We start from the raw sequence: 60948 nt of genomic DNA, 5'->3' as shown, positions 1-60948 counted from the left end.
GCTCAACACCTCGCTGTTCTAGCTCAGGGCCTAAGGACGGCCATGTTTTACGCGTTTAAAGCAGCTTTGATACATGGTTGGTCACAGATAACCTCGCTGTCGAGTGCTCAAAGCTGAAACTACGTCTGTAGTCGTATTGCTTACCATCCAGGCGCGTACGTATCAAAAATTAGTGTGTGCTATATTGTAACTGCGTTTTAGGGACTGCTGAGGAACTGTGAGTATGCTGACGCCACAATAAAATTTCTTCACCTCGTGTATTTCATTTACTTTTTACAACATTACAATTTGTTACAGGTGACTGCAATGATGATAATAAAAAGCAGCATGAGCATATTAGTTACTCTGCCAAGCAATTTACTTGTAAAAAATGACTGGTGGCGCGTCTTTGTACAAATGTACTTGTGGAATGTGCTTTGTACGAATAACGGTCGAGTACAGCAAATGTTGATAATTATTCATTCTGAAAATCAGAATTAAATATTTTTTTTTACAAATTAAATATTCAGTCAGTTGAAAAAAAGGTAGTATATAAATAACGTGTGGACACAGTCAGCACTGGAGGCACAACACGACACTCGTTCGGTCACACACACACACACAGTCTCGAGACAAGGAGCGCCGCACAGCGGCGTGGTGGCGGCTCACCGCCTGACGAGCCGCTCTTGCGGCTCCGCCGTCCTCGTCTTGATGCACCTCCCCCGGTAGCAGATCTCGGTCTCGTGCGAGACCTTGGTGGAGGTCCGGAGGACCTTTGCGGGCTGCGGCGCGGCCGCCTCCTGCACTTCGTTCTCCCGATCCCCCTCCTCCGCCGGGAAGTCCTCCAGAGAGACTCCGCGCAGGTTGTGGTCGGTGAGCGCCAGGCTGGACAGCGGCACGCCGCGGTTCCAGACGCCCTCCGTGGTGTTCGCGCCCTTCGCCTCCGACTCTATTGTCGTGTACTGCTCGGTCGTTGCACCCTCGGACGGCAGAGTTTCTCTGGTCCAGTCGCTCGCGTCAGTCGACTCACTCGGTACTCGTGTCTCCGCAACAGCTCTGTCGTCTGCCTTGTGACTCTCCTCGCCTGAGGCTCCGCCTATCGAAACTGTCGGTACCGGCGTGTCTGTGCTGACAGCCTCTTCTGTGGCGTCCGTCGGCGATGGTTGCGTCGAAGACTGCGGCGGCAGTACGGAAGCGGGCCTCTCTGTCACCTCTTCGCCGCTCGCGACCTCCGCTCCCGATGTCTCTGCACTGTCGTCCAAACGCTCCGACGAAGACGCACCTTCTCCTGTTGAAGTACGGCCGTCAGGTTGCGACGTGTCGGCGACATCCCACAGGTAGACGGGTGCCAGAGTCTCACCGCCAGCTGGAACTTCTGCCGGCTCTTCTGCGAGCGGCCTTTCTTCGTCGTACCACGACGGTTCGGTCACAATAACCGCAGGACTGTGTCTCGTGTTCGCATCTGGAGCGTCCGCGATGGTCACGATCTCGCCAGAGCTCAGAATTACGTTAAGACTCGGCGACTTCTCGTTGACTGTCGCAATCATATTGGCAACTGTAGCCACATTCTGCGACTCGGCTGTCTCGAAAATGTCTTGAGGTCGTTTCTTCGCTCGCACTCGCACCCAAGCTCCTCGCCGGTTGCCCTGTGAAAAGAAACATTCCTCTTAGATAGTGCAGTGGCATAATGTAGAGTAGTGCGTGAAAAATAAATTGTCACGCATCTGCCCAGACGGAGCAGCAGTGGAAGGCACACCGGTATCGGCGGGGGCTCCGGCCTCAGCCACCACTGTGCAGCAGAGGATACCTGCTGTTCAACAACTGACGCCTAGCACAAACACACATCTCGTGTCACTTCGAAACTACAGCTAGCGACTCTGCAAATGGTTGTATTAAGGGGACCACACCGTGGTTCAGGTCGAATAAAAAAATCGATTTTTGGTTTTCATCGTATTTAGATAGATTAAGGTTTTATTTAAGCACTCTGAAAAGGATTTTGCTGATAAATTTTTTTTCGAGCATTTAAAAAGCACTTTCCTTCCACGTGTGTTTATATGCTACGCCCACTTTTCTGTCACCCACTTTTCTGCATATATTTTAGATCTTTATATCCTTTACATTGCACGTTAGGGATTTTTTTTTTTTTTTACTCCAGAGTGTGTTGGCTATCCTTGGAATGCAACGGTCGGTATTCTTTTCTTTCTGCTGTTTGTAAGCAACACGCTTTCAGACAGGCGGTTAGTTTTGTACAAGTGTGATTGCGAGTAGTTGTTATAGAAAACTTGCAGGTATACTATGGGCAGACAATTAGGAGAAATAAAGAAAATCTGGAGGCAATGGAGAGAGATGCTCGGGCCATATTCTTCCATAGGTCCTCTACTGATGATAAGCCGTGTCATGGATTGTGTACATCAGGAGAAAATTCGTGGTGCAAATAGAATAGGGCTCAGGCAACTGGAGAATCTTATTCTCACCAGCATTCTCTTCCTGCTGCTGTTATAAACCTATTTTCAGAGACTTGGCTCGTCCTGACCTCCTAAGGAAATGTCTACATGGGCAGACACAAAACTCAAATGAATGTTTCAACAGCATAATATGGAACCGCCTTCCTAAAACTGTATTTGCAGGCATGCATACAATGAAACTAGGAGTTCATCATGCTGTTATTACATTCAATTGTGGTAATAATGGAAAGTGATGGATACTGAAAAAGCTGGGAATTAATCCTGGTGAAAATATGATCACTGGGCTGCAACATTACGACAAAATGAGGATAGCCGATGCAGACAGGTCTGCATCTAATATGGCCAAGAAAGCAAGACAAACATCCAGGAATGTGAAAAAGAAGCTGGAAGACCTGCTAGAGGCCAAAGAAGGGCCATCATATGCAGCAGGACAGTTTCAATTAACTGTAAGTAACAAAATTCAAAAGTTTCTTCTTTAAAGTCAATTTCCCGCAAACTAAAATTTTCAGTACATATGCCCCATTATATCGGAGACTATCATAGATAAATTAATGAAATTTTCAGAGTGTCTGCAGAACATAAAAAGCCACCTCTGGTACTACATTCATTAATATTCCCCCATTAGGAAATTCACAAAAAAACATATTCTGCAGAAAAAACTTAATATGTTTTGTTAATAAATTTAAAAAAGTATTTCTTAAAAACTATAAAATGGATAAAGTAGATTTTAGTACAGTTGACTATTAGCATCATGTAACACACAGTAAAAATATTAAGGTCCTGCATCAAACAGTTGTTTTCATAAATGGGTCAAACACTTGCATAATTAACATGGGTTAGATAGGCAGGGTGTGGTCCCCTTAACAGGTTATGTCAGTATGACAAATAATTGGTTAAATACAGATGTGTAAAGTCTATAGTTTTTCACTAGGGTACCGAAAAAGAAATAGTCGCATAAACAAAGGATTAACTAGAGGTAAACAAGGTCAACCCTAGGCTGCCAGGAGGAAACCTCATGTCAGAAAAATGTAGAAAAAATTTAGCATAGGAGACAATGTCACTTACAACAACAGTGAAAATGTAAAATTAAATACAGTGATCACATGGAAATTATGTGTCAGTCTCCTGACAACTTGTTAGGCAATACCCTGTAAGGTTGCATGTATTTAGGCGAGCTAGTCGGCCACGCATTACTGTTACGAGATAAGACGAACTTCTTGTTCGGCTGAACCTAGCGGGACCAGGTCTCAGGTCATGCCGCAGCAGTTCCGGCTTCCACATTGGTGATGGTACGACCGGCCCCAGGTACAAAGACTAGCAGCAAAGCAACAGATGTCGGTAAGTCACACTACAGGGAATTTCGGCGATGGACAGTCGCTTAAGAGGACAGACAATGCTCCAAGAAACGGTGCAGTGTGAGACAGTCTTAAATTTGGCCAAATTACCACTTTCTGAACTTCGACAATAAGTCACAGTTACATATTAAAGCGAATCTGAATGCATATGCAATCTCACAAAAATTAAGCATATCCAATGACACAACATTTCAGTAGCTTTAAAACAACAGAAGTTAACATTTCACAGTAAGTAAACATTTAAGCAATGAATTCTGAATCAACAACTTTTAACTGCTTCATGCGATTTCAACAAACGATATATCGGATGATAGGATTGCACTATAGCTATCATCCCCGAAAGCTATGTATCTGTCTCTATTTCATTTATTGATTTACACCGTCCGTTATCTCTCTTTCATTATGCAGATGTTTGTCAGAACATTGAAACAGGGGACATGTCTATACCAGGGCATTAAGTCTATGCGAATTTCATTCCGTTTACTCAGTTGGTGACTACGTCTCACAAAGGGCGTATGAACAACATACACAGATGTCAGAATTTAGGAGAGGACATGTAGTTGGACTCATAGAAGCCATTTGGGGTAATGAACGAATCTGTCGACATTTGAATAGGGGCGATGCTACTATTCGACGAACACGGCGTCAAGAACCGAAATGGTCGACCTAGAAGGACGACATACGCGAGGATCGGACAATAGTCAGAGAGGCATTTCGAAATCCTCATTATATCGATCTGACGTCCAACTGGTGCTTCGGTGACCGAAAGGACCATTAATAGGCGGCTCACAGAAAGGGGGCAGAGCTTACGGCGCCCCTTGCACCAGCTACTATTGACCTCTGCATGCCAACAAACAACGTTTTCAGTGGTGTTGGCCGCATTCGACCTGGAATCTGACTGAAGTAGAATTGTCGTCAGTGGTGAGTATCGCTTTGGACTGAATCCGATGATCAGTGAAGACGTGTCTGGAGACGCCTCGAACAGCGATGGAGTACAAACCTGACTGTCGCCTGCCATACCGCCAGCCAACCAGTAATTGTCTGGCGCGCCATTTATTTTCATAGCAGGACCCCTTTGGTTATTATCCGCAGCACACTCATAGCACAGCGGTACGTCGATGATATTCTACGTCCCATTTTGTTGCCCTTCGTGGCAAACCGTCTTGGTCTTACATTTCAACAAAATGATGCCTGCCGGCACACGGTGAGAGTTTCTACTGCTTATCTTCGTGCTTGGCAAACCATATCTTGGCCCGCAAAGTCGCCGGATTTCTCCACAATTGAGAAGATTTGGAACATTATGGGTAGGGCCCTCCAACCATCTCGGGATTTTGACGATCTGATGCTCCAATTGAACAGAATCATCCACAGTATCCCTCAGGAGGACATCCAACAAATCTGTCAGTCAATACCAAGCCAAATAACTTCTTGCAAAAGGGTCAGAGGCGGACCAACGCATGACTTGCTCAATTAGTAAAGCTATTCCTCTTGAATAAATCGTCCAGTTTTTCTGAAATTGTACATCACATCTACTGATTCCTATACCATTCAGATATTTCCTTTGTGGTGCGTCGGCTCTTTTTTTTTTTGTCTTAGAATGTACTTGCAACAGTGTCCCCTCCTTCATCCTCTTTATTGTGCGCCTTGAATAGTTAGCAGTTCCCAAAACCCTTTAAAGCTCAGTTTTTAATGCAATTACCTCTTCCTTGTTTGCCTTTTCCGACATAAATGTAATGATGTTCCATATAATCACCCGTGTCTGATTAAGAGAACTGTCCCTGCACTTGTTAGATGTCAAGACTGTGAAGCCTTGCTGCTCAGCGAAGAGAAGGCAATGAGAATGGCAGTGAGCGACAGGCAACGAGCCTGGCGCTCATTCAGAACAACAGGGTGGCCTCGGCCCGTGGTCAGAACGAAAATGAGTTTCTGCACCGCAACTGCCACCTTATTTTGTGTAAGCTCTGTTGATTGACACAATGGATTGGAACAAACCGCCCTTGTGCAGTTGTCAGTACAGTACTGCAAAAAAAAACTCTTGTGTGCTCACAGTCTCATCATTTAGTGATAGTGAGTAGTAGAACAATGTTCATACTACCCCACTCACCATTGTTGCCAAATTTATTCAAGATGGCGGTGATAGATATGGCAGTGTCACAATGATGTCATGGCGGGAAATTCAAATTTTGGCGGGAAAAAAGGTCAGTTGGGCTACCTCCCCCAACTTAAGTCATCAGACCAGCACCTCTTCCTAGGAATTGGCTGGGAAAGGACTCAGCCTGTACTGGGTAGGATGGACATAAGTCTTTTCAGTCTTTAAACAATTCGAGGCAGTACCACCATCTAGTGTGTCCACCCTGAGTTCCAGAGTCCAACTGACCTAGTACACAGACCACCACCAGAGGGTGTCATCGCCCCTCCCATGATGTAATCCAAGATGGCGGTCTGGAGGAGAAAAATGGCAGGAAAATAACTCAAATGTTCTGGGCTGCTGGAACTATTTAGGAATGGATTTGACATAGTATATTTATTGCACTGGTACAAAATACTCACCCTGCCATGCTTGAGGTCACAGTAAATAGTCTACAGACCTGCAAAATACTCATAAATAATGCAGTACACTGATGTGCAGAGACGCTAACAACTCGTAGATCACCGAAATAATTCAGTACACTGATGTACAGACACGTAAACAACTCATAAATTGTCAAATTGCGGTCGCCAAATTTCAGTGTTGGCATCAATTAAAATGCAGTCAGGCTGCAAATCCAGAATGAATCTTTCACTATGCAGTGGACTGTATGCTGTTTGGGAAGCTTCCTGGCAGATTAAAACAGTGTACTGGACAGCGACACGAATTCGGAGGTTTACTATCACAATCAGTGCTATTACCGACCGATCTACTCAGGGACTGAACCTGAATGGACCGATTGCTAAGAATATTGTCTGCAAAAGGAAAGGTCCATTATAATTTGGACATAAATTAATGTAATTTTTGCTTGATTACTTCATCTCTGTTATAAAGAATACAATCTTTGTCAATCAAGTAATTAAATCGCTGGTGCGAATCTGTATCCTAACGCTCCAATCTCTCAGCGCTTTATTAATTGTGTTGATACACATTCTCTCGTCTGAACATGCTAGCTAGTGGTACGGAATTTAGACTGCCCTCGTGACTGCACATATTTTCTATATTATTGGTTGTACTATCGACTGCTGCCGTAGCCCCCAAAGCCAGTTTTCGCTGCACAGTCCTAACTGATACGTTCATCGTGCGTTCCACATTGATTTCTGCGATTATTTCAAGCAGTGTCGCATTTCTGTTTGGACTGAGATTCTATGGAAACGTCGCTGCTTTCAGTCGTGAAGTGAAGGCCGTCAGTCACAGCGTTGCCCATGGTGAGGGATAATGCCTAAAATTTGGTATTCTCGGCATCCTTTGTAAGGTGGCAACGGCCTTGCACCTTACATGAGTCCATTTAACATGACACTTAAGGTTTTGTTGGAGTAATACTCTAAATTACGGAGTAGGAAATCTATGTGGAAACGCATCGGCAGGCGAGAATTCCGCGATTTTGTAATTATAAGATTTTGCGGAAAGGCAGACTGCGAGACAGAGCTCGGCTACGTCCCCGGCTAGCCGCCGAAGGCCACAGCCTGACGGTATGAATGGTGAACTGGGGAAGTTCTGTAATCCGTTTAGAGAGGCCACAGTGGCCGCCAGCCTCTGAGGGACGCGCGGCTGCAGGTGTTCAAGTGTTTACCAAACTAGAGCAGTGGGTAGCTTGCCGGGCTTTCCTGTGCTTGCTCTCGCCTATATCCCACTAATTTTACGCCTTCGAGTAACTCAAGTGGGGGCAGGCCAGGCGTTCCGAATAACAAAACTTTCAATGCAAGAGTCTGTGTTTGCTACAACGGGGAATCTTGCTGGGAAAATCTCGAGTGGTCTCTTGGGAGAAAACTTCCAGTAAACATAATATTGCCCACAGCTGTGGTTCTTCCCAGCCGGCGTGGGCGGAGTCTACTTGTGAAATTTTGTAGAAATAAAAGAATTGTGGAAAAGAGTTCTATTCTCAGGCCTTACATTGGTCGGCACTGGCAAACTGGGTATTTTGAGAGCTTCTAGTGATTCGCTCGGGAAAAGTTAAGGTGGGAAAACAGAGGTGAAGAGCAATCTTGCTTGACTCTCGGTAGCGGTCTTCAGTTCTGGGCTCTCGTACTGAGAGGAGGTTAACCAAGTCGTCTTCCCTCTTGGTCTTTCGTTCTGAGAGGACGTTAGCCGCGCCAGTTGATTGCTGACGGAAACATTGTCGCAATTAGAGAAGATTACGGACAGCAGTCTGTTGTTCGTATACTGTAGGATTGTACTTTCCGAGACGCCACACACCGACTGCACGCCCGCGCCGTCGTTGTCGGAGACCGCCGCTACAACAGGAATATTACGGTGAGATCGCTCCCACTTCGGCCTGTGTTAGGAGTAACGTTAAATAGTTGGATCATGTGCAATTGCTGTTTCCACAGTGGTTTCACGGTATTTTGGGGTGTAGTGGTTCTTCGTATATAAGTTATAAGAGATTGTGTTTTGGACCGATGTTAACACAGTTTACTGCCAATGCCAGTTAGGAGGATAATTTGTAAATTGTTCATTGTGTTTTATTCAGCATTGATGTGAAGGTTATAATGAAATTATTGTGATTCAGTAGAGCCTTTACTTTCAGTAGTTGATCCTGAATTCACCCTTTTGCTTTATTTTATTTTTGTGTATGTTTTTGATGTCATTGAACGCCCTAAGTGTTCGTGATCGTTCTTGTTTGGAAGTAAAAATAGGTATGATTTATCGCCGACACGACCACCGCAGATTAATTAGGGGTGACAGGGCCACATTTAAATCTAGCGTTATCCATTTTTGCATACAGTTCCACTCCCAATTTCTCTGTCAGTTGTTTGTCAGGGACGAACACGCGGAAAAATCGGACAAGCAACGGGTAGGGTGTTACAACTTTTGACACTGTGGATCTCAGAATATTGAATTCCCTAACTGTTTCCGAAATGGAATGACCCGTGCGTCTAGCTCCAACTACCATTCCGCGTTCAAAGACTGTTAATTGCCGTCGAGCGGCAATGATCACGTCGGAAACCTTTTCATATGAATCACGTGAGTACAAATGACGGCTCCTCCAATGAACCGCCCTTTTAGACTGCAGCGCCTGTATGCGTGCATATCGCTATCCCATGAGCGTGCCACATCAGTGTATGTCTTTCAAGCGTTTTAACCACAGTCGTTTCTGCTAATTTTGGGAAGGGCACTGATAACCTCGACCTAGAGTGCCCATAAGGTGTAGCTGCCCCCCCCCCCCCTCCGCTACCAGCACACACACACACACACACACACACACACACACACAAACACAAACACACACACACACACACACACACACACACACTCACACTCACTCTCTAAGGTACCTATGAGAGTGGAGGAGACGTACCCGACTTTCCTGAGTACAAATGACAGCTCCTCCAATGAACTGCTCTTTTAGACTGAAGCGCCTGTATACGTGCGTATCACTATCCCATGACTGTGCCACATCAGTATATGACTTTCAACCGTTTTAACCACAGTCGTTTCTGCTAATTTTGGGAAGGGCACTGATAACCTCGACCTTGAGTGCCCATAAGGTGTCGCTGCCCCCCCCCCTCCCCTACCGGCACACACACACACACACACACACACACACACACACACACACACACCCACCCACACACACACACACACACACACACACACACACACTCTCTCTCTCTCTCTCTCTCTCTAAGGTACCTACAAGAGGTGGAAGAGACGTACCCGCCTGTGCGTGGAGGCAGCGCTCGCTGCCGTGCTCTGCGATGTGGGTGTCGTTGTGGGGGTGGACGTAGAGGCGGACGTGTGTGTGACGTCAGCATCCGCCGCTGTCGCCTGGGTGGCCGTCGTTGCGTCCTGCTGCACCGGCACCTCCTCCGTGCTGGCAGCGTGACCCTGGGGTTCGGCACTGGAGCCGGCCGCCTGCAAGCCCGCGGCGGTGCCGTTTGCCGGCGGGTCCGCGCTAGGGGTCCGCGTGCCACCCTCGCCGGTGTGAGGCTCCGTGGCGGGGCCGGCTGGATGCGGCGCGCCCGTCCCGGCCTCGCCGTCGGCGGCGTGAAGCGGGCGGCGGGTGCGCTGCCGGTGGCGCAGCTGCGGGCGGTGCACCGCGTTGACGGGGAAGCTGGGCGCCCACTGGCTCTCGGCGCCGCCGTCCTCCAGCTCCTGGGCGAAGGTGGCGCGGCCGCGGCCCACGGCCGCCAGCGGCTGGCTGTAGTCGGGCGCGGACGGCCGGAAGGCGGCCGCCTCCAGCAGCTGCTGCTGGTGCTCCTGGTAGTCCAGGGGCGCGTCCACCGCGTCCGACAGCGGCGGCAGCTGCTGCTGCGGCTGCGGCTGCGGCTGCGGCTGCTGCTTGTCCTGCGACTCCTCCTGCAGGTACTGCTGCGGCTGTTGCGGCTGGCGGCCGCGCTGCGCCAGCGCGTCTCCCGCCGAGGACGCGGCGGCAAAGCTGGGAGCCGGAGACGCCGCCGACGCCGCCGAGCCCACGGGGCGCCGGCGCGACGCCGACCACGAAGGCGCCTGCCGGACAAACAGCACGCGTTGCGGCAATAGCACACCTTCTGTTTTCCGACGGCACTTACCAGCTAAAGCTACACTACTGGCCTTAAAAATTGCTACGCCACGAACATGACGTGCTACAGACGCGAAATTTAACCGGCAGGAAGAAGATGCTCTGATATGCAAATGATTAGCTTTTCAGATCATTCACACAAGGTTGGCGACGGTGGCGACACCTACAACGTGCTCACATACGGAAAGTTTCCAACCGATTTTTCATACACAAACAGCAGTTGACCGGCGTTGCCTGCTGAAACGTTGTTTTCATGCCTCGTGTAAGGAGGAGAAATACGTACCATCACGTTTCCGACTTTGACTAAGGTCAGATTCTAGCCTATCGCGATTGCGGTTTACCGTACTGCGACATTGCTCCTCGCGTTGGTCGACATCCAATGACTGTTAGCAGAATATGGAATCGGTGGGTTCAGGAGGGTAACACGGAACACTGTGCTGGATCCCAACGGCCTCGTATCACCATCAGTCGAGATGACAGGCATCTTATCCGCATGGCTGTAACGGATCGTGCAGCCACGTCTCGATCCCTGAGTCAACAGATGGGGATGTTTGCAAGACAACAACCATCTGCACAAACAGTTCGACGACGTTTCCAGGAACTTGGACTATCAGCTTGGAGACCCTGGCTGCGGCTACCCCTGACGCTGCAACAGAGACAGGAGCGCCTGCGGTGGTGTTCTCAACGACGAACCTGGGTGCACGAATGGCAAAACGTCTTTCTTTCGGATGAATCCAGGTTCTGTTTACAGCATCATGATGGTCGCATCCGTTTTTGGCGACATCGTGGTGAACGCACATTGGAAGCGAGTATTCGTCATCGCCATGCTGGTGTAACACCCGGCGTGATGGTATGGGGTGCCATTTGTTACACGTCTCGGTCACCTCTTGTTCGCATTGACGGCACTTTGAACAGTGGACGTTACATTTCATTGTTACGACCTGTGGCTCTACCCTTCATTCGATCCCTGTGAAACCCTACATTTCAGCAGAATAATGTACGACCGCATGTTTCAGGTCCTGTACGGGGCTTTCCAGTTACAGAAAATGTACGACTGCTGCCCTGGCCAGCACATTCTCCAGATCTCTCACCAACTGAAAACGTCTGGTCGATGGTGGCCGAGCAACTGGATCGTCACAATACGCTAGTCACTACTCTTGATGTACTGTGGTATCGTGTTGAAGCTGCATGGGCAGCTGTACCTGTACACGCCATCCAAGCTCTGTCTGACTCAATGCCCAGGCGTATCAAGGCCGTTATTATGGCCAGAGATGGTTGTTCTGGGTACTGATTTCTCAGGATCTATGCATCCAAATTGCGTGGAAACGTAATCACATGTCAGTTCTAGTATAATATATTTGTTCAATGAATACCCGTTTATCATCTGCATTTCTTCTTGGTGTAGTAATTTTAATGGCCAGTCGGTTACAAGAGTCGAACACAAATAAGGAGAAACAGCGAATAATGCACGCTCTGACATACCACGTGTAGAAGTATGAAACCGGAATTTGGTTGCAGTAATTACACGTCTGTTGTTTGAAACTGATAAACAATATTTTATTCGAAATAACCTACATTGCTATTTACACACTTCTCCCACCTCTCCGGCAGACTATGAATGCCACGCCAAAACAACAGTTCTTCTTTTGAAACCAACCAGTCAACGAGCCATTTTCATACGAACTGAAGCGTTGTTCAGCGGGGTTGTGTTCCAGTGGCGGAAATAAATGATAATCGGACGGAGCCAAATCTGGAGAATAAATCGCATGCCCTAGTATTTCCCAACTGAACGCCTCGATCGTTTCCCTGACCCATTTTGCTATGTGTGATGGGGTGTTATCACGGAGCAATATGACTTTGTCTTGCCTTTTTCCGTATTCCGGTCGTAATACTCGCATTACATGGATCATTTTCTGTTGGTAGCGATCAGTGTTCACGGTTTCACCAGGTTTTAGCAGCTCATAATAGATGACACACTTCTGATCCCACCAAACACAGAGCATTGTCTTCTTTCCAAAGCGATTTGGTCTTGCAGTGGATGTCTATGGTTTGTCTGGATTCACCTGTGGTTTACGACGCTTAGGATCAATTTTCATCACCTGTCACTATTCGATGGAGAAACGACTTTCCTTTGCATGTGGCATGCAGCATTTTACATGTAGCCTTTCGATTTGCTTGCTGTCTCTCATTCAGTTCACGCGGAACCCGTTTTCCCACTCTCTGCACCTTTCCCGTAGCTTCCAACCGAAGAGAATCCGCTTTCTGCGTCACATTCAGTTGTTCCTCGAGTTCCTGTTGACTCTGAGTATCATGTTAATCCAATAAGGCCTTCAGTGCGTTGTTTTCGAACTTTTTCGGTGATTTCCCGCACTCGTCGTTTCTCTCGTCAAAATCACTAGTTTTGAATGTTTTGAACAACTCGTAATATTGTGTTTTCCCAACAGAATGTTCGCCGAAAGCTTCGACAAGCATTCGATGCCATTCCGCAGCAGTTTCCTTGAAATGATAACAGAAAATCAGTGCAGTCCGTAGGGCACAAAACTCGACATGTTTACGGGTTTGAAACAGACACCAATGTATGGAACTTGGGTTACTGTGTGTTGACATTCGTCGTCAGCCGTCACAGGAAGCAGATGGCGCTGCAGACGCGGTCTCACCGGCCCTACAGTGGGGGCTAGCACCATGTACATGGAAATTCAGGTTCCATACTTCTACAACTGGTAAATGCAGATTCTACCCAACCCTGCAGGTTACGCTGTTATATTAGACCTCGAACAGCGCTGTTGCAAGTGTCAGTTGTGGCCGGAACACTGTCGCGTGTAGTTGTGAGTACATTGTGCCGGAGCTAAGTGAACCCGAACACGGGGAAAGTGTTGGAGGTTGTATGGTGGGTGCTCCCTTAGCCGAAGCGTTTGGTGTTTCAAGAGGCACCATATCGAAGATTTATACCTCATACAGGATGGGACAAAAAACGTCATCTACTAACGGGGAGAAGACGGCAAGTGCCAAAACCATGGCGGGTAATTGTAATAATTAGTGCGGGGTTCGTGCCAGGAGAAAGCTTTTGATAGGCGATCTGTAAAAATTCGAGGATGATGTGAATAACTACGACTCAGATAACAGATAATGATCCTGAATATTGCCCTGAATGCATATGCGCTTCAGCAGTTACTTCTAATCAGGCAAATATGAAGCAAGTAGACAATTTCAAGGCGTGTCCCTCACCATAGTTTACGTCAGTTTACATGGCAGTGTGAGGGCAACCTTTATACAGTATTATGCTGAATCGTAGATTAATTTTTGGTTTGTTACACTTTTTTATTTCAAATTTTGGTAATGAAAATCTTAGTATCGTGCACTGAAACAATTCGGATTTTTTAAATTTCTGTTATTGAAAGCTTTCGCAAAAATGTATGGTGAACTCCCCCAGGACATAAACACTGGCAAGTCAGCGGTAACTCGTATTAAGTGCACCAAGTTTGCAGCAAACAGTGTTAAGTATCAGTGCCTTATTTTAAGAAGAAAATTTGATATGGAATTTATGATTTTAAAAATATGTCGTTGTTCTAGGAATATTAAAAACAATGACTTACGCAGTCAAAAGAATCATAAAGGATGCGATGGTTAAAATATTGTGAGTACCGCCCAAAAAGTATTCTACATCTACATCTACATGATTACTGTGCAATTAACATTTAAGTGCTTGGCACAGGGTTTATCGAACCACGATCATACTCTCTCCCTACCATTCCACTCCCGAACAGCGCGCGGTAGAAACGAACACCTATACCTTTCTGTTCGAGCTCTGATTTCTCTTATTTTATTTTGATGGTCATTCCTACCTATGTAGGTTGGGCTCAACAAAATATTTTCGCATTCGGAAGAGAAAGTTGGTATCTGAAATTTCGTAAATAGATCTCGCCGCGACAAAACGTCTTTGCTGTAATGACTTCCATCCCAACTGGCGTATCGTATCTGCCACACCCTCTCCCCCATTACGTGATAATACAAAACGAGCTGCCCTTTTTTGCACCCTTTCGATGTCCTCCGTCAATCCCAACTGGTAAGGATCCCACACCGCGCAGCAATATTCTAACAGAGGACGAACGAGTGTAGTGTAAGCTGTCTCTTTAGTGGACTTGTTGCATCTTCTAAGTGTCCTGCCAATGAAACGCAACCTTTGGCTCGCCTTCCCCACAATATTATCTATGTGGTCTTTCCAACTGAAGTTGTTCGTAATTTTTACACCCAGGTACTTAGTTGAATTGACAGCCTTGAGAATTGTACTATTAATCGAGTAACCGAATTCCAACGGATTTCTTTTGGAACTCATGTGGATCACCTCACACTTTTCGTTATTTAGCGTCAACTGCCACCTGCCACACCATACAGCAATCTTTTCTAAATCGCTTTGCAACTGATACTGCTCTTCGGATGACCTTACTAGACGGTAAATTACAGCATCATCTGCGAACAACCTAAGAGAACTGCTCAGATTGTCACCCAGGTCATTTATATAGATCAGGAACAGCAGAGGTCCCAGGACGCTTCCCTGGGGAACACCTGATATCACTTCAGTTTTACTCGACGATTTGCCGTCTATTACTACGAACTGCGACCTTCCTGACAGGAAATCTGGAATCCAGTCGCACAACTGAAACGATACCCCATAGGCCCGCAGCTCGATTAGAAGTCGCTTGTGAGGAACGGAGTCAAAAGCTTTCCGGAAATCTAGAAATACGGAATCAACTTGAGATCCCCTGTCGATAGCGGCCATTACTTCGTGCGAATTAAGTGCTAGCTGCGTTGCACAAGAACGATGTTTTCTGAAACCGTGCTGATTACGTATCAATAGATCGTTCCCTTCGAGGTGATTCATAATGTTTGAATACAGTATATGCTCCAAAACCCTACTGCAAACCGACGTCAGTGATATAGGTCTGTAGTTAGATGGATTGACAGTTTACAAGCAGAAGTCCTTAACTGACCTCGTAGGCGTCGGTGGCCTCCTCGGTGGTGGTGGTGAGGTGGTGGACGGAGTGTGGCGTGGTGGGGCGGCGGATGCGGCCTCTCACGCTGGTGATCTTGACGGGCTGCACGGGCCGCCTGGTGGGGCGCACGGTGTAGACGCGGTCCGGCTGCGGCGCCGCCGTCGTGGTGGTCTGGCGCCGCGCCGCCGCCCCCCGGCCGGGCTGCCTAGAGCGCGGCCGCTGCCTCGGCACGTCGTCGCTGTCCCGGTAGAGCGCCGCCCTACCGGCCGACACCAGGGGCTGGTGCGCCGCGCCGCCGCGGTACGGCTGCCCGATCGTTTCGATGGGCCGGATGAAGCCGTAGTCCTCGTCCTCGTCGTCCTCCGGGAGGGGCGGCGGGGGTGGTGGCGGGGGTGTGGTAGTGGTGGTCGGCGGCCTGGTGGCCACCGGCGGCTGGTACGTGGTCCTGGGGCTCGCCTCCGGCTGGTACGTCGGCTGCGTGGCCCTCGCCGGGAACGCGGAGGGGTAGTTTTCGGGCTCCGAAGGGGTCTGCGTGCGCGCCCTGGCACGCGTACGACCGCGCGTTCGACTCCTCACGCGCGTCGGTCGGAAATCGTCTTCCGACAGCGGTGCCGGAGGCGTCGTCGTGGTCGTCGTAGTGGTCGTGGTCGTGCTGGTCGAGCTGGCTTCTGCCGTGCTCGTCGAGTCGTACTGCAGTGGGCCGTCTTGGCCGAACTGTGCTCGGCTGTACGGGTCGTACTGACCTTCTGCCGCGTCACTGTACAGTGGTGGCTGATGCGGTTGCGCGCCGGCTGAGTTGTCGTCGTAGGAAATCAATGGGAATGAGTCCAGATGCTGCTGCTGTGGCTGCTGCTGTTGCTGCTGTCTGCCCCGGCCCCTCTGCACCGCTGAGTATTTGGGAAACTGGTCCTGCCCCGCTGGTGGCTCCTCGATAGACGGAAGTACTACGCCTTGTTGGCTGCTCACGTTGTCATACTGCACTTGGCCTTGCCCTGCCACCTGCTGCTGCTGCTGCTGCAGCGTAGCAGACTCTGTGGTGCTGTATCCCGACGGAGAGTACAGAGGGCTGGACGGCGTCTGCTCTTGCGGCTGGTAAGCCGAGCTCTGGCCATCCTGTTGTGAGTACGTCTGTTTCTCAGTACCCTGGTACGTGTCGGCTGGCTGGTACTCTGACAGCCTGCTACCTCCTGATGGACTGATGGAGGTTTCGGAGCTGGGTTCGTACGCAAATGAAGGAGAGGTTGCTACAGGACGTTGTGTGGGGATGATGATACTCTCGGTTGAAGTTTGGTACTGAACAGGGGCGCCCGAGTATCGGCCTTCCCCAACAGATGCAGAGGCGACAGCTCTGCTCGGCACATTTTCCGGTTCCACTGACCTGGACGTTGTCGTACGCCGCTGAGTATCTGAAGTTCTAGAAAATTCCTGATAGTCTCCTTGCTGCACCTGGAACCTGCTGTTGCCTCGCCCTCGTAAGCGCTGGTTTCGATTCGAACCCCCTCTTCTGGAAGAGCTGTCAGATGTAGATGGTCTCTGCTGCTGGAAATTACCTGTTTCTTCTCCTCTGTCTCCATTCCTCCCAGAAGATGCAGAGCGCGGTGTAGAGTACTGCTGCCGCTCTGGCTGATAGCTGATGGTATTAGCAGGTACGCCAACCACTGGTGCATCGGGCTGAGGTGATGGGCTCGCCCCTGTCCCACCTGTACTGTAGAAGGTGTCGCTGCCTTGGGATGCCTGAACTCCACCCTGTGGCTGGGGAGGTGCAAAGTCCAAGGGGTTCAGGATACCTCCCTGTGGTTGCTTCTGTGGCAGCTCTTGTGCCGAACTGGAGCCTTGTGGCTGATACGCATCCACCAGAGAAGGCTGCTGTGGCAGCGAAAGAGATGAGTACGGATCGAGCTGTGGCTGCTGACTGCCAGACACGTATGTGGGGTACTCTGTCGTGGTAGTCGTAGTCGACGTTGTAGTTGTGGTGGATTGGTAACCGTTGCGTCCCCTGTGGTTTGGACGGCGCCCACGAGATGACTGTGTCCTTCGTGGGGCGAATGTAGTCGTGGTCGTCGTCGCTGACTCCCGCTGCTGGGTGCTGCCGAAGCCATTGTTATAAGTGGCAGTGTTCTGCCTCTGGCGAGTGCGGAACTGTCCTCTCCTGGATGGGGCCGCTGTGGGGGCAGGTGTCGTAGTTGTCGTCGTAGTCGTCGTTGTCGAAGTGGTCGTCGTGGATGTTGGCTCTTCTGCAACGAACGGTAGCTGTGGCTGTGTCAGCAGCGGCTGTTGGAGTCCTTGTCCGCCGATGTCGTAGGTCTGCTGAGGCTGCAGACTGCCTCCATCGACTGAGAAGTATGACTGCTGCTGCTGCACATCACTTTGCTGTTGGTGACGATTATAGTCATCTTTGTAGAGCTGCTGCTCTTGCAGAAGTCCAGAGTTGGCAGAGTGTTCGCCCACTGTCTGTGCTACCGATTGGGGCTGAGGTGACGAAGATTCTACTGGGAAGCGGCCACTAGAGACTTGTTGGCCTCTCTGCGTGTCGAACTGGTCATTTTGAGCAAAGTACTGTGAATCGACGGTAGCGTCGGCTGTGTTGGGTGCGTTCGATCTGACGCCACCTGTCTGAGTGAAAGTCTGTGCAACCGGGAAACGAGCAGGTTCAGGAGCTGCCTCGTCTCGAGGGAAATAGCGTTGCCCATCTTCTGGAGGAAGTGACTGCAATTGTGGCTGAGCATTTATTGTTGTAGACTCCAGTTGTGCATGCCCCCTAATAGAGAATTGTTCGTTTTCTGGGGCAACAAACTGGGGAAAGTCATTTGTCTGGAAGCGACCCCTCTGGCCAGAGGAACGGCCTGTCGAGCTAACGGGCCGGCTCGTAGTGGAGATCTGACCGGAGTGGCGATCGGACTGTGGCACGAGGTACAGTGGCGCCTCTTCTGCCTGCGACTGGCCTCTAGCGGCAGCAGACCTGGGACTAGATGCGACGGCAGGGCGTGCCGTCGACGATGCCGCAGGTCCCAGTCCCGCACTGGACTGGTACGCCTCTACTGGCTGGTACTGCTGTCCGTCCTGGGTGAACTGCTGCTGCTGCTGGGCACCAGACTGCGTGAGGGGCTGTTGCGTGCTGATCGCAAACTCGTCGTTAGTGCTATCTCGATACGCGTTTTGTGACGGTCTCTGGCCTTGTCGGCCTCTCTGCACGACGTATTGGTCTCTCGGTGTCTGGTACTGTTGTCTGAGGTCGGCAACAGGTGCCGCAGTTACGGTGGTCGACGGCTGCTGTTGTACCGGCTGGCTCGTCACGGCCGAAGCCGGGAAATGTCCTTGCGCAGTGAGCTGTCTGAGCTGCGCGTCGTTAACGGCGCGGTCCGCTTCCGACTGGCTGTCACGCGACTGCGTCCTCTGCTGCTGCCGGTACGGTACCCTGGCGGAAACTGCGGCCGGTTCCGGGGTAGACACGAACGTCGGCGGTCGGGTGACGGGCTGCTGCGGTGCGGGCGAAGGGCTGGTCTGCACGACCGAGAACTGGTTCTGACCCCGGACCTGGCCGGCCTGCTGTTGCGGCTGCTGGTAGGGGCTCCCCTTCTCGGCTTCGTCCTCCTCGTCCTCGTACTCGAGCTCGTCCGAGTATTCCACTTCTTCGCCGGACAGCTGGGAGGACTGCGCCGGACCGGGTTGTTGCTGTTGCGGTGCCGGTCGGTACTGTTGCGGCGAGACGGTCGTGGATTTCTGGACGAATCTGCCTCCCGACTGGTCGCCGGCGGGTAGCCTGCCCCGCTGGAACACCGGCTGGACGTCGAGCAGAGGCGCGACGGTGGTGGAGACGAACTGTCTGCCACCCGCAGAGGAGCCCGGGCCGCTGCCGCGCAGGGGGATGGAGGGCACCAGCAGCACGTTGCTCTGCTGCTGAGGCTGCTGCTGCTGCTGCTGCTGGGGTCGCTGCTGCTGGGGCTGCGCCAGCGAGTTGACGAGCGCCGGCAGCTGCGGGCTGATGGGCGGCAGCTCGGCGGGCAGGCTGTAGCCCTGCGACAGCTGGCGCTTCGCCTCGCCGCCCGCGGCGTCCGCGCGGCCCGGGGTCAGCTCGTTGGCGACCACGACGGAGCCGACGTGCGGCGCGGGGAACGGGATCTTGGAGTAGCCCTGCGGCGGCTTGAAGCTCAGCGGCGCCACGAAGAAGGGCGGCCGCTCGTCCACCACTTTGCGCTCCACGCGGTTCGACTCGAGCGCCGACAGGTAGGGCAGCTCGAACTTGGCGTAGCCGTCGGGCGGGCTGAGCGTCGACGGCCCCACGAAGACCCGCGGCGCGTGCGGGCCCGCCTCCTCCAGCACGGCGATGGTCTGCGCGTGCCGCAGCGCCGCCACCACGTCCGCCAGCCGCACGTCGTGCCGCCCCGAGGACGCCGACGCCGCGCCGTCCATGAAGACCGACAGCGGCGGCTGGTGCGGCGCCGGCTTCGCCGTGCTCGTCGTGGTCGTCGTCGTCGTCGTCGTCGTCGTCGAACTGCTCGCCTGCTGCCGGAAGCGGGCCTCCTCTCGCTGCTGCGCCGCACCTGCAAGACGACAAACTCTTTTATTTACTGGCTAATTACTCAGCCTTACAAAATGGTTCAAATGGCTCTGAGAACTATGGGACTCAACATCTGAGGTGATCAGTCCCCTAGAACTCTCTTTTTTTTTAAAAAAAAAATCTTTATTCTTCAATACATATGACACATAACAATCCAAACCTTAAACAATTAGTGGGTCCTAATTGATACAGACCGAGCGAGGTGGCGCAGTGGTTAGCACACTGGACTCGCATTCGGGAGGACGACGGTTCAATCCCGCGTCCGGCCATCCTGATTTAGATTTTCCGTGATTTCCCTAAATCGCTCCAGGCAAATGCCGGGATGGTTCCTCTGAAAGGGCACGGCCGACTTCCTTCCCTGTCCTTCCCTAATCCGATGAGACCGATGACCTCGCTGTTTGGTCTCTTCCCCCAAAAAACAACCAACCTAATTGGCAATTCAAGTGTTAATACTACAGCTTACTCTATAGTTAGTTCTTCTGTTCACACTTAGGGCACTACTGTTATGTCTTGATTATGTTGTTCTCTTTCTACCTATGCTAATCTACTTCTACCTGCAGCGTTACAGATGTGCCAGCGTTGTATAAACCTACGATGTTGGCCGTGTTCACCGAGCTAATCCCGGTGAACATGCCGCTGGCACCGGGCTGGCCGGAGCTGTTGATCGCTGCAGTGCTATACTAGTGCTGCTATCCTAGCTTATACTACATCCAACCTAACTTAACCTTGTGTCAGAATCGGTGAGTGTCTGAATCGGTAAGAAAGGCACACCCTCCCCCTAATCCTAGACGTGGTGGATTCCAGCCGTGAGGCGGCTGGCCAAGTCCACGCCTCGGCGGAACGGGACTAGTGCACGGAGTCAGATTGGTAGCAATGTGAAGTCTTAATCGTTGTTCCTTAGAAATTCCTTTATGACTTTAAGTGAGATTTCGTTTGCCAGTTCGTTCAAGATTGAAAAATGGTCCTCATGCCTGAGCAGGTGGTACGTGTCGTGGTTGGGTAACTGATGACGTAATTGCGCCGCGACGTCATACACCACGTGTTCTGGGGTGCCTGGTGTGGCTCCACGGTCACACGCTGGTGTAGCCCGGTTCCCGAACCGGCATAGGTATGCCGGGTAGGGTCCATGACCTGTGAGAAAGCGCAGCAGTCCTCTTGAAGGTGTGAAGTATTTTAGTTACAGTCGCTCCCTGATATTGGGCAGTAGTTCGTATCTTCTGCGACCAGTTTCTTCATTGTCCCACTGTTCTTGCCAGAGTTCTTTCCCCCTGCGTTTGATTTCCGTTTTGTTTCCCACGTGAATCCCCATTAGACCGATTATCTTATCCCTGTTTCCCTTTTTAACCCAGTACCACGCCGCTTGTTCTCTGATCTTTATATCGAGCGGACAGAGCCCCATTAGTACTGTTAACGCTCCACCTGGGGTTGTTCTGTATGCCCCTACTGATCTGAGAAGCATGTTTCGCTGCACTATTCTCACAGACATGGCAGGCATGACCCTCGTGAGTCTGTGGGCCCAGACTCCTGACCCATATCCTACGATTGATGTCAAAATTCTATTATGATATAATTTGATTAGTTCTGGTGGCAAGTGGAATCGTTTATGTCCAATCGCTATTAGATTGTTGAGTGTTTCTAGTGATCTTTGTGTAACAGTGTCAATGTGTGATGCATAAGTCCACCTCTCATCGACGACTACTCCCAGGTGTCGCGCCTCATGGCGTCGAAGAACTGGTGAGCCATCTATTCTTATGGTCGGATTCCTGACGAATTGTCCTTTCTTCATTTTGGCCGTGTGGCACCATGTACTCAATTTTTCGCTCTAAGTCTTCGCGGCTACGACCGCCAACCAGCAGGAGGAGGTCGTCTGCGTAGGCTATGCCATCTAGCACATCATCGCTGTTCTGTAGGTTGTCCAAGAGGGGTCCCATGTTAATATTCCAGAAAAGTGGAACTCAGAACTACTTAATCCTAACTAATCTAAGGACATCACACATATCCGTGCCCAAGGCAGGATTCGAACCTGCGACCATAGCGGTGTCTCGGTTCCAGACTGATACGCCTAGAACCGCTCGGCCACACCGGCCGGCTCAGCATTACAAACACTGACATATGTATTTTTTTTTTGGACAAAATCCACAATCAATGACTCTACAACAAATCTGACATGATCATGCTTTTCTAGATTGCATATCATTGTAAAATTGTGACTGGTTTCGGATTCAGAGACCGTCTTCAGGTCTCAGTATGACGGTTGCAAAAGTAACCCGTCGGTACAGTATCTACACGCAAAAGTACATTTTGCGTCATAGAACAATATATTGTTCCATGATGTAGCATGCAATGTTCCCCGACAGCGATGGCATCTTTGAGCAGGGCAAATGTCCGAGCCACAAGGCCAGGATCGTGCTACAGTGGTTTGAGAGCCGTGATAGTGAACCCAGGCTACTAACTTCGCCTCATCTCAACCGTACGAAACACATCTGCGAAGCTACCGGACGCGAGTTCCGCGCTCACGGACCACAAGCGGGAATTGCGTGGCATCTGGTGCACTATACGTTCGAAGTGTACCAAGGATTTATCGAGTCCGTGTCACGCAGAATCGCTGCTATATTTCGTTCCAAAGGTGGAACAACACGTTACAATTTAGTTTCAGGAGAAATTAAATTTTGTAATTTCTATGACGCTCAAGACTCTATGTTGTAAGCAGAATAATTATGTGATCCGCAAGTATTTTTCCGCTCCCTTTTGCTGTTTTAAACAAATGACGGGATTCTGTAGGTCATATCAGTAGCCATAAATAATTCTATAAGTCATTTTAGTAAACATAAAGATTACTGTTTCTAAGCCTGTGCTCCCAGAAAAACATAACGAATCATGAGTGAATAGAAACACACACACACACTGCCAGAAAAAAAGTAGTATACCCTTTCAGAGATTTCCAATTCACTTACGATCTGCTGATGCAACAGTTTATGTGTGGTACATGAAATGATTACATGTACAGATCAACACTACAAACGGTTCTCAACTACCAGGTATCGATCCACGCTGAAACACCCACATTAGTGTGTAGTGTAGACTCTACGGGAGGCAATGCAGGCGCCGATTCTGGTTGGTTGGTTTTTGGGGAAGGAGACCAGACAGCGAGGTCATCGGTCTCATCGGATTAGAGAAGGACGGGGAAGGAAGTCGGCCGTGCCCTTTCAGAGGAACCATCCCAGCATTTGCCTGGAGCGCTTTAGGGAAATCACGGCAAACCCAAATCAGGATGGCCAGACACGGGATTGAACCGTCGTCCTCCCGAATGCGAGTCCAGTGGTTGACACTGCTGGCATCCAGTCGATCGTACAGATGGCGACTACTGTCTTGAAATTCGTTATGCCACGTCTGCTCGACCTGTTCACGCAGTTCTCTAAGAACTGTTGGTTGACGAGTCGCACGAGTCACATCACGTCCCATCACATCCGTCATGTGATCGATTGGAGACAAGTCTCGAGGTCGTGCTGGCCAGGGAAGTTGCTGCACGTCTCGCAAAGCACGTCGAGTTTCACGGGCAGTGTGCGGGCGAGCATTATCCTGTTGGAATAACACATCACCTTCCTGTTGCAAGAACGGCAAAAGAGCAGGTTTAACAACATTCTGCACGTACCGAGCGATGGTTAACGTCCTCTTTAGAAACACAAAGGTGAACGAGAGTTGTAGCTAATCGCACCCTACAGCATAAGGCCTGGGGTGGGGGTCAGTGTGTCATGGAAAAATGTACTGTATCAGGCAGCATTCAACAGGTCTGCGTCGTAAGTGCGAACGACCACCACTTGCGTGCAGCCAGAATCTGCATTCATCGTGAAGACCACGGAGTGACATTCCATCTTCCAAGTGATCCTTTGACGCCACCTGTCGAGCCGTGCGCGTCGATGCTGTGGCGTGAGTGGAAGACGGGCTAGAGATGTGCGTGCCCGTAGTCCCACTGCTCATAACCGGTTTGCAGCAGTTCGTGCTGACACGTGTGGGCTCACAAGCTCTCTTGTGTGGGCTGTGGTAGCTGTACGATCTGCCACTGTTGGCCTTACATTACGACGAAACTGGCGGCGTCTTTGCTCCGTGGTCGTCCAGAACCTCGGCTATGTGCGTGACTATGTTCGCGTGAGCACTGATACAAGCATCGTTGCACAACTGACGCAGCACGTCCAATTTGTGTGGCTATTGTCAGAAAGGACCATTCCGCCACTCGGAAGATTAGAATTTGATCCCACTCAAACCTGCTCAGTTGGCTGTAGGAAGCACGAATGCGTCTCCGTGACACAGTTGCCTACTTGCTTCACACGTTTGCACCACGCTGAGCTTTCTGTTTTTTTTTTCTTTATTGTCATTTTGCACCTCATACAAGGTGGGCTGGCAGCGGAAAATTTTACTCCGCTCTTCAGCCACAAGCAGTACAATAAAAGAGAAAACCAATGAAGACAGAAAAGTAACATAATGGCGGTTAAAAAACAGTAGATACAATAATTAAAAAACATGAAGCCGTTCACACTCGACGATAAACAAGAAAACTGTCGGCACTGTGCACAAACACTGATGATTTAGATGACACACGTGAACGAGGGAGCGTGGGCGGCGAAAAACACTAAATCACAAACACGATGGCACGCACACGAAAAACTGATGGCGATGATCTCCGGTGCGCTAATGTCCACATAACGTGTGCGAGTCCGGGGACCTGCCAAGAGGGGAAGAAGGTGGTGGGGGAGGGAGAAGGGAGAGCAGAGATGCCAATGGCAGAGGAGATGGGTGGAGGAGTGAAGGTATGGGGGATAGGGGAAGCCCGGGGGAGGAGGGGGGAGGAAGGGAGGAGGGAGGGAAGGGAGATAGGGTGCCCTGAGGAAAAAACATAGGAAGTGGGAGGGGAGGATCAAAGTTGATAGGAGGGGTAGATGGAGGGGAGGAGGCCATCATCAGGGAGGGGGAGCTGGCGGAAGCCACCTCGGGAGAGTGTAAGGAGAGTGGAGAGATGGAGAGCAGGTGGGACGTGGAAATACAGGCGCGGCAGCGGACGGGGGTGGGAGAGGATGGGAGAGACCAGCGGGTGAGGGGGATCTACTTTACGGGAGGTGTAGAGGATCCGTATCCTTTCAAGGAAAAGGAGGAGGTGGGGGAAGGGGATGAGATCGTACAGGATCCGCATGGGAGAGGGGAGACGGATACGATAGGAGAGGCGAAGAGCATGGCGTTCGAGGATTTGAAGGGACTTGTAAAAGGTAGGAGGGGCAGAGATCCAGGCAGGGTAGGCGTAGCAGAGGATAGGGCGAATGAGGGATTTATAGGTGTGGAGGGTGGTGGAGGGGTCCAGACCCCATGTACGGCCTGAAAGGAGCTTGGGGAGACGGAGTCGGGAGCGTGCCTTGGCTTGGACCGTCCGGAGATGGGGGGTCCAGGAGAGGCGACGGTCAAGGGTGAGAGCCTTCAGGCTGCGAGCATTCCCTTTTAAAGGGTAGACAAGTGTGCTGTTCTGGTAGCTATGCCACCACGCTATATGTTGGCTGACGCTGTTGAAACCATTATCTCTACATCTACTGTCCCCTAGGTGGCATATGCCGTCATCGGATCAAAATCGACGTCGTTCAGGTGTACTAATTATTTTTGCGGCAATGTATTTCTTACGATACAGAATTGTTATGTAGCGTGTTACTGGTCTTGAGTTCAAACGGTGGCACATAAGACGACCAGTGACGTACACAACATTTCTATCAGATGCGGCATCGCTATCTTGACTACAGCGGCGATGCCCCGTGGTACCAACTCGACAAGCCACAGGATGCGTTACGATCCACGAACGCTTTTTTCAGCGTCGGAACCTTATACTGAATTTTTGTGTAAATGCTGTTGGACAGCTCTGACATATTTCAAGAACTTCGTGACATATAATTACACAGCTGTGCTTGATTCTTTATTAAACGACCGACTTGAGTAAGTACATCTTCGTGTTATAAAAGAAAACAAGTTAACTAAGAGACCTTCCTAATAACGTACAGCAATACCAGTGTAAGCACAAACCAAGAAAACTGATAAAGCAGCTGACAATTCGTCATAATCTACAGTATCCAACTACGGTACCAATATTCCTGCAACCCGGCTTATTCATCATGAAAACGTAATGCACTGACAGGAAATGGCACTTAATGAGGATTCTAGTGCAGTGTTGCATCATATATCGTGATGTGTTTGAAGTACATTGAATGTTTGGAAAGGGGTCCAAGCTGTACCATCCCCACTTAATATCCAGACCTCCTCAGTGGTACTGCACCCAGATATGCCCAGCTCCTTCGAAAGCACCCCTAAGTTACCTGAACCACTCTGGAATAATTCTGATCGCGCGAGATGATGCAGTGATAACACTCTGGATTAGCATTCGATAGCACAACGGCTCAAATCCCAGTATGGACGTCCATGTTTACCTTTTCCTGTGTTTCCTTGGGGTCGTTTAAAGCGAATGTTGGGATGCTTCCTTTGAGAAGCTTGTACTCCGTCCCTAACGACGTAACAATTAATGTAGAGTAATGAAATTTCGGGAATACGTTTGTTTAGGTAATATATGTAAGTGATTGACATTGCAAGATCACAGGTTAATGTAAGCGCGAGATAAGCCATTGCAAATGCGAAATTTTGGTACGTTAATAACCGCTGTATCCGTCAGAATGTCGAATGCAAGCATGCAAATGTGCAAGCATTGTGTTGTACAGGTGGCGCATGTCAATTTGTGGCATGGAGTTCCATGTCTGTTACACATGGTCGGTCAATAGAGAGACGTTTAATGCGAACTACCAGTTTAATAAGTCATGGTTGCAAAATACTAACACGAATTTTTTACATAAGTATTGAAAAACGGGTAGAAGCCGATCTCGGGCAAGATCAGTTTGGATTCCGGAGAAATGTAGGAACACACGAGGCAACACTGAGTCTGCAACATCTCTTAGAAGACAGGTTAAGGGAAGTTAAACCTACGCTTATAGCATTTTTAGACTTAGAGGAAGCTTTTGACGATGTTGGCTGGAATAACTTCTTTGAAATTCTGAAAACAGCAGGTGTAAAATACAGGGATCGAAAGGCAATTTACAAATATGTAGGAATGAGGCGTCACTTATAAGAGTTGAAGACCATGAAAGGGAAACGATGGTTGAGAAGGAAGTGGACAGAGTTGTAGATTGTCTCCAATGTTATTCAATCTGAAGACTGAGCAGGCAGTAAAGGACGCCAAAGAAAAATATGGAAATGGAATTAAAGTACAGGTAGAAGAAATAAAAATTTTGAGGTTTGTCGATGGCATTGTAAGTCTGTCAGATACAGTAAAGGACTTGCGAGAGCAGCTGAACGGAATGGACAGTGTCTTGAAAGGAGGATATAAGATGAACATCAACAAAGGCAACAGAAGGATAATGGAATGTAGTCGAATTAAATCAAGTGATGCTAAGGGAATTAGATTAAGAAACGAAACACTAAAAGTACGAGATGAGTTTTTCTTTTTGGGCAACAAAATAACTGCTGATGACCAAAGCAGAGAAGATATAAAATGTAAACTGGCGATGGTAAAAAAAGAATTTTTGAGAAACAGAAATTTTTTAACATCTAATATACATTTTAGTGTTAGGAAATCGTTTCTGAAGGTATTTGGCTGGAGTGTAGCCTTGTATGATAATGAAACGTATGCAGTAAACAGTTCAGACAAGGAGAGATTAGAAGCTTTTGGGACGTGGTGCTACACAAGAATGATGAAAATTACATGGGTAGATCGCGTAGCTAATGAGGTGGTACTGAACAGAACTGAGAAGGAAAGAAATTTATGCCACAACTTGGCTAAAAGGAGGTTCAAAAATGGCTCTGAGCACTATGGGACTTAACATCTGAGGTCATCAGTCCCCTAGAACTTAGAACTACTTAAACCTAACTAACCTAAGGACATCACACACATCCATGCCCGAGGCAGGATTCGAATCTGCGACCGTAGCGGTCGCGCGGTTCCAGACTGAAGCGCCTAGAACCGCTCGGCCACACCGGCCGGCGCTAAAAGGAGGGATTTGTTATTAGGAGACGTTCTGAGACATCAATGGATCACCAATTAGCATTGGAAGGAAGTCTGAGGAATAAAAATTATAGCGGGGAACCAACAGATAAATACAGTAAGCAGCTACAGAAGGATGTAAGCTGCAGCAGTTATTCAGAGATAAAGAGGCTTGCAGTGTAGAGTATCTTGGAGCATCAAGGCGCAGTTTTCGGACTGAAGACCACAAGAACAACATTACGCGCCTAAAGCGTTTCCGAAATATTATTCAGGACTATTATTGCTAATGCCAACGGCCTTCCCGTCAGATCACCGAAGTTAAGCGCTGTTGGGCTGGGCTAACACTTGGATGGGTGACCATCCGGTCTGCCGGGCGCTGCTGGCAATCGCGGTGTACTCAGCCCTTGCGAGGCAAACTGAGGAGCTACTTGACTGAGAAGTAGCGGCTCCGGTCTCGGAAACTTACATACAGCTCGGAGAGCGGTGTGCTGACCACATGCCCCTCCATATCTACATCCAGTGACGCCCATATGTGAGAATGACACGGCGTCCGGTCGGTACCGTTGGGCCTTCATGGCCTTTTTTAGGAGGAGTTTTTTTATAACTGCTGATTATGTCGAACAAAAAGTCTGCTCTACAACTGTGAGTATTACGAAGGTACTTCGAACGATTTACTGAAATTAATGTAACATACAGAAACCAGATGGCAGTTATAAGAGGGGCATGAAAGGGAAGCAGTGGTAGGGAGAGGGGTGATACAGGGTTGTAGTCTGTCTCCTGTGTTATTCAATATGTATTCTGAGCAAGCAGTAAAGGAAACAAAAGAAAAATTTGGAGTACAAATTAAAATCCATAGAGAAGAAATAAAAACTTTGAGGTCTGTCGATGACATTGTAGTTCTGTCAGAGACAGCAATGGACCTGGAAGAGCAGTTGAACGGAATGGATTGTGTCTTGAAAGGGGGATAAGATGAACATCAACGAGGATAATGGAATGTAGTCGAATTAAATCAGGTGATGTTGAGGGAATTAGATTAGGAAATGAGACACTTAAAGTAGTAGATGAGTTTTGCTATTTGGGGAGCAAAATGACTGATGATGGTAAAAGTAGAGAGGATATAAAATGTAGACTGGCTATGCAAAGGAAAGCGTTTCTGAAGAAGTGAAATTTGTTAACATCGAGTATCGATTTAAGTGTGAGAAAGCCTTTCTGAAAGTATTTGAATGGAGTGTAGCCATTTATGGAAGTGAAACATGGACGATAACTAGTTTAGACAAGAAGAGAATAGAAGCTTTCGAAATGTGGTGCTACAGAAGAATGCTGAAGATAAGATGGGTAGATCGCGTAACTAATGAGGTGGTACTTCATAGAATTGGGGAGAAGAGGAATTTTTGGCACAACTTACCTAGAAGAAGGGATTGGTTGGTAGTATATGTTCTGAGGCATCAAGGGATCACCAATTTCGTATTGTAGGGTAGTGTGGAGGGTAAAACTCGCAGAGGGAGACCAAGAGATAAATACACTAAGCAGATTCAGAAGGATGTAAGTTGCAGTAGTTACCTGGAGATGAAGATACTAGCGCAGGGTAGAGTAGCATGGAGGCTGCATGAAACCAGTCTCTGGACTGAAGAACACAACAACAACGAAGACAACATCTCAAGAAAGAGTCCTTAACGCCAGTTCTTCCAGCAGAACTGGAGAGATCGCTTTAACATGTTATATCACTTTAACATGTTATACAGATTACTCCATCTGGAGAAGCAAATAATACGTGTCTAATTCAATTGTCCAATGGAGTTTCTGGTTCATAGCACTAGGACCTAAAAGAAGAGACAATCATACAGTGGTAAGCCAAAACATTATGACCACTGCCCACCGCGACGTTGGATGGTAACAAAAGTATGTAAGCAGAGCAGACACGGACGGGGGACCACCCTAGTGAAGATATGGGCTGCGAATGGGGAAATCCATTGAGATAAGCGTCTTTAACAAACGGCAGATTATTTTTACGAATAGCCTGTGAACGAATATCTCGAAAACGGCGAAGCTGGTCGAATGTTCACTTGCTAATACCGAGGAAGAGGTAGAAGGACAGTGAAACTACCACTAGGCGCTAAATGGTTGGACGTACACGATTCTGCACAGAACGTGGGCTTCGGAGGCTTGTCTGGTCTGTAAATTAGGGTAGATGATGATCTGTGACACCTCTGCTGAAAGAGTGCAATGCTGGCGCACGCACAAGTGCTTCGGAGCACACCGGTTATCGCACATTGTTGAACAACGAGCTTCGCTGGTCCCGGCGGAGGTTCGAGTCCTCCCTCGGGCATAGATCTGTGTGTTTGTCCTTAGGATAATATAGGTTAAGTAGTGTGTAAGCTTAGGGACTGATGACCTTAGCAGTTAAGTCCCATAAGATTTCACACACATTTGAACATTTTGAAGGAGCTCCGCAGAAAATTACAACTACACTCCTGGAAATGGAAAAAAGAACACATTGACACCGGTGTGTCAGACCCACCATACTTGCTCCGGACACTGCGAGAGGGCTGTACAAGCAATGATCACACGCACGGTACAGCGGACACACCAGGAACCGCGGTGTTGGCCGTCGAATGGCGCTAGCTGCGCAGCATTTGTGCACCGCCGCCGCCAGTGTCAGCCAGTTTGCCGTGGCATACGGAGCTCCATCGCAGTCTTTAACACTGGTAGCATGCCGCGACAGCGTGGACGTGAACCGTATGTGCAGTTGACGGACTTTGAGCGAGGGCGTATAGTGGGCATGCGGGAGGCCGGGTGGACGTACCGCCGAATTGCTCAACACGTGGGGCGTGAGGTCTCCACAGTACATCGATGTTGTCGCCAGTGGTCGGCGGAAGGTGCACGTGCCCGTCGACCTGGGACCGGACCGCAGCGACGCACGGATGCACGCCAAGACCGTAGGATCCTACGCAGTGCCGTAGGGGACCGCACCGCCACTTCCCAGCAAATTAGGGACACTGTTGCTCCTGGGGTATCGGCGAGGACCATTCGCAACCGTCTCCATGAAGCTGGGCTTCGGTCCCGCACACCGTTAGGCCGTCTTCCGCTCACGCCCCAACATCGTGCAGCCCGCCTCCAGTGGTGTCGCGACAGGCGTGAATGGAGGGACGAATGGAGACGTGTCGTCTTCAGCGATGAGAGTCGCTTCTGCCTTGGTGCCAATGATGGTCGTATGTGTGTTTGGTGCCGTGCAGGTGAGCGCCACAATCAGGACTGCATACGACCGAGGCACACAGGGCCAACACCCGGCGTCATGGTGTGGGGAGCGATCTCCTACACTGGCCGTACACCACTGGTGATCGTCGAGGGGACACTGAATAGTGCACGGTACATCCAAACCGTCATCGAACCCATCGTTCTACCATTCCTAGACCGGCAAGGGAACTTGCTGTTCCAACAGGACAATGCACGTCCGCATGTATCCCGTGCCACCCAACGTGCTCTAGAAGGTGTAAATCAACTACCCTGGCCAGCAAGATCTCCGGATCTGTCCCCCATTGAGCATGTTTGGGACTGGATGAAGCGTCGTCTCACGCGGTCTGCACGTCCAGCACGAACGCTGGTCCAACTGACGCGCCAGGTGGAAATGGCATGGCAAGCCGTTCCTCAGGACTACATCCAGCATCTCTACGATCGTCTCCATGGGAGAATAGCAGCCTGCATTGCTGCGAAAGGTGGATATACACTGTACTAGTGCCGACATTGTGCATGCTCTGTTGCCTGTGTCTATGTGCCTGTGGTTCTGTCAGTGTGATCATGTGATGTATCTGACCCCAGGAATGTGTCAATAAAGTTTCCCCTTCCTGGGACAATGAATTCACGGTGTTCTTATTTCAATTTCCAGGAGTGTATAAATACAAATATACATATACACACATACATAATATAAACAGAACAAACACCAGTCATTATTAAATCTGAGCAAAGTTGAAATATAATCACAGCTACAATTCGTCAAAAAGTTATGTCCAAGTGTGACAGCCATTTAATGGCAACAGGGCTGGCCTCCACGAAGTCTCTCCAGTCACCACAGAATCTTCGCAGTGGGCAATCTTGCACTAGATGTTGTAATTTTTATCAGTTTCACAGTCACACATTGGGTTATCATTGGCGCCCCATTTGTACAGCATGGATTTAGTTCTCGCGTGTCCAGTTCTCGCACGGCTAAGCTGGCACCAGATTTTACGAGGAAGCTGCATTCCTGGGAGTTGTTGGCTGGGGTCCTCTATATTGTGTCGGTTAATGTCACTATTGTTCCACTTGGCTCTCCAGGATTTGTGGCAGTGATAGGTATTTCCTTGGGCAAGTGTTCTGTCTTCCCATATTGGCGCTCTTGATTTAAGGCGATATCGACAGCGGTCATCTTGTACTTGGTGTATCGGTAGTACTCTTGCCTTATCTGCATGATTTATTTTTTGCCATTCCTGAATTGTTGCCTGCTGTCTACGGATTTCAGGCGCAGTGATGTTTGAGAGGACATGAAGCCATTCTAGAGGCGTTGACTTTAGTGTCCCTGTTATTTTCCTCATGGCTTCATTGATCTGGGCGTCAATCTTCTTTACATGGGCACTCCTACTCCAAAAACAAACTCCAAGATGGTGTCTCCCGGGCAACGGGCTGCGTCAGCAGCACGGCAGAAAGTTTACACAGACGGCGACCGAACTGGGCGGAGAGCCCCTCACGGTCAACAGCAGCATGTTGACCCAACAACATAATCAATTACGATTGCAGTTGGCATAGGACCATCGGGATTCGACTGTCGATCATTGGAAACGTGTAGGCTCTTCGGGTGAACCACATTTTTGTCACACTAGGTCGCCGGTCGTCTTCACAAACGCCGTCACTGAGGTGAACGGCGGCTCGAAACGTGCAGCGCGCCACGGCTGCAGGCTGGTGGGAGCAGCATTACGCTAAGGGAGACATTCTCCTGCACTTGCAAGGGACTTGTGGTAGTAATCAAAGACACGCTGACACCTGCGAACCATCTGCATCTCTTCATGCTTGATGTCTTCCTCGACAGCGATATCATCTTTCAGCAATATAACTGTCCGTGTCTCTGAGCCAGAACCGTGCTACAGTAGTTTGAGCAGCATTATAGTGAACTCACGTTGATGTCTCGGCGACCAAATTCCCCTGATGTAAATCCTATGGAACCCATATGGGTCACTATCGGGCACCATCACCGCGTACGCAAATCAGCGGCCAGTTATTTACGCAAACTGCATGATCTTTGCGTAGACATCTAATGCCACATACCTCCACAAACTTACCAACAAACTGTCGACTCCTGATACGCACAATCATTGATGTATTTCGTTCCACAAACAGACAAAATGTTCAAATGTGTGTGAAATCTTATGGGACTTAACTGCTAAGGTCATCAGTCCCTAAGCTTACACACTCCTTAACCTATATTATCCTACGGACAAACACACACGCCCATGCCCGAGGGAGGACTCGAACCTCCACCGGGACCAGCCGCACAGTCCATGACTGCAGCGCCCTAGACCGCAGTGCTAATCCCGCGCGGCCCACACACAGACAAACAGGTGGTCATAATGTTTTGGCTCATCAGTGTAAGAACTCGGTGAAGACTGTGGAGGGGCATCTGAATGGATTCTGTGGTTAAAACATTTCGAAGTTTTGTTGTAGACTGACAATAGTACTTCACATGTCGAGGGCAGGCTCACCTTCTTGGCGCGTGCGTGGGGCTTGCTCGAACCTGTGCGCCTGCTGTCGCTGCTCTGTCTGCAAGAACTGCTGCTGGTTGTTGAGCTGCTGCTGCTGGTTGTTGAGCTGCTGGTGCTGGTGCTGCCTAGAGACCGCCTGCTGAGGCTTCACGTACTGCTGCTGGAAGTCAGACTGCTGGTGTTTGGAGCCCGCCAGTTGGGACTTGACATACTGCTGCTGGAGATCGGTTTGCTGCTGCCGCAGTCCCAGCTGCTGCGACCTCACGTACTGTTGCTGTGTGTCTGCCTGCTGTCGTCCAGATCCGGGCTGCTGGGACCTCGAGTACTGCTGTTGGGTGTCAGTCTGCTGACGCGCAGATCCTGCCTGTTGGGATCTGACGTACTGTTGTTGGGGCTCGGCGGCTTGCTGTCCGCTGTTCCCTTGCTGGAACCTCACGTACTGCTGTTGGCCGTTAGTCGGCTGCCGCCCGGATCCGGTTTGCTGCGGCCTCACGTACTGCTGCTGAGCCTCTGCTTGCACCTGTCCGGCAGCCGCCTGCTGGGGCCTCGAGTACTGCTGTCTCTGCGGAGTCTCGAGTGGTCGCTGCTGGGGGGCCGGCTGCTGGGGCTTGACGTACTGCTGCTGGGGGGCGGGGGTCGGCTGCTGAGGCCTCAGGTACTGCTGCTGCTGCTGCTGTTGTTGTTGTTGTTGTTGTTGTTGCTGCTGCTGCTGCTGCTGCTGCTGCTGCAATTCTGGCTGCCTGAACCTGGGCCCGGGCTGCTGCTGGCCCCTGGAGAACAGCTGTTGCTGCTGAGGGTCCGGCAGCCTCTGCTGCTGCTGTGGTTGCGGCTGGGGCTGGGGGTGCGGGGGCAGGCGGCCATGCTCCTGCAGCGTCTGCACGGGCACGTACAGCAGCTGCACCTCTTCCTCCTCGTGCAGCTGCTGCTGCTGTTGCTGCCGTGGGGGCGGAGGCGGTGGTGGCGGCAGGAACTGCAGCGGCGCTGTCCTCAGAAGCGCCTCCTCCTGGCTGCTCACCGCCGGGACGAACCTGCAGCACAACGACCAACATCTGTTGTTGTATCACAGCCATACTGCACTGCGGATTTCTTACTGCCTGGTCGAAGCTTGACGTTAATCGGCAGCTTTTATGTTATTATACCAGCACTGGAAAAGTCGTTACCTTCCTTTGCACTAATACGTCAACAATTGTACTGCATAAGCCACAAGCCATAAGAAATGAAAGAGGAAGCCGCCTGGTAGAATTTTGCGCAGAGCATAACTTAATCATAGCTAACACTTGGTTCAAGAATCATGAAACAAGGTTGTATACATGGAAGAACCCTGGAGATACTGAAAGGTATCAGATAGATTATATAATGGTAAGACAGAGATTTAGGAACCAGGTTTTAAATTGTAAGACATTTCCAGGGGCAGATGTGGACTCTGACCACAATCTATTGGTTATGAACTGTAGATTAAAACTGAAGAAACTGCAAAAAGGTGGGAATTTAAGGAGATGAGACCTGGATAAACTGAAAGAACCAGAGGTTGTACAGAGTTTCAGGGAGAGCATAAGGGAACAATTGACAGGAATGGGGGAAAGAAATACAGTAGAAGAAGAATGCGTAGCTTTGAGGGATGAAATAGTGAGGGCAGCAGAAGATCAAATAGGTAAAAAGACGAGGGCTAGTAGAAACCCTTGGGTAACAGAAAAAATATTGAATTTAATTGATGAAAAGAAGAAAATATAAAAAATTCAGTAAATGAAGCAGGCAAAAAGAAATACAAACGTCTCAAAAGAGATATCGACAGGAAGTGCAAAATGGCTAAGCAGGGATGGCTAGAGGACAAATGTAAGGCTGTAGAGGCTTATCTCACTAGGGGTAAGATAGATACTGCCTACAGGAAAATTAGAGAGATCCTTGGAGAAAGGAGAACCACTTGCATGAATATCAAGAGCTTTGATGGAAACCCAGTTCTAAGCAAAGAAGGGAAAGCAGAAAGGTGGAAGGAGTATATAGGGGGTCAATACAAGGGCGATGTACTTGAGGACAATATTATGGAAATGGAAGAGGATGTAGATGAAGATGAAATGGGAGATATGATACTGCGTGAAGAATTTGACAGAGCACTGAAAGACCTGAGTCAAAACAAGGCCCCGGGAATAGACAACATTCTCAGAAGCGCCTAGAACCGCTCGGCTACTGCGGCCGGCGAATTCTAACTCGCGCCGCAATTCCCTCTTTATGGAGCTCCCTTCTTATTGTTTTGGTGTTGATAGGGTTGGTGAGTGCGACACTCAGTTCTGCAGTGACTTACTGCATCTGCCGTCCTCTTATTTTTCGTCACAGTCCTCTTCAGTGACCGTGTCCCGACCACTCAACACACTCTTTCGTCCGTGTTTGATCTAGCGTATGATGTTTTTCCGCTTACCCTGTATGTGCTATAAATCTTCAATATGGTGCCTCCTGAAATACCAAACACTTCGACCACCGTGGTTACGGATGCACCGACCATACGACCACCATAAGTTCGCCCAGATTCGAAGACACTTAGCTCCGACATAATGCACTCACAACTACACACAACGCTGTTCTGGCCACGACTGAAACTCGCAGAGCATTGAGGATATTGTGTACAGGTACCGTTCGTGGCCAAATACAAAAGCGCAATCAGCAGGCTTGGCCAGCATCCGCATTTGTGTTCAAGCATGCATCTCTCGCGCTGCTTCCATATCTTTGTCCAACCTCTGTACTTTGAACAGTCTTCTACAAATTCAACAAAACTTGAATTCGTGGAAGAACGTCGCGATTCTTTCAACAGTTTTCATTTAGTCTTGCTAAACTTCTTTACAGTACTTTCACGTAACCTCTAACGATGTTGGCAGCCATATCTTCCTATACCGGGCCCCCGAATGTTGGAGTAGTAAGTACTCTAGCACAGGTGGAACTAGAGTAGCGTGCACAGTTACCTCAACACACGCACTGTACTTAACCAGAAATCACTTAACAAGGTTTCCATTCATCTTTCCTACACGTCTTGTTAAAATAAAGCACTTGTAACACAAAGCATAAGATATCTACATACCGTAATTCCCCCCCCCCCCCCCCTGTCTCTCTTTTCTCTGTTACATTCTCGAATGGTCTGTGGGGAAAATAACTGTCAGTAAACTTCGATATCACCTCTAATGTCTCTGAATTTCTCGTCGTGTTTGTTTCAGGAGACGTGTATGGAAGGAAGTATATGTTTTCCGACTCTTTTCGGACCCACTTTTTTGTACTGACGACAGTAAACCTCTTTGTGATGCACAATGTCTCTCAGAAAAATATAGCACGTCAGTTCCAAAAACTTTTTGCGATTAAAGTAGTAAACTTAAAACGACTAGATATTTATTTTCGAAATTACTACGACAGTGTCTGTGTTGTGGAGAGGAACGATGTAATGTTCTTTCGAACACGCGTGCATTTCCGAAGGAACATGCACTGAGGCGGCAGTAGTCGTTATTAAATACACGAAATTTCACACAGTTGCGAATACGAACGACCAGCAGCTATATAAGGGAATGACTGCAATGAAAATTTGTGCCGGACCAAAACTCGAACCCGTTCCCGCTTTACTCGAGCTGTAGCCTTAACCGCTTTGGCAATCCGTGCACGACACACGGCCACCCCCGAACCTCAGTATGCCGCCGTTCCTGCGTCACAGTCTCTACGCGTTCACACGTTACGTAATTCCCGTGCGGTGAAGGGCATGCATGCGTGTCCGAAGGAACACTCCATCGTTCTTCGTAACAACACAGGCACTGTAATGTCGTATTTACCCACCGATACCAGGTAGCAACTTCCAGCTAAAATGTCCTTCCCTATACGGGAATTTCATAATGTGTGTACGATTAAAGGTTGTGACGCAGGAGTGACGTCATATGTAAGAGTAGATTGGTAGATTGGAAAGAGAGACGACTGATACAGAATATATATTTACAACAGAAAGTAAGGATAAGGATACGAAACGAAATGTCAGAAGGAAGCGCAACTGAACGAGGTGTTAGACGAGGTTGTTGCCTTTTCTCACTGTTGTTAACGTATACCTTGAAGAGATTATTACGAAAGGCTTAGCTGAGAAAAGAGGGATATGTACTGGTGGAAAGAGAATAGAATGTATAAGATTTGCTGATGACATGGTATTACTGGCAGAAAGTGAGCGGACAGTGAATAACATGTTGAAAGAGCTGAATGAAGCTTGTGTTGAATATGGGATGCAAATAAACACAGCAAAAACAAAGAGTATGGTCATCAGTACAAGACGCAGACTGCCCAACATTAAAATAGGACACTCTACCACTAGCCAAGTAAGTGCATTGAAATATCTTGGAAGCACGATAACTGAAGACTTGAGATGTCACCAGAAGGTGAAAACTCGAATTGCCGTAGCGAAGGAGGCATTCAATAGAAAGAGGAGACTCTTATGTGGCAAATTAGATAAAGGACTAAGGAAAAGGCTTGCAAAATGTTTTGTCTGGAGTGTGGCACTATATGGGGCAGAAACATGGACGCTGAGACGAGAGGACGAAAAAAGATTAGAAGCATTTGAGATGTGGATGTGGAGGAGAATGGAGAGAATAAGCTGGATGGAAAGAGTGAGTAATGAAACAATATTTATTGGAAAGGGTTGGTGAGAGAAGATGTGTGCTGAAGGTTGTAAGAGAAAGGAAAAAGAACTGGTTGGGACATTCATTGAGAAGGGAGTGCTTGCTAGCAGATGCTTTGGAAGGATTGGTTTGTGGGAGAAGACTGAGAGGAAGAAGGAGATACAAGATGATAGACGACATGAAGGGAAGCGGAAATTGTGCAGACCTGAAGAGGATGGCAGAAGACCGGACAGCCTGGAGAACTACCATGTGAAAACCTGCCTTTTGGCAGAATACTGATGATGATTATGTACGATTACAGGTTGTGACGCACGAGTGATGTCATATGTAAGTTTGGGTCTGGCCGTGAGTTGTGCACGGGTAACGAAAGCGGTTAAAGAGAGCGCTCGTATAAAGCGGGAAATTCGGGTTCGAATCCAGGTACGGCATACATTTTCATTGCAGTCATTCCCTTATACAGCTGCTGGTTGTTCGTATTCGCAACTGCGAATACATTTCATATATTCGAAACTACTGTTTCTGTTACTCATTTCAAGCTTGAGTACGTATTATAAATGTTGAGCGTTTGTATTGCCATAAAATGGTGGTGTTGAAGCAGTTTCCACAGAATTTAACAATACTCACACAGTGCATGTGCAGAAATGCCTTAGCTTTAAAACGTACAATGCAAGTGACGCTGAGTCGCAACCCCTGTCACATAGACTGTCCTTCAACTACGGGAGGTGACCGGTACTGCATATACGCTAGGCGAAGCTGGTTCGTATTCCAGCGGCCCTCTCTAATCGACTACCTTGCATGTCACTCGTCACATCGAGCCAATAGTACGGAGCTGTAGCATAATTCCGTGCTAGCAGTCAACAGTACGAAACTGTAACATCTCACTACGCAAACAGCCAGTAGTACGTAGCTGTAGCATTACTCCAGACCAGCGGGCAGTATCACTCCGCACTAGTAGCCAATAGCATGGAGCTAATGTCGTATCACTCTGCGGTATTATATGAGTCACGGACTGCGCCCTAGCCACGGGTGTGTCGTCCGGCGGAGAGTTATCCAGCAGCTAGAGTCTTCGAGTGTGTCCACAACAGTAGCCGCTACAGCTCCGGCCACACAGTGCATCTAACTGAAGAGGAACTGACACTCTTCGACAATGTTTACGGCAGAATAGAGACTGCACTGCGTAATTGCAGTTAGCACTGTTACGGACTTCAACGCTATTGAAGTCCAGTATTTGTGTTCTTTAATAAAAGAGTGTCTTTGGAACTTGCACTGTATCATTTCAGTTCTTACGTTTTTAAAATGTGTTCCTGATACGAATTTGGGTATAGCGCACCAATTACACTGACATCGGTGCCATCTAAGAGTCTATTGTCGATATCCTATGTGGCAGCAGGAACATTATCATTAATACTCTGTCTTTCTTAGTTGAAATTTGGTGACCGATCACACAATCCTCTTAACAATCTGTCTCTATTTTCCCGGTCTTCTGCATCTCGGAGTACCTGGTCCCTTGTCTGATGCCTCTTCTCCTTTATCTGGTCTGTCCCTCGTCTCGGTGATCTTTTCTATAATCTTTTCCCTTAGACTTTTCCTTGGATGATCATCTTTTCCAAGTTACCCTCCCGTCGTCGGTTTACGTGTTCAATCAACTGCAGGATTCGCTGGAAACGAATACTGGACGACCTCTTCTCCGCCATGAGTTCTTGAAGGGTTGATCTGTCGGTCCGTTTGTCCATCCATGATAGTCGCAGCAACCTCTTACACGGTCAAATCTCAAAGGCATCATTCCTTTTACGGTCCGCTTCAGTTATTCTCCATGTTTCAACGCCATAAGGTGAAACTGGGAAAACCAGAGATTTGAGCACTCTCAGTTTAACATGTCTGGTTATGGCTCGATATTTCCTAATCACTGTCATCTTCAATGCAACATCACAACCCTGTGTAGAACCGATAAGGTGTTGCTTACGAAGGAAAGCTTGTTGAATTGCAGCTTCGAGCAGGATCAGGTTATCGAGAGTGGAGTGACACCTCCTGAACCCACAATGGGAGCGACTGAGTAGGTACTTGGTTTACAGAACCCACCCCAGGCGCCAATTGGCCATACGCTCGTCTTTCCTGCGCAGCTTATCAGGCTAATACTACGATAACCACCGCGGTCCGTCCGATCCTTCCCTGGTTTTAAAACTGGGATTAAAATAGATTCTTTCCACGAGTTGGGAAAGTCGCCCGTAATCGAAATTTTATTGAAGAGCTGAAGGAGGACTTCCTTCGACCGTCGGTCCAACTGTTGCAACATGCTGTAGGTTATCAGTTCGTTTCCAGGATTCGTATCACAAGTACATGACAATGCAGAATCGAGCTCCCACAATGAGAAAGGCTGGTTGTATTCTTCCATGTTGGTGGAACAGAAATCAAGATCAGCCTTCTCCTGTGCCTCCCATTAGCGACGGAAGGAGGAATCCTGGCTAGAATCTCCTGTGATGGATTTATATGATTCACCCATTGTCTGAGCTATACCCCTCATCGATGTTACAAGAGACCCCTGTATTCGTACAGCTGCTATTGGCGGTCGAGAGTTGTGCCTTGAGAACCTCCTGATGGTTTCCCATACTTTTCTTGCGGATGTGGACTTCTTGATGGAGTTCAGGAGCTCTTGCCGACTCCTCTGCTTACTCTCCCGAATTATTCTCCTCTCCTTTGCACGCGCCATTCGAAAGTTAGCAAGATTCTCATCTGTAGGGCATCGATTGAATCTGCCCTCCTGTGCCTGATTGCAAAATGACACTCATCTTTTCACCAGGGGGCAGGTCGCCTCCTGGGCTCATCCACAGTCTTTGGGATGGATGCATCAGCGGTATGGTGAATCACAGCTGTAATGTGATCCACTCAGTCCTGGATGCCGCCACATTGCTCGAAAACAGCTAACTGCCTGTAAAGCATCCAGTTAGCCTTCTTGTATAACCATCTCGGCGGCTTTCTTTTAGGATCTGCTCCATCATGCGCATGGATCCAGATAGGGAAATGGTGACTACCATGAAGGTCATCGTTCACTGCCCACTGAGCAGAGTCCCGAAGAGCGGGAGAGCAGAAGGAGAGGTTTATGGCTGTAGACGAACCCGTAGCGGTACTAGAATGTGTGGCTTGACCCGTGTTCAACAGTGTAAGATCTGTTGTTTGTAACATATCCTCAAGTACCCGACCCTTGGGGCATGTGGTGTTAGATTCCCATAGTGCACTGTGTGCACTGAAGTCCCCCCCCCCCCCCCAAAAGGAGAAAGGGTCGAGGTAGTTCATCACGAAAATGAGTGAGCACCCCACTATCAAGAGGCGCATGGGGTGGTAAATACACAGCGCACACTGTTATGTCAACATGGACCACTATCCGAACAGAAACCGCTGGTAATGTTGTTGTTAAGGGAATAGGCGAGGAGTGAATAGTATCCTTTACAAACAATGCAACCTCACCTTTTGCCCTGTCACCAGTAAGGTCGTCGTTTCTATAAAGGTGGTAGCCTCCAAATATACGTGTGTCAGTCTCTTTAAAATGAGTCTCTGAAAGCAGAGGCAGAGGTGTCTGTCCTGTACAAGAAGTCTCAGTTCCGCCAGATGAGTCCTGTATCCATTTACATTCCAATGAAGTATGGGAACCATTTTATCAATGTGGTCTTGATTTACCGCTGTCTTTGCGCCAAGGTGGTGAGGCGCTTATAGAGCGAGGTGGGGTTTTATGGCTGACTGAGTCTGGTGATGAGACATCAAAATCCATGATGCCCTCATCATCAGTCAGACATGCCAGAATGACGTCTGATGGCGCCCAGGTCAGCTTTCGACCCGAATGTTGGGATCCTTTCCCTGCTCCCATTCTCAGCAAGGATAAAGGAGAAAGGGGGCGTTTCTTTGGAGAAACTTGGCGTTGAGAAACACTCTGCTGTTGGGGTGCCTTCGGGCTGTGCATTGAGGAAGCATTGCTGGACTCTTCCGTCGTAGCTGTCTGGATCGCTATGTCTTTCACTTTACTTTGGCACATACAGGTTCAAGTTCAGATGCTAGAGGTGGATGGTGGAACACTGGACGTCGTCTGAATCGAAGCGTCGACCTTAGTAACAGGTTTCTGCACCAACGAAGCATAAGAAAAGATAAAGACAGGGGGTTTCATCGCCTGATAGTCCTTTTTGGCTTCTGCGTAGGGGATCTGCGTGGTCACTTTGCTTTCCTGAATTTTGCGTTCCTCTGCAAAAACAGGGCAGGCTTGGCTCCAGGCTGGGTGGCTTCCAGAGCAGGTAATACAGATTGCTTGAGATGGACAGTCCGTCCCAGCTTCATGGGCTGCCTTTCCACACTTCCCACAAGTCGCTTCGCCTCTTCAACTCAGCGTTGTATGGGCAAAACGCTGGTATTTGAAGCACTGCGTAGGGTTAGGTACACAGGGCCAAATCCTAAGTCGGAGGAAACCTGCCATGATGTATTCTGGTAGCGTTGGGTAATTGGAGGTTACAATAATAGTGGCAGTCTTATCAGTCTCTCCATTGTTCTTGCGTGTCCTTTGTTCCACATCTATGATCCCCTGTCGTGCCCATTCTTGTCTGAGTTCAGCAACGTCTATATCCATAATATCAAGGCAAGTTACCACACCTTTGCTGGAGTTATGCAACTCAACGATGAAGTCCTACTCACCCAATTTCTGTGACTTCTTCAAGAGTTTCACTTGCTTTGCCCAGTTAGTCTCAACAAGCAAGGAACCATTGCGCAACCGCTTAATAGACTTTAGGGTACGAGCCAGCCCTTCTAAGCCTTTATGTATATAGAAGGGGGACACTTTTTCAAACGTCCCCTCCTTCCTCCTGATCACTACAAAGACATTGTTATTCATGACTCCTTGAGCGCCATTACTGACAACAATTTGATTATTATTCTTTTTGATGAATGGGTGTGAGAACTCCCAGACGGTACACCCTTCCTGCTGGGAGGGTTCCATTTCGGTCCCACGAGCAGCTAAATAAGGGCCCACTCAGACAGAGCCCCACGTGCCTGAGTAAGCCTTATACAACTGTGGTGTAGCAGGTTCCCCTGAGGTTGCCCGCCAACCAATATTCCACCTCAACAGCCATGCATCTCATCAGGGTGCAGAACACCTTGAGATTGAGGTTTTTTTTTTTTTTATAGAGGTTGTTTATTCCATCCTCGCGATCCGGGTAGTCAAGCCAAGATCCTCGGTCCTCTGACACACAAAGTTCCACCGCCGCGCTGCACGGTGGTCGCTGAAGCATGCCCAGAGCTTATGGTGGCAGAGGACTGGCGGCGCTTACCAGTCCCCAGCTCAGGAACCCCAAGGTCGCCAAGCCCGTACTCAGTAAACGAACGCTGAGACCCTGAGGGCATGAGGCAGGTTTAATAAGTATTGCAACACAATTTTTTTCTGAAAGCAGCTTGGTTTTAATCAGCATTCCAATACACCATATTATTCCCAACTGTTTTGGCTACACCGCGCGGGATTAGCCGAGCGGTCTAGGATGCTGCAGTCATGGACTGTGCGGCTGGTCCCGGCGGAGGTTCGAGTCCTCCCTCGGGCATGGGTGTGTGTGTGTGTTTGTCCTCAGGATAATTTAGGTTAAATAGTGTGTAAGCTTAGGGACTGATGACCTTAGCAGTTAAGTCCCATAAGATTTCACACACATCTGAACATTTTTGAACATTCTTTTGGCTACAAAACCGAATTTTTCAGCACAAACTCCGTTCAATGCGACTGCCTTACGCCACCTTACTGGGAGGACTAGCATGCCCACATGGTACAACTCTACTGGCCGCCGTCGGAGTCAAAGTCTTGCTGCATCAATGACCTCCTCATCATCCACGTACTGCTTCCCGCAGAATGGATCCTTCATTGGGGCATATGGATGGAAGTCGGAAGGAGCGAGATCCGGGCTCTAGCGTGGATGAGGAGGAACAGTCCAAAGAAGTTTCGTGAGCTCCTCTCGGCTGCGCAGACTTGTGCGAGGCCTTGTGTTGACTTGGAATAGAAGTTCGTTTGCATTTTTGTGGCGATGAACACGCTGAAGTCGTTTCTTCAATTACTAGGTGGTAGCTCAATACACTTCAGAGTTGACCGTTCCATCATGAGGGAGGACATCAAACAGAATAACCCTTTCAGAGTTCCAGGAGACCGTCGCCATGGCTTTGAAGGCTGAGATTAGACTCTGAACTTTTTCTTTATAGGAGAGGTGGTGTGGCGCCACACCATGGACTGCCCTTTTATTTCCGGCTCGAAGTGATGAACCCATGTTTCATCGCCTGTGTCGATGTTCGACAGAAATTTTCAAGATCAGCCTCGTACCGCACAAGTAATTCCGTTGCTCTTTTCGGCGAGGAATCCAGCAGGGACACACATTCGAGCATCCCAACTGGTGGACGAGTGTGTCATCACTACCAACAGAGACATATCCAGTTAGGCAGTGAGGTGTTTGATTGTGATTTGTCGAACACCTAGAATGAGAGTGTCCGCACGTTCCAACATTCCAAGAGTCACAGCTGCGTGTGGTCGGCCGGCACGCGGGAGATCGTACCGGTTTGCACTACGTTGTTCCGATGATGACAGACTCTTTGCCCAACGACTCGCCGTCTTATTTTCACTTTCAGGGTGACATTCTTCAAGAGTCCGTGAATATATGTGAAACTGTGGTTTTCCACCAAGAGAAACTCAATGACAGCTCTCTGCTTGGAACGCACCTCCGGAACAAACATCATTTTGAAGGCTACGTATAGTCCCGCCACGTATTGTAACTTCATGAAACTATAGAGACTGAAGCGGGAATATTCCACGATGTCCCACAACAAATTCCGCATTTTTTCAACCGGAATTGCATTAATTATTGAACACCTCTCGTATGCAGTAATGCAAATAGGTATTCACACACTAGAGCGTGGAAAAGTAAACTGCCTTTATTGACAATATGAAACCAAAAACACTAATTGGATATGCACTAAGCCGGCCGGTGTGGCCGACCGGTTCTAGGCGCTTCAGACCGGAACCGCGCGACTGCTACGGTAGCAGGTTCGAATTCTGCCTCGGGCGTGGATGTGTGTGATGTCTGTCCTTAGGTTAGTTAGGTTTAAGTAGTTCAGATGTTAAGTCCCATAGTGCTCAGAGCCATTTGAACCATTTGATTTGCACTATACACATTGGCCAGTCGCCAATGCAGCTATGGTGGTCCTTCCGATGTATTACTTCTCGCAACCTCCGTGGCAAGGAATGGACCAATTTTCCAACGTGATACCTTCCCATTCTCGGAGGAGAACCTCTTTCAAAGAGCCCATACTACGGATGTCGTGTTTTATCACTTGTGTTTCCAGCTCACTGCACAAGTGTGTCGATAGGATTCAGGTCCGGACCCTGAGCTGGTGTTTTAAGTGTGTGAACCGCTCGGCCACCCCGGCCGGCTTGGTTGAAAGTAGTCCGCTGTACGAATACATTTAGCCCTGTCGTAGACCGTGCGGAGTGTAGGGGAACCACAGCAGGACAATTTGCGCCGTATGTTTGGGATCATTGTCCTGTTGGAAGTAATAATTTCTAGGAAGACCCAAGGCGTCAACACTCTGTTGTGTAAGTTCTGTTTGAGAATGTTCATATACACAAATCTGTCCATGGTACCTTCCACAAACACTAATTTTTCGACACCGGAGGTTGACATACAGCCCCATACCATCACTCCACCACTTCCGTGCTTCACCGTGGGTTGAATGTTGTTTCGAGGTCTGTATTCGGTCTTCTCCAGACCAAGATCCTAACATCATTGTGCACGATATTAAATTTGCTTTCATCACTAAACATTACAGTATGCCAGAAGTGTGCTGTCTTGGATACATGCTGTTTCGTGAATTCCATCCGCCACTTCTTGTTCTTTTTGCTGATGTAGTGCTTTCGTCTCGGGACCCTAGCTCTGTAGCCCGAACGATTGAGAATGGTACGAACTGCCCTTGGAGTGATGTCCTTTCGGAAGTGGTAGGTCATGTACATATGCGGATAGTGCTGACACTGTCGTTTTCGGGTTTTTCTTGACGATTCTTAGTAGCATTCTGGTCTCTCTTGTCGTAAGCTTCTGTGGACGACCGTGTCGTTCACTGTTTATTACTACATGTCTGTCCTTATATCGCTTAATGATAGATTGCACAGTCGCTCGGCTTCGTCCTATGATGTTCGCCATTTCGGCATACGACTTGTGTCGAAGATATTGAGCGACAACGATGTTTCGTTCCTCAATGGTCGTTTCCTTCCCCTTGCGGCCCATACTGCTGTTCCACGGTACCCACGTCCGACGTGCTGTTGGTTCACGGCCGCCACACGACTACAGAAGTGTGGCATGCACTCCGGGGCTGCGTCAGCCGTTTGTTTGTTTGCGACTAATATTTGAATGGCTCTGAGCACTATGGGACTTAACTTCTAAGGTCATCAGTCCCCTAAGAGCTAATTAAACGTAACTAACCTAAGGACATCACACACATCCATTCCCAAGGCAGGATTTGAACTGCGCCTAGAACCGCTCGGCCACCCCGGCCGGCTTGGTTGAAAGTAGTCCGCTGTACGAATACATTTAGCCCTGTCGTAGACCGTGCGGAGTGTAACATATTTTATTTTCCCAGAATAGATTCATGGCATACGGGAAACTTCATTACCAAGAACATGGTTATCTGACGCTACATCATCGTACTTATTGGTATCAGCGCTGTGGGTGATTTACTACCCAAACACACTATCGTAGTTTGTCACCATCTACTGTATGAATATGATTACGAAGGTTTTCCCGGCGTAATAATTAATAATATTCTTCTCGGGTGTGCAGCCGGATCATAGCGTAATCTTGACACAATATTTCCGCGGTCCAACTGGCCGCCATCTTCAGGTGAGAGTGCTGGTATACGATCTCGCCGGAACTGGCCGCCATCTTCAGGTGAGAGTGCTGGTATACGATCTCGCCGGAACTGACTAATTCCGGCGAGATCGTGTACCAGCACTCTCACCTGAAGATGGCGGTCAGTTGGGTCGCGGAAATATTGTGTCAAGATTACGTTATGATCCGGCTGCACACCTGAGAAGAATATTACTGTATGAATACTTATTTCCATGACTGTATGTATAGAGGATAGACAGGAAGAAGTTTTTATTTTTACATCCTGTACAATTCAGTTGTTGGGGCACGCCACATTATAGACGTGGCAGTCTTTTGGAAGGTTGCCTTTCTGCGGCGCTGAGTCACCTGTGCTGCGGCGGGAGCCCCGCCCCCGGCTGGTAGGCCGCCCCCAGCGGCACCCAGCCGCGGCGCTGAGCCTCCTGCTCCGGCGCGCTCCACCGCTCCTCCGCCTCCGCGCTGCCTCCGTTGCCGCCGCCGCCGCCTCCGCCGCCGCCTCCATCGCCCCCTCTGTCTTCCGCCGCCCCCGCAGCTGCCGCCAGCAGCGCCCACGCCACCAGCAACCGCAGCAGCACCGCGTGCGCTGCCGCCATGCGCCCGACCTGCAACGGCAAACACTCTCATAAGCGTGTGGCTCGTCCCCTGCCCGTCCAGCAGTAGCATGCATCGCACGGCGTAGCAGTAAACCGTCTAGAAACAGAGCGACGATATACAAACGACCGGGTAACCTATGGAACCATTTTGTTCCACACAGTTATCCTCCTGTTAGTTATTTAATAATAAAGAGTATTTATAGCAATGTTGAAACTATCAATGTTTAAAGCTCAGGTTTTATTCGAAAACTGTTGACTAGTAACTAGAAACTGCAAAAAGGTGGGAATTTAAGGAGGTGAGACCTGGATAAACTGAAATAACCAGAGGTTGTACAGAGTTTCAGGGAGAGCACAAGGGAACAATTGACAGGAATGCGGGGAAGAAAAACAGTAGAAGAAGAATGGGTAGCTTTGATGGATGAAATAGTGAAGGCAGCAGAGGATCAAATAGGTAAAAAGACGAGGGCTAGTAGAAATCCTTGGGTAACAGAAGAAATATTGAATTTAATTGATGAAAGGAGAAAATATAAAAATTCAGTAAATGATGAGGCAAAAAGGAATACAAACGTCTCAAAAATGAGATCGACAGGAAGTGCAAAATGGCTAAGCAGGGATGGCTAGAGGACAAATGTAAGCATGTAGAGGCTTATCTCACGAGGGGTAAGATAGATACTGCCTACAGGTAAATTAAAGAGACCTCTGGAGATAAGAGAACCACTTGCATGAATATCAAGAGCTCAGATGGAAACCCAGTTCTAAGCAAAGAAGGGAAAGTAGAAAGGTGGAAGGAGTATATAGAGGGTCTATACAGGGACAATGTTCTTGAGGACAATATAATGGAAATGGAAGAGAAGGTAGATGATGAAGATGAAATGGGAGATATGATACTGCGTGAAGAGTTTGACAGAGCACTGAAAGACCTGAGTCGAAACAAGGCCCCTGGGGTAGACAACATTCCATTAGAACTACTGACAGCCTTGGGAGAGCCAGTCCTGACAAAACTCTACCATTTGGTCAGACATATCTATGAGACAGGCGAAATACCCTCAGACTTCAAGAAGAATATAATAATTCCAATCCCAAAGAAAGCAGGTGTTGACAGATGTGAAAATTACCGAACTATCAGTTTAATAAGTCACAGCTGCAAAATACTAACCCGAATTCTTTACAGACGAATGGAAAAACTGATAGAAGCCGACCTCGGGGAAGATCAGCTTGGATTCCGTAGAAATGTTGGAACACTTCAGGCAATACTGACCCTACGACTTATCTTAGAAGAAAGATTAATGAAAGGCAAACCTACGTTTCTAGCATTTGTAGACTTAGAGAAAGCTTTTGACAATGTTGATTGGAATACTCTCTTTCAAATTCTGAAGGTGGCAGGGGTAAAATACAGGGAGCGAAAGGCTATTTACAATTTGTACAGAAAGCAGATGGCAGTTATAAGAGTCGACAGGTATGAAACGGATGCAGTGGTTGGAAAGGGAGTGAGACACGGTTGTAGCCTATCCCCGATGTTATTCAATCTGTATATTGAGCAAGCAAGGAAACAAAAGAAAAGTTCAGAGTAGGTATTAAAATCCATGGAGAAGAAATAAAAACTTTGAGGTTCGCCGATGACATTGTAATTCTGTCAGAGACAGCAAAGGACTTGGAAGAGCAGCTGAACGGAATGAACAGTGTCTTGAAAGGAGGATATGAGATGAACATCAACAAAAGGAAAACGAGGATAATGGAATGTAGTCGAATTAAGTCGGGTGATGCTGAGGGAATTAGATTAAGAAATGAGACACTTAAAGTAGTAAAGGAGTTTTGCTATTTGGGGAGCAAAATAACTGACGATGGTCGAAGTAGAGAGGATACAAAATGCAGACTGGCAATGGCAAGGAAAGCGCTTCTGAAGAAGAAACGTTTGTTAACATCGAGTATAGATTTAAATGTCAGGAAGTCGTTTTTGAAAGTATTTGTATGGAGGATAGCCATGTATGGAAGTGAAATGTGGACGATAAATAGTTTAGACAAGAAGAGAATAGAAGCTTTCGAAATGTGGTGCTACAGAAGAATGCTGAAGATTAGAGGGGTATATCACACAACTAATGAGCAGGTATTGAATAGAATTGGGGAGAAGAGGAGCTTGTGGCACAACTTGACTAGAAGAAGGGATTGGTTGGTAGGACATGTTCTGAGACATCGAGGGATCACCAATTTAGTATTGGAGGGCAGCGTGGAGGGTAAAAATCGTAGAGGGAGACCAAGAGATGCATACACTAAGCAGATTTAGAAGGATGTAGGCTGCAGTAGGTATTGGGAGATGAAGAAGCTTGCACAGGATAGAGTAGCATGGAGAGCTGCATCAAACCAGTCTCAGGACTGAAGACCACAACAACAACAACAACAACAAGTAACATGAAAAAAAGGGATGTTGTAATAAAAATAAAGACAACACTACAGGTTTATCATACTGCGCTAGAAAACACAATTTCCTCAAGAAAAAGGCAAAATAAAAAAAAAATACAGAAGACAAAAATATATCAAACTTTGCTTCTATACTTCGTCGAACTTATATAAAGCATGTTCTGTGTTTCATGAACAACTTTCGCATTTATCAATAACACCTGAAAACTCTTGGTGTCGATCATGATGAAGGTCGTTCTGTTCAGTACAAAATAAGAGCAACAATTATATGCTTATACAGGTAAACTGTACTTGAATCAGAAGCAATTGCTTTGGCTACATAAAAGTGCAGGCCTTATGCAATCAACTAATATTTATTACTTAAAAAATGCAATTTATACTCTGTAAGAACATAAAATACCCTACAGAATAACACTAAATGATGTGCGGTTCTCATTATGTGAAAACAGACAACCAAAAAAACAAAGAGAAACCGTCGGCTCCCAGTTTCTCTCTTACACATACATTTACGTTTCTTTCCCTACCACTGCTACCAATACTACCGGTAATTCTACCATATACCACGTCATTTAGCTGTACCAAAATACCACAACGCAGTTTTCTGTACGTTCGAACAGAGGAAACCGTAAGACTGGAAATTCCACTCTCAGAAATTCCACTCTCACAGTTGTTTGTGAGCGTTTACTATCTCAGGATAATAATTCTGAAAAGAAACTACAATGGTACTTACAGATATTAGGGTGTGATTAAAAGAACGCTCCTCACAAAACCAGGAAACAGACAGTGCTTAAACAATATGTACTATTTTCCAAGTCAACATCCCTTTTTCTTAGCATACGCCAATTGTACAGGGAAGAATGATGTATCGTTCGAAAGGTTTTTTTAACCGGTTTCTCACATTGCTTGCCGATTTTACGCTAAACGTCATAATTTGTGGAAAATTTTAACATAAAAGAGACCTTTAACTTCACAGCCAAAAGTCCATCATAGATGACCAGCTTCATTCTTATGTTTTACAAAAGTAACTTATTAAAAACGAATAAGAGACTGTTCTCATACTATTTTATTACAAATACCATTTTATTTTATTTAAATTACTTATTAACTCTATAATTTGTATGCAGCATCGTCGCAGATAATAAACGTAATCACTCTGTTAATCCATTTTCTCTGTTCGTCGTACAAGCTGACTTTCCTAACGATTATACTTTCCGAAACGACGAACGTATTTTTCATTCTCACCTTGAATTGTGGCTTATCTATGGCATAACGTGCTTACGAAAAGTACCAAGTGCTGTTAAAATATTAGAATACAGATAGGCGTTATTGTGGCATTACTGAGATACCAGATAAAGACGCGAACACTACATTGTAACCTATGCAGTTAACGTTTATTTAATTTTTTGTATTTTACAATCGTATTTCTCATTAAACTTCTCCTTAACAACAGATAAATGTAAATACTATGGTTGAAAGCTAGAAATTACAAACAATAATGCACGAAAACGTACAGATTGTTTCAAAAAGAATAAACGTTTTTTAAAATTTAAATAATACGTCACATGAAAGAGCAACTTTTACAGTTTTTCCACAGGTGCTATGAACTTGCTTGTGCTTAATACCATCGTTTCGCCCGTGTAACAACGTAGTGTGCTTCATTACGAGTTTAGCGCATTAGCGCTGTTCCGTGTCATATGGTAATTGGTTTGTTTGGTGGGTTCTTGGAACATCAAAACGTTCGTCCATGTATCTGTTAGGTAAATTTGAACAGTGTCCACGCACAGAAGTACTTTCCACTCAATTGTTCTTATGTGTATATGTATCAATCGAAAATACCCTCTAAGGCCAAACATGGCCTGTCGTCAGCTGTCGATAAATTTCAAATTTCGTAAAAAAGTTTTAATTTCATTTACAAAGTCCACATTAAACCAAAATCTTATTTATCGTTTCTGAGTGTGACTCAACTGGATTGTTTTCATAACAACAGCAGAACGTAGTATATGGAAAATCAGAATAATGAAACATGAACTATGAAATGACACAATTATGGTGATGGTAATAGTAATCATTTGATAATAATAACAACACACACAACATGAGAACATGTTTCATTCAACAAATCTTATTTAGCATCAGAGAAGTGGAATAGCGTCTATGATGGCCTGTTAACAGTAAACATTCTCTCATTCTCCTGGAATAGTTTGGGAAAACTTCTAATCATGCTGAGTGGATTGGTACACATCCCCGTATCATCTCTGGATGAACAATTTGCCAAACCTTTCAGTGTGCTTTAGTAACTTCCACTTACAACAATACGGTCAACAAGACCCGAATGCAAACACTCATAGGGTGTGTATGTCCAAATGCGATATATTACGTCTCTGGAGAGATACAAATATAGTCGTGGCTGCGAAGGTTGTCGATAAGAACCCATGTACCACCGAAAGGACGTGGTTTTGTTGCACAAGATCATCCCTCAATACAGACCAGCAGTTGCCACGAGTTACTGGAATCCACATATACATCTGTGCTCCACAAACCAGCATAAGATGTGTAGAAGAGAGCACTAAGTGTACTACCGTTTGTTTCCGAATTTATGATTCCGTTGCAGGACAATGGATAAGAGCAACGAGTGTCAGTAAGCTCCTACGTTGTATAAAGACGATTTTTTAAAGTACTGCTGTCAAAGTTAATAGAAGTGTTTGAGAGAAGAAATGATATTACCGTTAAAAATATATCGGCTCAACCACTTGTTTATAGTGCAAAACACTAATATTGACGTGTTTAGGAAGTCAAGCTTCCATCATCAGAATAATAAAAAGTAAAAGAACCCGTTAAGACTCGCTAAAATGGAACATGCACCAGACACAATAAAATTGATATAAAATTAAAACATCGTGGCTACTTCCCTTGTTGCAGCCGTGTCTTCCAAGGTGTATCTGCACATAGTCGTCAAAATATAAAAAACTCTAAAATGGTGTCGCCTATGGTGTTCAACATCTAACCACATGGCTCTCTCCTCTACCGTCGTAAACCGCCCGTGCGTGTTAGTTGGTACCACACACCACGTAGCCAGGACACGACACTGAAACGCGATTGAGCTCACGCGCAACATAGCGATGCTTTCCGGCTTAATAATTTCGAAAAGTCAGCTGTAGCCACGCATATTTGGGAAACGGGACACCCCATGTTGGGAATAGATCAGGATCTCGTTATTTTATATAGACAGGAAAAAGGCAAAAAGCTGGATCTACTAGAACAGCTGGAAATTACGATACATAGCGTGGATAATCAGAACACACTGAATGAACAGCAAACTGGTGATACAAATAAATGTTTCAAACATTTCACTGGTTTCTTTTAGTAACTACATTTTTAGCAATTGGCAGGATATCATCATTTCATGAGGTCCTTGGAACATGTATTCGTTATCTGTTTGTATAGACATCTCTGTGACTTCCTTGTTTACTTGCGCGTGAGCTCACTTGCGTTTCAGTGTCGTGTTTGGCTACGTGGTGTGTGGTATCAACAAAGACGCACGGGCGGTTTACGACGATAGGTGAGAGAGCCATGTGGTTAGATGTTCAACACCATAGGCGACACCATTTTAGAGTTTTTTATATTTTGACGACTATGTGCAGATGCACCTTGGAAGACACGGCTTCAACAAGGGAAGTAGCCATAATGTCTTAATTTTATATCAATTTTATTGTGCCTGGTGCATGTTCCATTTTAGCGAGTTTTAACAGGTTCTTTTACTTTTTATTATTCTGATGATGGAAGCTTGACTTCCGAAACGCGTCAATCTTAGTATTTTACACTATAAACAAGTGGTTGAGCCCATATATTTTTTAACATTGACATTCACAACCACGACCTCTCATTCAGTATGGATAAAATCAAAGAAATGATGTTTTTTTTCATTCTAAGCATTGACTCAGAATTTTAAGAGTAAGCCTTTTCATTACATATATGGTGTAAAAAAAGCTACGAATACAAAGTTTATGGTATTTAGAGGAGATACAGAGGAACAGAAACGTCACAGGTGCACCGTTTCTCCGCTGGGGTTCCATGAACCGCTTGTTGTATTCACAGATGGTGTTTAAACTGCTGTGTAATGAATATTGTTTTGGGAATGTTAGTGAAACTGTCGTCTGTTATATTAATGCACAACTTGGCATCAGTGTTCTAATGACTGTCTGACACCCTCAAAACAACAGGGTTTTTCACGAATAGTGACTGCGGCTTCAGACAGACGGGCAAACAGCTTTTCTGAGGTGCCCATCGGCGTCTCCTGCACCAAACGGTATACCTCGCCACACAAAAAGAAATCTAAAGGTCAACAACATCTCTAAAACAATATTTATCAAACGGCAATTTGAATACAGTCTCTGAACATCACCAGCGTCACAATCTTGATGGACGTCTGGCGGGGGAAAGGTGCGCGTGTTTCTTCTTTTATCTCCTCTAAGCCCTCTAAAATTTTGTATGCATAGATTTTTTACGCCCCGCATATCATTTCCACTGCAGAATCACCTACTGGAGAATCTTGAGCAATTATGTTGTGCTCTCACTTTCAATAAACAAATCTAAAACGAACTACCGGTTCCTGTCTCATTATATTTTCTCTCTTCCATTAATCTGTCTTGGTAAGAGTTCGAGACGAATGTACAATATTCGCAAACCTGTCACGCGACAGTCTTGTATTAGTGGATGAATTAAATTTCCTTAAGTTTCTTTCAGTGACTCTTTATGATATGCCTTCCTTGGTACTAGGAACGCGTTGACGTCCTATTTATAATGCCTCCCGACCATATATATTTAACGTTGTGGCTAAGTACAATACCTAATCGGCAATTGTATAATCAAATAATATAAAACCTTGGTAATTTTGTTTGCATATAGGACCCCAGACTGGATAATTTATTCAAAAGAAAACATTGTTCATTATGGACTGTACACATTTCAGTTTATTTGCTATTGGGCAGCTTCGATTTTATACTCATTAAGAGACATTCAAATAACCTGAATTTGACGTGCATAAATGTTAACTGAATGCTGCTTGATAATGTGTATAAAGTCGAAACTGGCCAATAGCAATTACAATGAAAATTGTACAGCTCATAACGAAGAACGTTTTCCCTTCAGAAATATGTTTACTCACCTACTTAGGTCCAGTAAATTACGTTTGCTTATGTTGTGGATCAGTTGCTAGTAGTTACTAAGAAACTGACCTACATTTTGGAGTATAATCAAATAACCCTTTAGAACTTACAGGAGACATTGAAAAATATTCATTTAACTCATAATTTACATTTAAGGATTCAATTAAATTTTTTTGATGACATAATTATTAAAATATTACGTTATGTTTAATTAACCCTTATGCAATTTTATGATCAGTTACAAACAAACTAAGAGGAGTTATTGCTTTATTGTTATCGCTAAAAGTTATTATTAATTTTACCATTTTATAAAAATTCACTATTTTGAAGTAGTCAATTTCATCCTATTAACGAAGATTTATTTCGATTTATGATAATTGCAGTTTTATTAACATGAAATGGAAAACCCCCAGCGACTCTCAGCATGGAGAAATTAAGAATTATGTAATAATATACACGAAAGCGTCGTGTGCGAAAGAACTAAGAGAGTTATCTACAAGGTCAACATTAATGTATCGTACGTAGTAACGGTCCGGTCGCACACCCCTGAGGCACACTCGATGCTAATTTAGCTTCTGTAATCCTCCAGTGATAGTGAGCTACTGTGTTCCGTTTACTACGAGTTTTTTAGTTCATCGTATATCTGGTGGGAACAGCCCGTAAGCAAGTATTTCATTTAGTACGTAGCCGTACGGAAGTGTAAGGGAGGCTTTCACTTGTTGAACGGCGTTACTGCATTTCAACAAGCGGGAGAAGAGCGCACACGATGTTGTGTATTTACTGTATGTTACGCAGAACAGGGAATCAGCGATCATAAAGCGGTTACGGCATCGATGATTTCAGCCGTAAATAGGAATATTAAAAAGGGTAGGAAGATTTTTCTGTTTAGAAAAAGTGACAAAAAGCAGATTTCAGAGTACCTGTTGGCTCAACACAAAAGTTTTGTCTCAAGTACAGATAGTGTTGAGGATCAGTGGACAAACCGTCGTACATAATGCGTTAGGTGAGTATGTGCCAAGCAAGATCGTAAGAAATGGAAAAGAGCCACCGTGGCACAACAACCGAGTTAGAAAACTGCTGCGGAGCAAAGGGAACTTCACAGCAAACATAAACATAGCCAAAGCCTTGCAGACAAACAAAAATTACGCGAAGCGAAATGTAGTGTGAGGAGGGCTATGCGAGAGGCCTTCAATGAATTCGAAAGTAAAGTTCTATGTACTGACTTGGCAGAAAATCCTAAGAAATTTTGGTCTTATGTCAAAGCGGTAGGTGGATCAAAACAAAATGTCCAGACACTCTGTGACCAAAATGGTACTGAAACAGAGGATGACAGACTAAAGGCCGAAACACTAAATGTCTTTTTCCAAAGATGTTTCACAGAGGAAGATTGCACTGTAGTTCCTTCTCTAGATTGTCGCACAGATGACAAAATGGTAGATATCGAAATAGATGACAGAGGGATAGAGAAACAATTAAAATCGCTCAAAAGAGGAAAGGCCTCTGGACCTGATGTGATACCAGTTCAATTTTACACAGAGTACGCGAAGGAACTTGCCCCCCTTCTTGCAGCGGTGTACCGTAGGTCTCTAGAAGAGCATAGCGTTCCAAAGGATTGGAAAAGGGCACAGGTCATCCCCGTTTTCAAGAAGGGACGTCGAACAGATGTGCAGAACTATAGACCTATATCTCTAACGTCGATCAGTTGTAGAATTTTCGAACACGTATTGTGTTCGAGTATAATGACTTTTCTGGAGACTAGAAATCTACTCTGTAGGAATCAGCATGGGTTTCGAAAAAGACGGTCATGTGAAACCCAGCTCGCGCTATTCGTCCACGAGACTCAGAGGGCCATAGACACGGGTTCACAGGTAGATGCCTTGTTTCTTGACTTCCGCAAGGCGTTCGATACAGTTCCCCACAGTCGTTTAATGAACAAAGTAAGAGCATATGGACTATCAGACCAATTGTGTGATTGGATTGAGGAGTTCCTAGATAACAGGACGCAGCATGTCATTCTCAATGGAGAGAAGTCTTCCGAAGTAAGAGTGATGTCAGGTGTGCCGCAGGGGAGTGTCATAGGACCGTTGCTATTCACAATACACATAAATGACCTGGTGGATGACATCGGAAGTTCACTGAGGCTTTTTGCAGATGATGCTGTGGTGTATCGAGAGGTTGTAACAATGGAAAATTGTACTGAAATGCAGGAGGATCTACAGCGAATTGACGCATGGTGCAGGGAATGGCAATTGAATCTCAATGTACACAAGTGTAATGTGCTGCGAATACACAGAAAGATAGATCCTTTATCATTTAGCTACAAAATAGCAGGTCAGCAACTGGAAGCAGTTAATACCATAAATTATCTGGGAGTATGCATTAGGAGTGATTTAAAATGGAATGATCATATAATGTTGATCGTCGGTAAAGCAGATGCCAGACTGAGATTCATTGGAAGAATCCTAAGGAAATGCAATCCGAAAACAAAGGAAGTAGGTTACAGTACGCTTGTTCGCCCACTGCTTGAATACTGCTCAGCAGTGTGGGATCCGTACCAGATAGGGTTGATAGAAGAGATAGAGAAGATCCAACGGAGAGTAGCGCGCTTCGTTACAGGATCATTTAGTAAACGCGAAAGCGTTACGGAGATGATAGATAAACTCCAGTGGAAGACTCTGCAGGAGAGACGCTCAGTAGCTCGGTACGGGCTTTTGTCAAAGTTTCGAGAACATACCTACACCGAAGAGTCGAGCAGTATATTGCTCCCTCCTACGTATATCTCGCGAAGAGACCATGAGGATAAAATCAGAGAGATTAGAGCCCACACAGAGGCATACCGACAATCCTTCTTTCCACGAACAATACGAGACTGGAATAGAAGGGAGAACCGATAGAGGTACTCAAGGTACCCTCCGCCACACACCGTCAGGTGGTTTGCGGAGTATGGATGTAGATGTAGATGTAGATGTTTCCATAGATGACAGTGTAACATCACAGAATCGGTAAACGCTAGGGAAAGGTTTTTGTCCTGCTTCATGGACGACAGAAACCAGAGCATAGGCTTTAGAGAAGTTTTTAAGGAGTTGCCTGTGAATCGGCGAGGAAGTAAACTAATTTTGGATTCTAGTACAATGCTCTGTGTTCGACTAAAAATAGAATGGCGGTAAAACGGTTTTATAGCGAAGACCTGAATAACTTTAAGTAGCCATGCAAAGTGTCGAGAGAATGACGTAGATGACAGACTGAATTAATATCCGATTCAAGTAAGCGTCGATTCCAGAGTCTGCTGGGTGGAACATAAAACCCAGGGAAAAGAAGGAGTCTTTTCTGAAGGTTTCTGTATGTAGTGTTGCCTTGTATTAAGTAAAACGCGGACGAAGAAGCAGTTCAGACAGCAATAAAATAAAAGCTATTTAAATTTGGTGCTACAGAGGAATAATGAAAACTAGATGGGTCGAGAACCTGATTTAAGGTGCTGAACCTAATTGAGGGAAGAAAGAACTTTATAGTACAACTTGACTAAAAGCGGGGATCGGTTAGTAGGTCATAACCTGAAGCATCAAAAAAATCGTCAATTTGGTAATGGAGGAAAGTGTGGGAGGTAAAATTTGTAGTGGGAGTATATAACTAAGATACAATAAGCAGGTTCAGATGTATGTACGTTGCGTAGTTGTGCAGATGTGAAGGGACTTGCACAGGATAGACAAGCACGGAGAAATGCAACAGACTAGTTTTGGGACTGAAGGCCACAACAACAACAACAACAACTACTACTACTACTACTACAGCCAGTGTAAAAGTAAATGTACGCCAAAATTCACTCCTTGTCCAAGACTGCACTCATTTCAGAGCGCGGAAGGACTTCCGGCATCTTTCAAGATGGACCGAAACATTACACTCTTTCAGTGGTCCGCGACAATACTTCACCAACAAGAATAAAACTGAAATAGATTATGGTGAGTAATCCGAGATGCTTTTACGTCATCGTTTAGCAGACAGGACCTGTCGTTCGCGCCACGCCTGAATCAGCCTCGGAAGCGTGCGAAACTGAGCGAGTCGGCGCTTCCAACGAAACGAAATGTTCCCCTTGCGGCGCACACAAAGCCCCATATGATTAGCATGCAAGTTGACAAAACGTGCCTCTGATACGCACTTAACTCACATGTGCTTTCTTTATAGCGCGCCATTTTCGTTGCTCCGTCGTTTACAAAATTAAAATAGGCCTATTATTAGGCATAGTTACCATCTCGTTAAGCCCGTGCGCGGATTTCGCTTCTCGTCGCACTTTGCACATTGATGCCCTGGTTTCGTTGCGTTGCATAAGTTATTTCTTCCATCAGACGAATTAAATTGCTAATGAAATTTGTAATGTCAAAGTTACGTGTACGGATTCGAGAACTTTGCGGCATCGTGTGTCAGTAACAAACAGCAGAATGCGTCTTGTAATAATTTTCGGGTGTGCAACCGGATCCCGCGACATTCTGCCACTATATTTCGGCCCAGAGACGTCCGGCCATCTTCAGGTAAGTAGACAACTACTGAACAAAAAAAAAAAAAATGGCTCTGAGCACTATGGGAATTAACTTCTAAGGTCAACAGTCCCCTAGAACTTAGAACTACTTAAACCTAACTAACCTAAGGACATCACACACATCCATGCCCGAGACAGGATTCGAACCTGCGACCGTAGCGGTCACGCGGTTCCAGACTGTAGCGCCTTTAACTGCTTGGCCACACCGGCCGGCCAACTACTGAACAGCCGAGGTGCATTCGCGGTATTTATGCCGAATCTCGCGCATGCGAAATGTTGCTGGCGTTTTTCAGTGCATGAGTCAGGTGACGACAGGCGAGTGACATCCGAAGTGTGTGCGCTACCTTTGGTGGTGGAACTGAGAGATGATTTACTCGCTGAGTATCGAAGACCCCGTCGATTCAGCTGTCAACAAATAATTTTAATTATAGGATTCCAATTTTTACCCAGTTGAAAGCCGTCGTCACGATTTATAAGATTATCGCCAAGACGTATTTCCATCGATTCGATAGTTGTCTACTCATCCGAAGATGGCCGGACATCCCTGGGCCGAAATATCGTTGCAGAATGTCGACGAGATCCGGCTGCACACCCGAAAATTGTCAGAAGAAGAAATACCCCAGGAAAATTTAAGAAGTTACAGCAGAATGAGTATTCAGCGAGAGAACGCTAGCTCTATGATATCGACGATGTCATCAGTGGGAGCTAAGAACGTTTGTGGATTGTGCCTGCGTGGCATGAATATAATCGACACTCACAATGCTAGAAACTGTCTTGCTTAATTCGTTTCTATCCTTCCACTGTTCCCCTCGCGAATAACAATGGTGATTACGTGTTCACTGTGATAAGTTTGCAAAGTTACTCATGTGACAAGTTACTATTCTAGGTTTTCCAAAC

At 47.1% G+C, this 60948-nt stretch overlaps 1 protein-coding gene across 1 annotated transcript; it reads right to left on the bottom strand.

Moving 5' to 3' along the window:
* Window positions 1-238: 238 nt before the first annotated feature.
* LOC126088128 (mucin-19-like) lies at window positions 239-47808 on the bottom strand (the record flags this gene model as incomplete). Its single annotated transcript, XM_049906241.1, has 5 exons — window positions 239-1625; window positions 9645-10436; window positions 15477-20020; window positions 33823-34850; window positions 47696-47808. Coding segments are annotated over 5 exons (7458 nt in total), but the record flags the coding sequence as incomplete, so codon positions are not given.
* Between the last annotated feature and the right edge of the window lie 13140 nt (window positions 47809-60948).

Source organism: Schistocerca cancellata, chromosome 6 (genome assembly GCF_023864275.1).
Source record: "Schistocerca cancellata isolate TAMUIC-IGC-003103 chromosome 6, iqSchCanc2.1, whole genome shotgun sequence".
Taxonomy (NCBI): domain Eukaryota; kingdom Metazoa; phylum Arthropoda; class Insecta; order Orthoptera; family Acrididae; genus Schistocerca; species Schistocerca cancellata.
Note: the sequence above shows the minus strand (reverse complement) of the source record. Positions and strands in the feature narration are given on the sequence as shown.